General features: G+C 53.2%; 2 protein-coding genes and 1 long non-coding RNA gene across 4 annotated transcripts in view; 1 reads left to right on the top strand and 2 right to left on the bottom strand.

Annotated features, from left to right (window-relative positions):
• Positions 1-14,950: 14,950 nt before the first annotated feature.
• fbl (fibrillarin) lies at positions 14,951-37,504 on the bottom strand. Its single transcript, XM_052045533.1, has 9 exons — positions 37,260-37,504; positions 34,266-34,409; positions 32,985-33,095; positions 30,355-30,449; positions 25,634-25,804; positions 22,659-22,791; positions 19,919-20,031; positions 18,730-18,875; positions 14,951-15,819 (listed from the first exon to the last, which is right to left on the bottom strand). Exons 1-9 carry the CDS (start codon positions 37,267-37,269, stop codon positions 15,792-15,794), a joined length of 951 nt encoding a protein of 316 aa, XP_051901493.1. The 5' UTR covers positions 37,270-37,504; the 3' UTR covers positions 14,951-15,791.
• Positions 37,505-44,930: 7,426 nt separating this feature from the next.
• Positions 44,931-51,110, bottom strand: LOC127587274 (uncharacterized). Of its 2 annotated transcripts, none has more exons than XR_007958759.1 (4): positions 50,908-51,110; positions 47,099-47,176; positions 46,699-46,804; positions 44,931-44,972 (listed from the first exon to the last, which is right to left on the bottom strand). It is a non-coding gene; the product is annotated as an uncharacterized LOC127587274 (long non-coding RNA). The 2 variants fall into 2 exon arrangements; XR_007958758.1 differs by lacking the exon at positions 50,908-51,110 and adding an exon at positions 47,794-48,045.
• A 17,713-nt stretch (positions 51,111-68,823) lies between these two features.
• LOC127587224 (IgGFc-binding protein) overlaps positions 68,824-70,886 on the top strand; it is a 28,994-nt gene continuing 26,931 nt past the window's right edge. The window contains exons 1-2 of the mRNA XM_052045435.1: positions 68,824-68,923; positions 69,603-70,838. Coding sequence (XP_051901395.1) covers positions 68,878-68,923; positions 69,603-70,838 — 1,282 coding nt within the window. The 5' untranslated portion in view covers positions 68,824-68,877. The remainder of the gene's footprint in view (positions 68,924-69,602; positions 70,839-70,886) is intronic.

Raw genomic sequence — 70,886 nt, 5'->3', positions numbered from 1 at the left:
TTACAGTGCCTAATTAACCCACCAACCTGCATCTCTTTGTGGGTTTCCTCCCAGGTCCCACAGTCACAGGGAGAATGGGCTAACTACACACACACACACACACACACACACACACACACACACACACACACACACCAATCCACTCAACTAAAACACCGGGATTAACTGGCTGCATTTCAAGTTCAATGCAATGGATACCTTAAATAACTCACACCTATCCAGTAGGAGAGACAGCAGAACAGACATGATTTCAAAATGAGCAGTGAACTCCTATACATGGAGGATGTTCTTAGGACCCTCTCAAAAACTGAACTGATTGGTACAGAGGCAAGTCCCCTTACGACCTAAGCCATGGTGTGATGTTAGTGGAAACATAGAAGACCCTCCAACAACCTAAAATCTACCATCCTAGCTAGCAGAGAAGTGCAAGGAACACGGTAGACCTTGACTAAAGGGTGGAGCAGACCAGAAGAAACAATAGATCCACTTTACAAGAGACAATATGGTCCATTTTACAGCCAAATACCTTACAATTACTGATTAGATACGTGCTACAAATCAATTGCAGTGCAAATTCAGGCACTGAAATGACAGGCGCACAGATATAAAATGAACAATTCCAACACATTGACAACCTGCAGCAAACACAAAACCACTCCCATACTGAATAATGCAAAAGCTCGGATAAGGAAAGCAAAAGGATATTTGGTAAATAGTTAAGCGCAACAGATCAATGAGGGAACAATCAGCTATTAATATATCTAAAACATTATGTACAGAGCTACAGACCAGTTACTGACTGCATATTGCTTATATAAACTCAATGGTCTGTAGAAATGTGCCAAGTTATTAATCATGTGCTTCCATGGTCAGAGGCTACAATGTTTTTGTTACAACCCTTTCCTCATGGAGTCAATACAGCAGGGAAATAGGTCCTTTGGCCCAACTCGTCCATGCCGACTGTGTTGCCCAGCAAGCTAGTCCCATTGGTATTGGTACATTATTGTCACTTGTACCGAGGTACAGTGAAAAACTTATCTTGCATACTGATCGTACAGATCAATTCATTGCACAGTGCAGTTACATTGAGTTAGTACAGAGTGCATTGAGGTAGTACAGGTAAAAACAGTAACAGTACAGAGTAAAGTGTCACAGCTACAGAGAAAGTGCAGTGCAATAAGGTGCGAGGTCACAACAAGGTAGATCGTGAGGTCAGAGTCCATCTCATCGTATAAGGGAACCGTTCAATAGTCTTATCACAATTGGATAGAAGCTGTCCTTAAGTCTGGTGGTACGTGCCCTCAGGCTCCTGTATATTCTACCCGATGGAAGAGGAGAGAAGAGAGAATGACCCAGGTGGGTGGGGTCTTTGATTATGCCGGCTGCTACACCAAGACAGCGAGAGGTAAAGACAAGAGTCCATGGAGGGGAGGCTGGTTTCTATGACGTGCTGGGCTGTATCCACAACTCTCTGCAGTTTCTTGCAGTCCTGGGCAGAGCAGTTGCCGTACCAAGCCGTGATACATCCAGATAGAATGCTTTGTATGGTGCATCAATAAAAGTTGGTGAGAGTCAAAGGGGACAAACCAAATTTCTTTAGCCTCCTGAGGAAGTAGAGGCGCTGGTGAGCTTTCTTGGCCATGGCATCTACGTGATTTGACCAGGACAGGCTGTTGGTGATGTTCACTACCCACGTTTGGCCCATAGCCCTCTAAACCTCTCCTATCCCTGGACTTATCCAGATGGCTTTTAAGTATTGCTGATGTGCCCACCTCAGCTACTACTTCTGGCAGCTCATTCCAAACACGCACCACCTTTTGCGTGAAGAAGCTGCGCCTGATGTCCCTTTTAAATCTCTTGCCTCTGACCTTAAACCTATACCCTCTTGTTTTTAGCACCCCCTCCCTGGGAAAAAGACTATTCACTCTGTCTATGGCCTCATATATCTCTATCAGTTCACCCCTTAATCTCCTACGCTCCAGGGAATAAAGTCCTAGTCTAGGCAACCTCTCCTTGTAACTCAGGACCTCAAGTTCAGGCAATATCCTGGTGAATCTTTTCTGCACTCTTTCTAGTTTAATAACATCTTTCCTATAACAGGGTGACCAAAACTGTACACAAGTGTGGCCTCACCGACGTCCTATATATCTGCAACATAACTTCCCAACTTCTATACTCAATTGTCTATCTTAACTTTCCACAGAATCTGGACAACGTAGGATCTCCAGAGTAAACCTGGGGGTTAAGGAAATGGGAATTATGCCGGCAAACACAATTCACTCCACATTTTATACACCAGGTATTCTGATCTTATTGAAGTTCCTGCATGGAAAAACAGAATTGCAGCATTCCTACAGAAATGCCGTCTATTTGAATCATGTTTATTGTTAAGTTAACCTTGTCGCCAGCTGTCAAATTGTTCCTCAGTGTGGGTATGTGGTAAAAAGGGAGCAGCTGTGCACAAGAGAGGGAATAGGTCACAGGGAAAGTAAGAGGGGAGAGAAACATTCAGAGTTATACAGCACAGAAACAGGCCCTTCACCCCAACTTGTTCATGCTGACCAAGAAGCCTATCCAAGCTAGTCCCATTTCCTTTGTTACGAGCCAGGTTCATCTTTGGTGAGTGTCCCTTTAAGGCACCTGGATGGTACTGCGGTAGTGTCTGCGGCTTTATCTGACTGCTACAAGTGGGAGCGAATAAGCGACTATAACTGGAATGATGTATGAGTCTGAAGGCGAATTCACTAACGTGCTGGCAACTGCAGAGAGAGGGAGAGAGAGAGAGCGAGAAACGCAAAAGTTGGTATTACTGACTGCCAGTCTCTGTATCTATAAGTGAAGCACAATCGTTGTGACTGTCACCTTACAATCCATGTATGGATTTTTGGAGCAATCTGTGGAGTCCACTTTGTCGTTAACCTATACCAGGAATCCGGTATATCTGTGGGCGGCCACGTATCGAGTGCCCTCAAAGTGGCAGATATCTCTGACTAAAAGCAATAGAATTCTTCGGCAATTGAGGTGTCGTATTGGTTCCATCATGGAACTTGTGGAATTCATAAACTCCTTCTCTCTACATTCTAATGTGGTTTTCAAAAGCCTTTGCTCTTCGTTTTGCTTCATGACTGGCTGACCTGAACTTTGAGAACTGTTCCTAGACTTGGGGTTTGGGAACTTGTCACACACACACTTCAGGTTATTTTGGTCGGTGTTTGATATCTAACATTTTTATTTCTTTTATTATTACACGTAGTTATTCATAAATAGATTCTAACATTTAAACGTGGCTCGTTGTGTTTCTATTGTTGCTGGTACGTAACACCTTCTGAACCTTTCCTATCCATGTACCTGTCCAAATGTCTTTTAAACATTCTAAATGTACCCGCCTCTACCACTTCCTCTGGCAGCTAGTCCCATATACCCACCACCCACTCTGTGAAAAACTCGCCCCTTGGGTCCACTTTTAATCTTTCACTATAAATCCACATCCCCTGGTTTTAGACTCCCCTACCTGGGGAAAAAGACAGTGACCATCCAACTTATCTATGCCCCCCAAGGTTTTATAAACCTCTATAAGGTCACTGCTCAGCCTCCTTCGCTCCAGTGAAAAAAATCCCAGCCTATCCAGTCTCTCCTTATAACTCAAGTCCTCCAGTCATGTAACATCGTCGTGAAACTTTTCTGCAGCCTTTCCAGCTTAATGACGTCCTTCCTCTGCTCAGGGAACTGACATACACTTGATGGCCAAATGTGGTAAGAAAATATGAAGTCTAAACATAGTTTAAAATTTGGTTTGAATTTCACACACTTGTTTTGGAAATTATGACATTTCCTCTTATAATGGAAATCTGGCCTCTGATCCTCAGGAATGGGGTTCAGATGGGGAGTCTGTCAGTCTCTGGCCTCTTGCAGTGTGCCTGCTTACACAGCCTGTCAAATTTTCTATGGCTAATTCCTTGGTTCACCCTTACAATGGGAATCACCTTTGTAAACATGTCACACTGCAGCACCACCTCCATGCACAGGGTGTAACTGCAGAATAGGCATTCATAAAAGCAGGACAAACGCTATCAAGGAAAAGAATGCTTGTTTCTTAATATATTATGTACAGAAGAGTTCAAGTTCGAAAAGAGTTCCCAATCAGTAGTATCTACAGGAGGCGCTGCCTCAAGAAGGTAGCGTCCAGAATCAGGTTTATTATCAGACACGTCATGAAATTGGTTGTTTTGATGCAGCAGTACAGTGCAAGATGCAAGGACATAAAAATTACTATGTTACAAAATTAAATAAATAGTGCAATCCATCAAAGATCACAGGCGTTATGCAAAATGGGTTAATGTTGCAGTTCTGGTCACCTAACTATAGGAAGGATATCAGTAAGATTGAAAGAGTGCAGAGAAGATTTACTAGAATGTTGCTCGGTCTTCAGGAGTTGAGTTACAGGGATAGATTGAACAGGTTAGGACTTTATTCCTTGGAGCGTAGGAGAATGAGGGGAGATTTGATAGAGGTTTACAAAATTATGAGGGGTATAGACAGAGTAAATGCGAGTAGGCTCTTTCCACCTAGATTAGGAGAGATAAGTACAAGAGGACATGGCTTTAGGGTGAAAGGGGAAAGGTTTAGGGGGAACTTCTTCGCTCAGAGAGTAGTAGGAGTGTGGAACGAGCTGCCATCTGACATGGTAAATGCGGGCTCACTCTTAAGTTTTAAGAATAAATTGGATAGATACATGGAGGGGAGAGGGCTTGGAGGGTTATGGACTGGGTGCAGGTCAATGGGACTAGTGGAATAAAATTTCCTCACAGACTAGAAAGGCCGAATGGCCTGTTTTCTGTGCTGAAGTTTCTATGGTTCTATGGTTTGACTGCGTTATGTGTTCCTAATGTTATCATGCATGACTATACAATAAAGAAGAAAAATTACTGACAGGCAGGAGGTACAGAAGCCTGAAGTCCCACACCACCAGGTTCAGGAACAGCGACTTCCCTTCAACCATTCGGTTCTTGAACCAACCGGCACAACCCTAATCACTGCCTCAGTACAGCAACACTGGGACCACTTTGCATTACAATGGACTTTTTTTTGTTCTAATTGTGTGCTTTCTTGTTAAAATTATGTTTAATTTATGTTTTTCTTGTGGATGCTGCTTATATGATTCTATGTTCCTGTGATGCTGCTGCAAGTAAGTTTTTCATTGCACCTGTGCACACATGTACTTGTGCATCTGACAATAAACTCAACTTTGACTTTGAAGTTATCAATTTCAAACAGATCCTCCCCAGGTTATGGCAGTTCACAAATCAGATACGCAGAACAGAACCATCACAACAGAAGATGCCTGGAGCCCCCGGGAAATCCGTCCCACTGGTGTCCCAAACACTCATTCGTACATACAGCCTGTACACAAGTCAGGCGTTTGAAAGCTGGGGATAACTTGTACTTATAGACTCAATTATTGGTTAGACATTTCATTGCATCCCACACCTAATCGTAACACTCTAGTTCCCAACTTAGCACAGAAACAGGCCCTTCAGCCCAAAAAAATCCATGCCGGCCATTGTGCACCCATTTTATTCTCCCCACATTCCAAGCAACTTCCCCCCCACCTAGATTCTACCACTTGTCTACACAAGTCAAGAAAGCTCACCAGCGCCTCTACTTCCTCAGGAGGCTAAAGAAATTTGATTTGTCCACTTTAACTCTCACCAACTTTTACCGATGCACCACAAACAGCATCCTATCTAGATGTATCACGGCTTGGTAAGGCAACTGCTCTGCCCGGGACCGCAAGAAACTGCAGAGAGTTGTGGACACAGCCCAGCGCATCACAGACACCAGCCTCCCCTCCTTGGACTGTCTTTACCTCTCATTGTCTCAGTGTAGCAGCCAGCATAACCAAAGACCCACCCACCTCATTCTCTCTTCTCTCCTCTTCCATCGGGTAGAAGATACAGGAGCCTGAGGGCACGTACCACCAGACTTAAGGACAGCCTCTATCCCATGGTGATAAGACTATTGAACGGTTCCCTTATACAATGAGATGGACTATGACCTCATGACCTACCTTGTTGTGACCTTGCACCTTATTGCACTGCACTTTCTCTGTAGCTGTGACACTTTACTGTTATTGTTTTTACCTGTACCACATCAATGCACTCTGTACTAACTCAATGTATCTGCACTGTGTAATGAATTGACCTGTACGATCGGTTTTTCACTGGACCTCGGCACAAGTGACAATAATAAACCAATACAACCCGGGCAGCAGCTCTACCAGCTGAGCCACTGTGCTGTATTTAATTGTTTACAGTATTATTGGCAACATACAAATACAAGTAGACATATTTTCGATCACGACCATCTTTTAAAAAAATATTTACATTACTATTATCGATTAACTGCATTTATGAGTTCTATAGCATAAAAACAAAATTCAACTCATACATACTGGGCTGGCCATTATAACTATAAACTTATCACCCTTTGACTTTTTATAAGAAAACAAAATCCTGTTACTGATTTCACATATTAATTAGCTCACAACATTGATTATGTATTAAGCATATTAGAAAACCAAATCCAATTATCGATCAAACCAAGTGATCAAATATTTAGCTGGACAGTCACCAATTAAACATTTAGCTCACTGACTATTTAGGTCTGGTTAGTGATATCATTATGCGACAGATCCGATTAGAACTAGTTAGGCTCCCTTTGGCAATTGATCAGAGCCAATTAATTGTTTAGACCTAACTAAAGACAACACAACAAAACAGTCTATTAGTGACCACTCAGCTCAGCTCCAGTTAATTCCTTAGATCTTGTTAATGATAATTCATTAGTGATCTGATTAATTTAGACCCAGTTAGCAAGAATACATCAAAACAACTACAATTAGCAATTGGTTAACTCTGATTAATTCTTCAAATCTCGTTACTGACAACATATTAAAGACAGACCAACTAGGGGTCAGTCAGACCTAGATAATTCTTGACACTTGGTTAGTGACAACACATTAACTCCGACCTCTATAGTGATCAGTCAGATCTGGTTAATTTATACCTGGTCAGCAACAACACATCAAGGCAGCTCCAATTAGTAATCAGTTAACTCTAATTAATTATTTAGATCTTGTTACTGACAACATATGGAACACAGACCGGGCAGTGATCATTCAGTTAAGTCTTGACACTTGGCTAGTGATAGCACGTTAACCTGGACCTTTTATAGTGATCAGTCAGATCTGGTTAACCTATACCTGGTTAGCAACAACACATCAAGACTGACTCAATTACTAACCACTCAGCTTCAGTTAATTCTTTTGGTCCTGGTTAGTGACAACACATTAACTCAATCCCCAACAGTGATCAGCCAGCCCCTAGTTAGTAATAAGAAATGGAGACAGTGGATTAGTAACTAGTTAGTCTCGCTAGTTTAGTACTCGCCTACAGCGTGCTGTGTATTCAGATGTTGATTACACATTGGAGGGGGGGGGGGGTTAGCAACTAGTTAAGGCTGGTTAGTGAGCTGGTTAAGGACGGGATCCGGGGCCCAGAGCCGGGCGGAGGAAACGGCACTCACCTCAGCGCAAGGCCGGGGCTGGCGTGGGAGTAGGCCCGAAGCCCCGGGCTCGGGTAGCCTCCCCGTCTTCCTCCCTCTCGCGGTTCTCCGTCGAGCAGTTCCCCGCTGCTTTCCCCCCACCCACCCCTGCCTTCCCTCGCCTCGGGGGGTGGGGGAAGAAAGGAAGGAAAGGGGGAAGAAAGGAAGGAAAGGGGGACGGGTGGGTGGGGAAAGGAGACCTCGGGGCCTCACTCGCCGGGCCCGGGCTCGAGTAGCGAGCGGCGGCGCCTCCTCCTCCCTCCGCCCTCCATCGGCAGCCCGGACCCCCCCCCCACCCCCTTCTTTCCCCTTCGGAGGACGGCGGCGGGGTGGGGGGAAGTTGCGCTGAGGGGAAAAAAAAGGAGGCCGAATCTGAACCCCGCTGCCGGCCCGATTCAAACTTCCCGCCCAGCGCCGCCTACCAAATGGCGGCCGTCCCGACCAACCGCCCCCCCCCCTCCTCACGCGGTTTTTTTCATTCCTGCGCCCTCCAAACACTCCCCCCACTTTATTTTCCCTCGATCTTATTCTTTCCCTCGATCTTATTCCAAACGCAATCGACGATCCTTCGTTTTATTCCGACTCTCCGACCGTTTATCCCCCCCCGTTCAAATTTCCCGCGCTCCCGACAAAATGGCCGCCGCCCCTTCGGGAGGGGAAGGGGAGGGGGGAAAAAGCCGTTCGGATGAGGGGAAAAAGTCCACCGACCTCGCCCCTTTCCTCGGATTTCCAGGCCAGGCGGCAGGTAGGTTGGTTTTTCTGGGATTTTGTGTCAGTTTTCGGGAGTTTCCCCCCCCCCATTGTTGTTGGCGCCGTCGGGGTTTTCCCGCGCCCGCAGGACAAAATGGCGGCCGGGCCGAGCAGGAGGTTGGCCGCTGAGGGGGGAAAGTATTGGTTTATTATTGTCACTTGTACCGAGGTCCAGTGAAAAACTTGTCTTGCAAACCGATCGTACAGGTCAGTTCATTACACAGTGCAGTTACATTGAGTTAGTACAGAGTGCATTGAGGTAGTGCGGGTAAAAACAATAACAGTACAGAGTAAAGTGTCACAGCTACAGAGAAAGTGCAGTGCAATAAGGTGCAAGGTCACAACAAGGTAGATCGTGAGGTCAGAGTCCATCTCATTGTATAAGGGAACTGTTCAATAGTCTTATCACAGTTGGATAGAAGTTGTCCTTAAGTCTGGTGGGACGTGCCCTCAGGCTCCTGTATCTTCTACCCGATGGAAGAGAAGAGAGAATGTCCCGGGTGGGTGGGGGTCTTTGATTATGCCGGCTGCTTCACCAAGGCAGCGAGAGGTAAAGACAGAGCCCAAGGAGGGGAGGCTGGTGTCCGTGATGCGCCGGGCTGTGTCCACAACTCTCTGCGGTTTCTTGCGGTCCTGGGCAGAGCAGTTGCCGTACCAAGCCGCGATACATCCAGATAGGATGCTTTCTATGGTGCATCGATAAAAGTTGGTGAGAGTCAAAGCGGACGTGCCGAATTTCTTCAGTCTCCTGAGGAAGTAGAGGCGCTGGTGAGCTTTCTTGGCCGTGGCGTCTACGTGATTTGACCAGGACAGGCTGTTGGTGATGTTCACTCCCAGGAACTTGAAGCTCTCAACCCTCTTGACCTCAGCACCGTTGATGTAGACAGGAGCATGTGCTCCACCCACCTTTCCTGAAGTTTAAGATACACCGCTGGAGATCAAGGATGGAGCATTTAAAGTTGGCCCGGGCGGGAGATGTTGATGGCATACATGGATTGTAGTGACAGACACAGCTATTGTTCTTCATCCGTCGATACAGAGACCGGCAGTCAGTGTCTCTCTCTCTCTCTTCGACTCTCTGTGCAAAACAGCCAGCATGTTGTTATAGTCTTGCTGTCTTGATAACACCACATACACAACTACTACTCTACCGTCCAGGTGCCTTAAAGGGACATTCACCAAATAGCAACCTGGCTTATAACAGGAGGAAGAAGCCAAGGCTGTGGGCACATTGACAAGGAGCAACAGCGCTCATGCCACTGGATTTGCCTCCATTTCCATCCCCATTGGCTGTACATCCACCCTGGAGTCAGAATTTTCACCTAAAATGTACAGTGGAGAGCATTCTGACTGGTAATGGAGGCTCCAATGCACAGGATCGCAAGAGGCCGCAGAGGGTTGTCGACTCAGCCAGCTCCATCACAGGCACAACCCTCCCCGACCATTGAGGACATCTTCAAGAAGGCAGCATCCGTCGCTAAGGACCCTCACCCCCTGGGATACGCCCTCTTCTCGTTACTACCATCGGGGAGGAGGTACAGGAGCTTGAAGACCCACGATCAACGATTCAGGAACAGCTTCTTCCCCTCCGCCGTCAGATTCCTGAACGGTCCACAAACCCATGAACACTCCCTCGTTATTCCTCTTTTGCAGTCACGAAGAAGGCACGCCAGTGGCTCTACTTCATTAGGAGTTTGAGGAGATTCGTGACGTCACCAAAGACTCTTGCAAATTTCTACAGATGTACGTCAGAGAGCACTCTAACTGGTTGCATCACCGGCTGGTACAGAGGCTCCACCACACAGGATCGCAAGAGGCTGCAGAGGGTTGTAGACTCAGCCAGCTCCATCGTGGGCACAACCCTCTCCGCCACTGAGGACATCAAGAGGTGGCGGCATCCGTCACTGAGGGCCCTCACCACCCGGGACATGCCCTCTTCTCGTTACTACCATCGGGGAGGAGGTACAGGAGCCTGAAGATCCACACTCAACGATTCAGGAACAGCTTCCTCGTCTCCGCCATCAGATTCCTGAACAGCCCATGAACACTACCTCGTTATTCCTTTCTTTTTGCACTATGCATTTATTTTTGTAACTTATAGCAATTTTATGTCTTTGCACTGTACTGCTGCCGCAAAGTAACAAATTTCACGTCATCTAAGTCAGTGATAATAAATCTGGTTCTGAAAAAGAGGAATGGCGGTTCCAGTTTCCCGCCCTGCCAACCTGACCAAATGTTGGGCACACGATCCGCTGGAGGAATCAGAATCAGATTTATTATCACTGTCATATGACGTGAAATTTGTTGTCTTGCTGCAACAGTACAGTGCAAAGACATAAAATATCGATAAATTACAAAAATAAATCATGCAAAAACAAAAGGAATAATTAGGTGGTGTTGGATTCGTGGACCATTTAGAAATCTGATGGAAGGGAAGAAGCTGTTTCTGGATCGTTCAGGCTCCTGTACCTCCTCCCCGATGGTAGTAACTAGAAGAGGGCATGTCCCGGATGGTAAGTGTTCTTAATGATAGATGCCACCTTTTTGAAGCACCACCTCTTGAAGATCTCCTCACTGGCAGGGAGGGTTGTGTCCATTACGGAGCAACCCTCTGCAACCTCTTGCAGTCTTGTGCATTGGAGCCTCCATACCAGGCGGTGATGCAACCAGTCAGAATGCTCTCAACCATACATCTATAAAAACTTGTAAGAGTCTTTGGTGACATACCAAATCTCCTAACAAAGTACAGCCACTGGCGTGCCTTCTTCATGATTTCAGAACTCAGCAGGTCGAGCAGCTTGGGGGGAGGAATTGTCGACGTTTTGGGTTTGAACCCTGCATCAGGTCCTGCCAACCAGACCAAATGGCCACCCGTTTGAATGGCAGACCCAGTGAGTGGCAGCATTCAATAACCTTACATCCATTGATTTGGAAAAACAAAAACACTTTTCTGCCAAGATATCACACTTGTTTGTACCAACTGCTGGAACTTAAAATTGCAATTTTGGTGACTCGTGTTTCCCACGCAACCCCTGCCAATATGGCAGCCCAAGTCCGTGGACGCACAAGGAAAACCCGCACTCATTCCACAGAATTTGCTTCCATTTCCATCACCATTGGCTATCAATCCACTTTGGAGTCAGAAACAAAAACAGTTTCCTACCAAGATATCAGAATTGTTTGCGTTAAAAATCAAATTTAAAATTCGAACTTTGACGGTTTGAGTGGTCACCAAATGGTGAGCACACAATCTGCTGGAGGAATTCAGCGGGTCGAGCAGCATCAGGTCCTGGTGCAGGGTTTCAACCGGAAACATCAATTCCCCTCCCCCCACAGATGCTGCTCGACCCACTGAATTCCTCCAGTAGATTGCATGTTGCTCCAGCTTCTAGCATCGGCTGGCTCCTGCATCTCCAATGTTGGCCACAGCTTGAATGGAGGCATTCAATAATCTGCAGGATCTCTTGAAAGAAACAGACAGTCAGCATTTCAGGTCGAGACCCTTCATCTGGACTGTTCTTCATCAACTGTCCATTTCCCTCCATAGATGCTGCCTGACCCACTGAGCTCCCCCAGTTTTATGCCTTGCTCCAGATTCCAGCATCTGCACTCTCTTGTGTCTCCATCAGCATTCCATTGATCTGGAGAAATAAAAACACTTCCCTGCCAAGATATCAGACTTGTTTGCATTAATTGAATTTAGGAGCCAAGAGGTAATGTTGCAGCTATATAGGACCCTGGTCAGACCCCACTTGGAGTACTGTGCTCAGTTCTGGTCGCCTCACTACAGGAAGGATGCGGAAGCCATAGAAAGGGAGCATGCCTTATGAAAACAGGTTGAGTGGAAACTCGGCCTTTTCTCTTTGGAACGACGGAGGATGAGGGGGGGACCTGACAGAGGTGCCTAAGATGATGAGAGGCATTGATTGTGTGGATAGTCAGAGGCTTTTCCCCAGGGCTGAAATGGTTGCCACAAGAGGACACAGGTTTATGGTGCTGGGGAGTAGGTACAGAGGAGATGTCAGGGGTAAGTTTTTTTACTCAGAGAGTGGTGAATGTGTGCAATGGACTGCCGGCAACGGTGGTGGAGGCGGATACGATAGGGTCCTTTAAGAGACTTTTGGATAGGTACATGGAGCTTAGGAAAATAGAGGGCTATGGGTAAGCCTAGTAATTTCTAGGGTAGGGACATGTTCGGCGCAGCTTTGTGGGCCGAAGGGCCTGAATTGTGCTGTAGGTTTTCTATGTTCTAATTGCTCAATCGTATTTAAAATTGGAAGGCCGGCAGTTTTAAGTTTCACGCGCATCACTTGCCGATGTGGTGGCCCGTCCACCTTACCAATGGGCTGGCAAAGATTTAGAATAAAACAACTCTTCCTTGGGACACGAGAGTGCAGATGCTGGAATCTGGAGCGGGAAAAAGAACACAAACGGCTGGAGGAACTCAGCAGGTCGAGCAGCTTCTGTGAAGAGGGATTGTCAACGTTTCTGATCCTTATGTAGGCTCTCAATCCGAAATGTTGACAACCCTCTACGGGTGCTATTCAACCTTATGGGTTCCTCCAACAGTTTGCTTTTATCTCGTCCTTAGAAGTTTTAGTTGTTTGGTGCCGAAAAGTCAGTTAGATTTTATCCCTATTATACATACGCAGGACCCAACTCATCCAAAATACAAGCAATCCCCGGGTTCCATTTCTACAGATGCCCATAAATCAATTTTGTCCTTAAGTTGGAAAGTACACAAAAATCATTCGATGTGTTAACCACACCTCCACAGTATTGTAATGAATGATATCCAAAACACGCAAGATATATTTGCTAAGCGAGAGAAGAAACTAGTTCTGCTGTTCATAGGGATGAACGTATGCACGTATGTTGGACTTTTACAAAAGTCCGAGTGTAATATTATGGGAGCTCATTCGTATGCACGGGCATTCGTAACCTGCTAATGGCCTGTATAGTTTCATCATACACAAGTTGGGCCAAAGGGCTGTATAATAAATCTTTTTTTCAAAAACTGACCATACTGTATTGTGGAGGGTCGTGGCTGTCACGTGACAGCACTGCCCCCCCCAGTCAGAAGACACACCACTGCCAATCAAGGTTTGGCCTCGCCCCACCCTTCAGCACACACCTGACCAGTGGCCTTTGTAATCAATTAGTCCTTGCTTTGTAAATTACCTGGGCTGGACCCCCCAGCCTTATAAAGAGCGTGACATGTGCTCGGCTCTTCCTCTTTTGTCTTTGAGGGATCACCCCGCTTTGCTCCAGGCCGAGGACCGTGGAACGGCGCTGGAGAAATCGTTGGTGAGGTGTGCACTGTTAAAGGGTTGGGAGTGTTTTAGTTAGTGTCTCTAGTAGCATAGAGCTGTGCCTGCACTGAGTCAAGGGGTGGCAGGTATTGTATTGTTTTTCCTTGATTGTATGTACTCAGTCTGGTGTCTGTGTGTGTATTTTAGCCCATTGCGATTTTTCCCATGCTCGCTATAAACCGTGCGTGTGTTATTCCTGTTACCATTTTCCCTTGTGTTTTGTAAATAAAACATTTACTGCTAGACTGTGTTCAGAGTCCTTGCCTTCTGAGACTCCGAATCTGTTTCGCAACACAAACCCATGTGTCAGCATCCTTTCCATTAACATTGTTGATCACTGTGTGTTATTCCTCTAAAGGAAGGGATACCACCAAGGAGTCTACCTTTTTACTGGCACCCACAGGGCGAACATCAAGTACAAGAAATATAAATCAGGAAAGATCAACTCATTGGGTCAGCGTTGGAAGGATTTGAAAGGGGTTCCAGAAGGGAGCTTCACTGCCATCAGTGCATAGCATGACTGCCGGTGGCATTCATGACCAGTCAGAAGCCTTTGCCCATGATTCTTTTCCTCGTCTCCTTTGGATAATTTCTCAGAACCCGTTCTTACCGCCACAGCGGCCGAGGTCAGGAAAGCCGCTGCCTCCTGGGTTCAATTCCAATCTCCAGGAGAGAGGGAGAGGGCGGGGGGTAGAGAAGGAGAGAGAGGAAGAGTGTGTGCGCGCGCACGCGCGCAGACTTTGCACTCTTTCCCTGTGAACACGTGGGCTCCCCCCTGGGTGCTCCCATTTCCTCCCACATCCCAAAAGACGTGCAGGGTCAGTGGGTTAACAGCTGCCGTGAATTGCCCCTGGGCCTGGGGTAGAATCTGGGGGTTAGCTGATGGAAATGTGGCGAGATTAGAAAATGGGATTAGTGCAGGATAGGCTGTGCACACTCGATGGGATGGAGAGCCTGTTTACGTGCGTTATCCGTGACTGACTCCAGGGCAGCGGAAGCTGAATCCTTGTACATTTTTAAAATGGAGGTAGATCAATTCTTGAGAAGCCGGGGAGGTGAAAGGGGTAGGCAAAAAATTGAGGTTGGAAAGTCCGATCAGCCCCGATCTTAACTGAACGGCAAGCAGGTTTGAGGGGCCGAGTGGCCTACTCGCTCTCTTAAGTCACATGAATGCAAAGGGACCCACAACTAACTACATAGACGTTAAGTGACTGCAGATGCTGCCTGACCCACTGAGTTCCTCCAGCAGCTCACCTTTTGACCCACAACTAAGCAGAACACTTGCCAACTTTGCCTTCTTTTTTAATATAAAAACACTTTGCAAATCCACTAGCATTACAAGTACATAACATTGTTTCCTGTAAGCTTCTGCTGCTGAAAAGACTTCAGATAGACTCCCGAACATAGCCCTTCAATTGACGAGACGCTTCCCCGGGACATGGTGCTGGGGATCCTGTCCTACCAACGCGGACATTGGACATCCCGTCTCGACTTTGAGATGTATATATAATTCTCAACGGAACTGACTAAGGGTAGGGCGGTGCGGTAAATGGAGTATCAGGGCAAGGGTTTGGCCAGTCTATAACCAGGCTGAGGAGAGCATCAGGAATCTGGTTGGACTTCTTTCTCCAGAACACCTCAAGTCGCTTAACGACGGATTTACACCCGCTAATACCGGGAGGGAAAGAACTGCCAGGTTCGAATCCCGTTACAACGTTGCTGCCATTTCATTCCTTCCAGAAACAGGGAGGTGAACCCCCCCCTCACCCCCAAAAAAAATGTTTTTAAAATTCAAATCTGTATACATTCTCTTTTCCAAAATCTTCCCTCCTCTTTCCCCCCCCCCACCCCCTTTCCCCAAACAACGTCAGAAACCCCAACCCCCCAGCCAAGCGTGTACCAAAACTCAGCTTTCGGGATGCCCAAACACCCTCAAACCAAGCGGCGCTACTTGGAAACAAAGCACAAGTCCGTTTACAAAAGATAAGGCAGGTCGATCCTCGCAGTCGAAAATCCGGTCCGAGACATTTTGTTCAGTCGAGCTCCAGACCGAAAGTAAGTCGAGCTCCAGACCGAAAGTATGTCAAGCGGATGGGTTTCCGAGCTTGTCTGCTGCTTCTGATCTTGTTAAAATTTCTTCTGCTTTGAGGGTGGCCTGCGAGAGAAACAAATGTCAAAATACTCGTCAAATCAGTCCACTGGCATCAGTCGAGGGATACGGACTGGACCGCCCGTGATGAGCGACATACCCCAAAGCCCACCATCTACCAGGCACAGGTCAGGAATGCCATTTGAATTAGGGAAACAAAGGACTGCAGATGAAAAAAAACGACAATGCTTTAGGAACTCAGCAGGCCAGGCAGCATCCATGGAGAAAAGCAGGTGGTCAAAGTTTCGGGTCAGGACCCTTCTTCAGGATTGAAGATAGGAAAAGGGGAAGCCCGATATATAGGAGGGAAAAGCAGAGCAGTGATAGGTGGACAACAGAGGGGAGGTGGGGCGGGCACAGGGTGGTGATACGAAGGTGCGGGGGAGGAGGGGAGAGCAGATCCACTGGGGGATGGGTCAAAGGTACAGAGGAAAAAAGGGTTGGAGAAAGAGAGAGGCTAGGAAAGGGAAGAAGAGAAGAGGCATGGTTGGGGGTAGGTGTGGGGAGGGGGGGGGGGGGGGTGGTGGGGATTACCTAAAGTGGGAGAACTCAATGTTCATGCCATTAAGCTGCAAGGTCCCAAGACGGAAAACCAGGTGCTGTTCCTCCAGTTTGCGCTTGGAATTCTCCCGGCAGTGGAGGAGGCCGAGGACTGACGTATCAGTGATAGTGTGGGAGGGGGGCTGACGTGACCGGCAACGGGGAGACGCAGGTCGCGGTTACGGACGAAGTGCAGGCGCTCTGCGAAACGGTCACCTGGTCTGCGTTTGGTCTCGCCACTTTAGGTAATCCCCACCCCACCACGCTGCTTCGCTTCCCTTTCCTAACGTCTTTTTTTACCTTTTCTCCCCCCTCTCTCTCCTTCCCTTTGACCCATCCCCCGGTGCATCTGCTCTCCCCTCCTCCTGCCCATCACCATCTCTGACCTGCATCTACCTATCACCACCCTGTGCCCACCCCGCCTCCCCTCTGTGGTCCACTCACCACTGCTCTGCTTTTCCCTCCTATATATCGGGCTTCCCCTTTTCCTATCTTCAGTCCTGAAGAAGGGTCCTGACCCAAAACGTTGACCGCCTGCTTTTCTCCACGGATGCTGCCTGGCCTGCTGAGTTCCTCCAGCATCGTCAAGTTTTTCAACGTCATTTGAATGTTTTATTACCACAGAGGAGGACATTTGAACCCATCGAGTTGCTAAGGGCCATCCCACTCTTCCATTAGTTTTACCTATAGCCTGTTCTCCCCACATTGGAATTAGTTCATTATTGTCACGGGTACTGAGGTACAGTAAAAAACCTGTCTTGTATACCATTCATACAGATCAATTCATTACACGATGCATTGAGGTAGTACAAGGTAAAACAATAACGGAATGCAGAATAAAGTGTCACAGCTACAGAGGAAGTGCAGTGCAGGCAGACAATAAGGTGCAAGGTCATAACTGCCCCCCTCAGATTCAACCCCTTGCCCACACACTAGCCAATTAACCCAACAACCCTGCACGTCTTTGGGATGTGGGAGGAGACCGGAGCACCCCAGGGGGAACCCATACAGGAGGAAGCAACAAACAATCTGCTGGAGGAACTCAGTGGGTCGAGCAACATCTCGAGAGAGCATTTCGGGTCAAAACCCTGCATCGGGACAGAGTGGAGAGAGGGGATGGCCAGTATAAAGAGGGGGAGTGGCGAGACAGGACCCTGAGGGGATCTGGTAGACTGTGCAGGGGTGAAAGATGACGGGCAGGTGGAGGGAAGGGAGTTGGGGTGGAGTTAGGAGACGGTGGATGCTAGATGGGGACAGATGGAGCAAGGTGAGGGTGGGGGAGAGGAGGGTGAATGTTCGAGACTAGCTGCTGGACGGAGATAAGCAGGAACACAAGGGGCTACTAGTGCTGGACTAAAGGAGATGAGAATAGGAACCATTAGGGGAGAGGCGTATGGCAAGCAACCTGAAGCAGATAGGGGAGGGAAGTCTGTGGGTTAACCATGTGTGTAGTGGGTGGATGGAACTGGGGGCGGGTCGGAGAAAATATCAGCACTTGGTCTCGCTGACATATAGGAGACCATCATCCAACGCAGCAGACGAGGTTGGAGGAGGTGTACGTGAATCCCTACCTCGCCTGGAAGGGCCATTCAGATCCCTGGGTGGTGGTGAGGGTCCAGCTGCAAGAGGTGTCACAGCTCCCGTGATCGAAGGGGAAAGCGCCAGGGGTCGGGGAAGGACGGGCGGACCAGGGAGTCACGGAGAGAGTGGTCCCTGCAGAATGCGGAGACGTGGCTGGTGCTGGGATTGCTAAATTGGTTTATTATTGTCACATGCACCAAGATGCAGCGAAAACGTTTTGCATGCCATCCACACAAATCATTTCATCACGTCAGCGCACTGAGGTAGTACAAGGGAAAAGCAATAACAGAATGCAGAATAAAGTGTTACAGTTACAGAGAGAGTGCAGTGCAGGCAGACAGACAATAAGATGCGAGGGCCACGACGAGGTAGATCATGAGGTCAAGAGGGATCTGGTTGCAGCTGGCGGAAATTAGGGAGGACAATATGCTGGACGCGGAGGCTTCGTGGGGTGAAAGGTGCGGACGAGGGGAACTCTGTCCCGAGGTGAGCAGAAGTCTGAGAAATGATGGAAATGCCGGAGAGGGCGCCATCAACACAGCAGAAGGGAAGCCACGCTTCCGGAAGAAAGACGTTCCCGGCCACCAAGGGGGGAGGATATTCCCGGTGTCCTGAAATGGAAGGCTTCACCTTGAAGCCAGATGCAGCGGAGTCAGAGACCCCGGAGAAAAGAACAGCATCCTTACACGGGACAGGGTGGGAAGAGGTGCCGTCTGGGCAGCCAGTGGGTTTACGACAAATACCAGCGGACAGTTTGCAGATAAAATTGCCGTGACTGAGTAACTGCGCCCCCACCTGTAGATTCCGACCACCACCGCGTGGTCCCTCTCGTAGGGCTCCAGTGTCAGCTGCTCCTGTGGCTTCATGTTCTCCTGCTGCATCTTCTTCACCTCCGACGCAAACACCGCCTCGGGCGCCGCCGTGGAGTCGATGCAGTTCGCCTGGAGACACAAATGGGGACGTGGGAGCGGCGGTGAGACGGGAACAGGGGCTCCCACAACCTCCGGCTCTGCCCCCTCAAGGGCCTTTCACACCCAGGGCCGAGGGCTGTCTACGGGACAAGGTGGTGCTGCGGTGGGAGCTGGATCGGCTCCCTCGGAATGCCGCAGGGTCAACAAAAAGGGAAGAGGAACATCAGTTCTCTGGCCAAAGGCAGCAAGGCCTGGCTTGCAGAGAGTGGGGTTCAACACACCTACAAGTTGGAAGGAACACTTGGGGAGCAGACTTCAAGGTCCCAAGTCCTGAGTATGAAAGGACCCGCCCCCCCATCACTGACTCCCCCCACAGCCCACGGACGCTCTCCCCCGTCACCGACTCTCCCCACAGCCCACGGACACCCTCCCCCATCACCAACTCTCCCCACAGCCCACGGACGCCCTCCCCCGTCACCGACTCCCCACACAGCCCACGGACGCCCTCCCCTGTCACCGACTCTCCCCACAGCCCACGGACGCCCTCCCCCGTCACCGACTCCCCACACAGCCCACGGACGCCCTCCCCCGTCACCGACTCTCCCCACAGCCCACGGACACCCTCCCCTGTCACCGACTCCCCACACAGCCCACGGACGCTCTCCCCCGTCACCGACGCTCCCCACAGCCCACGGACACCCAACCCCGTCACCGACTCCCCACACAGCCCACGGACGCCCTCCCCCGTCACCGACGCTCCCCACAGCCCACGAACACCCTCCCCCGTCACCGACTCTCCCCACAGCCCACGGACGCTCTCCCTCGTCACCAACTGTCCCCACAGCCCACGGACACTCTCCCCCATCACCGACTCTCCCCCCACCCACTCTGACCAAATCACACAATTCCCATGGAACAAACACAAGGAAAACCTCACAAAGCTAGGAATCTCAGAAGGTGGGGGGAACTAACAGGAGGAAATGGAGACATTCCCCTCACCCCCCCCCCCCACCCCCAACATTCAGAAGTCACACGGCCTCCGTCACACAAGAGGGACTGGACCGCCTCCTCACCTTAATGGAGATGACGAAATGACCGCCAACCTTGAGGAAATGGTGCGCGTTGATGGCCACGATCCTGCACTGGTCCGGCTGGGCAACGTCGGCAAAGATGACGTCCACCATTCCTGGGGACGGAGAGGAAGACATTAACTGAAAGCCCAGAAGGTATCCGGGATCGTCTGTACCCAGAACAGGGGCAAACAGCCCAGGGAGGGACCCAGTAGCCTCAAGAGGTAAGTAGGTTCACCAGGCAGGGCTAACGTTACGATAGAGCTTTGGACGGTGATCTGTTTGGTTTACATTCAGGGGAGCCATTAGAGAAGAAGAGAAACCTCTTCTGGTGTTTGAAGGGCTGAGGACCAGCAGACTGGGGCTTCAAATCACAGATTTTCACGAAAATTGGTAAATTGGTTTATTATTGTCACATGTATCGAGGTACAGTGAAAAAACATTGCTTTGCATGCCATCTCTCGTCAGTGCATTGAACCCTGACCCTAACCATGCAATAACAGAATGCAGAATAAAGTATCACAGCTACAGAGAAAGTGCAGTGCAGGCAGACAATAAGGTGCAAGGGCCACAACAAGGTAGATCGTGAGGTCAAGTGTCCATCTTATCGTACTAGGGAACGGTTCAATAGTCTTGTAACAGAGCTGTCCTTGAGCCTGGTGGTACGTGCTTTCAGGCTTTTGAAATGGGAGGGGAGAAGAGAGAATGTCCGGGGGGGGGGGGGGGGGGGGGGGTGGGTTTGGGGGTCTTTGATTATGCCGGCTGCTTTCCCAAGGCAGCGGGAAGTGTAGACGGAGTCCATGGAGGGGAGGCTGGTTTCCGTCATGCGCTGGGATGTGTCCGCGACTCTCTGCGGTTTCTTGTGGTCCCAGGCAGAGCAGTTGCCGTACCAAGTCGCAATGCATCCAGATGGGATGCTTTCTATGGTGGACCTGTACAAATTGGTGAGGGTCGACGGGGACATGCGGAATCTCTTTAGCCTCCTGAGGAAGCAGAGGTGGTGGTGAGCTTTCATGGCCATGGTGTCTACGTGGCTATTGGTGATGTTCACTCCCAGGAACCTGAATCTCTCAACCTCAGCACCATTGATGTAGACAGGAGCACGTGTATTGGTGGACACTACTGCACTCTTGCAGACAGTCCTAACGGCTTCCTGCTGACCAGGCTGAGAGGAGACTGACTTCTCCCCGCCCTCATTTTACGATCACGCTCCCCTCTAACGCACTCTCGGAGTCTCTCACCAGCAGGATCGGGCCAGTGTCAGAGTAAAAACCCACCCCTATTCCAGCCGAGTGCCAGAGGGGGTGTGTGTGTGTGTGTGTGTGTGTGTGTGTGTGTGTGTGTGTGTGTGTGTGTGTGTGTGTGTATATTATATATGAGAGAGAGAGTTTGCACATTCTCCCCGTGAGTTTCCCCAGGGTGCTCCGGTTCCCTCCCACGTGCAGGGTGGGCAGGTTAATTGGGCGCTGTGAATTGTTCCCCCCACCCCCTCCCCCTTTAGTGTACGGTGAGCACCATATAAATCCTATATGTGACAGAGGTAATTCGGAGGTGGCTTCCCTGACACATGTTTTGGTCCTGCCCTCTTTTGGAAAAATATTGGAAAGACATTTTTAATATTATTTCAACTGTATTGAATATTGATCTACAACCCCATCCTATCACTGCAATATTTGGGTTACCATTGATGGATTCTGGCCATTTATCCACTTCAGCTTGTCGTATGATTGCCTTTGTTACATTAATGGCCAAGAGATCCATCCTATTGAAATGGAAGGACCCTATACCCCCGACCATATTTCAATGGTTCTCTCAAACTATAACATGTTTAAACTTAGAAAAAATTAGGAGGGCACTGTTGATCCTTCGCTTCAATTTGAGGAAGTTTGGAGTCCATTTATTCAATATTTCCCTACGATGTGAGCAGACCTTTTTCAAACCCCCTTCAATAACCTTTGAATATAGAGGAACAGAGCTGACAACATAAGAATGTGTTTGTTAAACCGAAGAAATAACAGTCCAGCTTTTTTTTTTGAAGTTTTTGGTTTGCTTTTGGTTATTATTATTCTTTTTTAATTTGGGGGTTCTCTTTTCATGTAACTAAATTTCTTTTCAAATTCTTTTGTATCATGTTCACTTAGTAAGAGATTGGGAGGTTCAGATTATATATTTTACTCCCTGTGAGTGTATAGGTCAACCGTTATTGTAATCCCGATCCCTTCACACCATGTGTATAATCACTGATGTTATGTGTATTAACGTGAAATTTAATTTTAAATGTAATGTAAAGATTGAAACAGAAGGTACGGGTGAGGAGTGAAATCTGGGTGGGGGGGGGGGACTGATGGGAAGGTGGTGGAAGAACGAGACGGGGTCAGCATCAACGGATAGTCAACGGTTGGCACGGACCCGGGTGGGCCACCCTCTTCCCCCAGCAGGGTCTCTTCCCACCTCGGCCCCTCCCCCCACTCTTTCCTCTGCGTTTAGCCAGATTTCCTCTCCGCCACTCCCCACTCCTTGAGGGGAGGGGGGGAAGGAGTCACAAAATGCCCGCGTTCTCTGGAGGAGTTGCGGGGGGGGAAGAGATTCTCCTTGATCCCCCTCACATCAACGGTTCCTGGTCCCGTCGTCACCAAGTACACTGACGTGATCGGCCAAGAAGCAGAGAGGGGCCAAGCCCACCCCATTGTCCACCCCAACCACCCCCTCCCCACCCCATAAACAGCGGGCCAACCAAGCTTACCCAGGAGCATGCGGTACTTGTGAGGGTGGCGGGCGTCCTCGATGATGGGGATGATGTTCGTCCTCTTCTTGGCCACGTTGATGAGGTCCCGCCCCGAGCGGTGGGAGAACTCAACGGCGTAGACCAGACCGTCCTGCCAGGGGCGTCGAGAGGGAGTCAGAACCGCGGACAGGGGCACGAGCAGGCCACCCACTCCCTCCCACCCGACATTCAGATTGCGACTCCAAATTCCCACCTGGCCCATCGAGTCTGCTCCTCCATTCTATCATGAACTGATCCATTCTCCCATTGAGCCCCACTCCCCCGCCTTCTCACCATAACCTTTGATGCCCTGGCTACTCAGATACCTATCAATCTCTGCCTTAAATACACCCAGTGACTTTGCCTCCACAGCCGCCCGTGGCAACAAATTCCAGATTCACCGCTGTCTGGTTAAAGAAATTCCTCCGCATCTCTGTTCTGAATGGGCGCCCTTCAATCCTGAAGTCGTGCCCTCTTGTACTAGACTCCCCTACCATGGGAAACAACTTTGCCACATCTACTCTGTCCAGGCCTTTTAACATTCAAAATGTTTCTATGAGGCTCCCCTTTCATTCTTCTGAACTCCAAGGAGTACAGCCCAAGAGCCGTCCAACGTTCCTCATATGTTAATCTTCTCATTCCTGGAATCATTCTGGTGAATCTTCTCTGAACCCTCTCCAACGCCAGCACGTCCTTTCTTATATAAGGAGCCCATACTACTTCAGACTGCAGAACTACCATTACACCCTCCCGCTGGTCGCTGTATTTATTGTTCACAGAGTCACACAGCACGGAGACAGGCCCTTCGGCCGAAGTGGTCCCTGCTGACCAAGATTCCCATCCAAGCCAGTCCCATTTGCCTGCGTTTGGCCCATATCCCTCTGAACCTTTCCTGTCCACACACCCGTCTTTTAAATGTTGTTAATGTACCTGCCTCAACCACCTCCTCTGGCAGCTCGTTCCAAATACGGACCACCCTCTGGGTGAAAATCTTGCCCTTCAGGTTCCCTTTAAATCTTTCCCCTCTCACCTTAAACCTGTGCCCTCTAGTTTTAGACTCCCCGACCCCGGGGAAAAGACTGTGTCCATTCACCCTATCGATGCCCCTCACGATTTCATACACCTCTATAAGATCACCCCTCAGTCTCCTACACTCCAGGGAATAAAGTCCCAACCTGCTCAACCTCTCTCCATAACTCAGTCCCTCAAGTCCAGGCAACATCCTCGTAAATCTCCCTCTGCGCTCTTTCCACTTAATGGCATCTCTCCTACAGCAGGGCGACCAGAACTGAACACAATACTCCAAGTGCGGCCTCACCGACGTCCTGTACAACTGCAACATAATGTCCCAACCCCTGTACTCAAGTGCCCTGACCGATGAAGGCCAGCGTGCCGAACGCCTTCTTCACCACCCTGTCTACCTGTGTCTCCACTTTCAGGGGAACACGTACCTGTACCCCTGGGTCTCTCTATTCTACAATCCTCCCCAGGACCCAAACTATAGAACAGTACAGCACAGGAACAGGCCCTTCAGCCCACGATGTTGTGTCAAACTAATTAAACACCTAACTAAACCAATCCCTTCTGCCTACAGAATGTCCACAACCCTCCATTCCCTGCACATCCATGTGCCTGTCTAACAGCCTCTTAACCCTATCGTATCTGCCTCCATCCCCACCCCTGGCAGCACATTCCAGGCACCCATCGCTCTCTGTGTAAAAAAAATGCAGCCTAACCAACTGCAACATAACCTCCCAACTTCTATACTCAGTGCTCTGACCGATGAAGACCAGCGTGCCGAACACCTTCTTCACCGCCCTGTCTACCTGTGACGCCACTCTCAGGGAACCGTGTACCTCTGTTCTACAACACCCCCCAGGGCCCTATGCAAAACGCAACACCATGCACTTATCCGAATTAATCTCCGTTTGCCATTTCTCGGCCCACTTACCCAGCTGATCACCCCTCGGACTCTTACACTTCAAGGAATAAAGTCCCAAGCTGCTCAACCTCTCTCCATAACTCAGTCCCTCGGATCCCGGCAACATCCTCGTAAATCTTTCCTGCACTCTTTCCAGCTTAATGGCATCTTTCCTAATTCTAGTTAGAAGCTAGTTCAAGGTGGTTACCTCTCATTCTTGAGTATTGGTCCAACCATTCTTCACAAGACAGCCCCTTCACCCGACCAATCAACACACTGAACCCTCACTGCATCCCCTCCAACAAGGTGGATAAAACATCAAGCACTGTTCAACCATTCCATAAAACACGCCCCAAAGTTTCCCAAATCTCGACATTCCCTTTCCTGGAGCTGAATTCAGAATTCTAGACTGCACCCAGACTACCCACACCCCCCGCCCCCCCAACCCCGACCACATCTAGAGCTTACAAGTTGGAGAGTAAGGGGTTAACAGGCCTTTCAATTAACCCACCGAGTGTGGGGAAAACCCACAGTCACAGGGAGAACATGCAAACTCCACACACACTGACCCTTACTGGGGGACGGGTCCCACACACACTGACCCTCACTGGGGGACGGGTCCCACACACACACACAGACCCTCACTGGGGGACGGGTCCCACACACACACACACACACACACACACACACACACACACACACTGACCCTCACTGGGGGACGGGTCCCAAACACACCGACCCTCACTGGGGGCAGGTCCCACACACACCAACCCTCACTGGGAGCGGGTCCCACACACACCGACCCTCACTGGGAGACGGGTCCCACACACACAAAGAATGGCAGAGGCCGGAATCGAACCCGGGTCTCTGGAGCTGGGAAGCAGTGGCTCTATCCACTGCCCCACTGTCCTGCACCTCCCAAAGACACCATCCTAAAGACAACTCCCAGTATATCCCCCCAACCTCCCCCCCCACCCCCCCCCCCCCCAACACACACAGCTTCCCCCATGAGGCGATGGACAGTAACACTCACTGGCCCCACGATGTCCGACACATGGGAGACGGTGGTGCCAGAAGCTGCCCCCAGGTACAACACCTTGGCCTTCGGCTTGATGTGGATCTGATCGATGCCCCCCAGGATGGCGGCCGCCAGCTTCGACCGGAAGGGGTTCCAGGCTCTGTACTCAATCTTCTGATCTGCCTCCTGGGAGGGGGAAGGGAAAAACATTCACTCGGTTAGTTTGCCGTCTGAACAGCACCGCCCCCCCAACCGGTCAGCCTCCTGCGTCGTTCCAGACCGGCACGCCCCCAGGGACAGCCTACCAGGCACGGTAGTGTAGCGGTTAGCATAACGCTTTACAGCGGCAGCAACCCGGGTTCAATCCCGGCCGCTGCCTGGAAGGAGTTTGTACGTTCTCCCCGTGTCTGCGTGGGTTTCCTCCAGGTTCTCCGGTTTCCTCCCACATTCCAAAAGACGTACGGGTTAGGAAGTCGTGGGCATGCTACATTGGCGCTGGAAGCGTGGCGACACTTGTGGGCTGCCCCCAGAACACTTTACGCAAAAGATGCATTTCACTGTGTGTTTCGATGTACATGTGACTAATAAAGATATCTTAACAACCGTGCTCAAGTCTCCACATTCCCCCTGTCCCCAGAGCATCTGGAAAGCTGCCTATCACAGCCATGAGAGTGCCTGGCGCACGCCAGAGTCCCGTACCTCCTGGAGGGAAGAGGACCGACCCTGAAGAGATCCAGTATGCTAACTGCAACGTACAGGAATGCAAGAGGCTACACACAGCAGTGGGTCTCCATCTGCGTCCAAGATTGTGCCGGTCGGTTCAAGAACCGAGTGGTTGAAGGGAAGTCGCTGTTCCTGAACCTGGTGGTGTGGGAACTTCAGGCTTCTGTACCTCCTGCCCGATGGGAGCTGGGAGAAGATGGCACGGCCCGGACGGTGGTGGTGGTGGGGGGGGGGGGGGGGGGCAGTATCGTTGATGACGGACGTTGCCCACACGACCAGATGTGCATGCAGCACTCCAGCTGTGTCCCGACCTGCGTGTTATAAAGGAGGTCTGGCAACTCACTGACCGCCATCACGTAACAGCACCAGGGCACTAACAGGGTGAGCAGCTTCAAGTTCCTGGGCGTCAACATCTCGGAGGACCCATCCCGGGCCCAGCACATAGACACAACCATGAAGAAGGTGTGCCAGTGTCTCTATAAGTTTAAGGAGATTTGGCACATCATCAAGGACTCTGACAGACTTCTACAGGTGTCCGGTGGGAAGCATCCTGACGGGTTGCATCACCTGGTGTGGGAAGTCCGACGCACAGGAACGCAAGGGGCTACAGCGAGCGGTGGGACTCAGCCACCTCCACCGCAGGTACAGCTCTCCCCACCGTCGGGGAACATCTACAAGAGGGGACATCTCAGGAAAGACGACACCCACTATCGGGGACCCCCACCCTCCGGGCCGTGCCCTCTTCTCGATACTGCCCTCAGGCAGGGGGTCCAGGAGCCTGAAGACCCCACAGCTCACGGTTCAACAACAGCTTCTTCCCCACTGCCGTCAGGGTCTTGAACCCACCTGAAAAACCCTCACACACCCTCGGACTACTTTTTCTCTTCCACAATTTGTACCAGTGCCGTTATGTATATTTTGACGTGTGAGTTATGTACAATCTGTGTTAATTTAAGTTTATATTAACTTACGTTTGTCATGTCTGTAATTTTAATGGCATTTACACCCTGTGAAACTAAACTTGAATAAGGAAACAACTAAAGGAGTAGTGACCCTTTACCCCAAGACTAAGCTCCCCTGGTTGTGGCCTCTCAGTCAAAGGAGAGGGAAGGAACAACCCCTCTTGTGTCGTCCGAGCCCTGTGGTCAACCCCTCCCAGAGTTAGATCAACTCCCAGCTAGAGCCCAGGAGACTGTCAATTAGAACATAGGAGACTGTCAATTAGAACATAGAAAACCTACAGCACAATTCAGGCCCTTCGGCCCACAAAGCTGTGCCGAACATGTCCCTACCCTAGAAATTACTAGGCTTACCCATAGGCCTCTATTTTACTCAGCTCCATGTACCCATCTAAAACTCTCTTAAAAGACCCTATCGTATCCGCCTCTACCACCGTTGCCGGCAGCCCATTCCACACACTCACCACTCTCTGAGTAAAAAACTCACCCCTGACATCTCCTCTGTACCTACTCCCCAGCACCTTAAACCTGTGTCCTCTTGTAGCCACCATTTCAGCCCTGGGGAACAGCCTCTGACTATCCACACGATCGATGCCTCTCATCATCTTATACACCTCTGTCAGGTCCCCCCTCATCCTCCATCGCTCCAAGGGGAAAAGGCCGAGTTCACTCAACCTGTTCTCATAAGGCATGCTCCCCAATCCAGGCTGCATCCTTGTAAATCTCCTCTGCACCCTTTCTATGGCTTCCACATCCTTCCTGTAGTGAGGCGACCAGAACTGAGCACAGTGCTCCAAGTGGGGTCTGACCGGGGTCCTATATATCTGCAACATTACACTGCAACTATAGCTCCAACTGAGGCCACCAAAGGACAACCAACAAAGAAAACTGCATACATTGGAACTCTGACGCGCAAACAGAAAACGCTGGGCAGGAGGCATTTGTGGAAAGAGAGACGGTTAACATTTCAGGTCGGAACATTTCGGGGGCAGAGAGAGAGAGAAACTAGTCTAGGGAGCAGATAACAAGGCGAATTCCTCTGATAGGGTGAAATAAAGGATCAATTAAGCTCCTTTGTCGAAGTAATGTGCTGCTAATGTTGTGGAGAATGGTGTACGAAGGCAAGCCTAGTAGGCCAGACTATAGACGGCAAGAAAAGGGCGGGGAAGGGTATAAAGTAATGGCAAGCAGAAATGAGTAGGGTGGTGGGTATATGGAAAGAGCTGATGGAGGCAGGTACAATAATCACAGTCTTTCTCCCAGGGTCGGGGAGTCTAAAACTAGAGGGCACAGGTTTAAAGTGAGAGGGGAGAGATTTAAAGGGGACCTGAGGGGCAAGTTTTTCCACACAGAGGGCGGTGGGCGTGTGGAACGAGCTGCCAGAGGAGGTGGTTGAGGCGGGTACAACTGCAACATTTGAAAGACTTCTGGACGGGTGCACGGAGAGGAAAGGTTTAGAGGAATACAGGCCAGACGCAGGCAAACGGGACTGGCTCAGGTAGGCAACCTGGCCAGCATGGACGAATAGGGCCGAAGGGCCTGCTTCCGTGCCATACAACTCTGCGAATCAATCCAATCTCTCCCCAGAACTGAAATCCTGGCGAACCTCCTCCGCACTCTTTCTGGGATGACCACAGTGTGGCGACCAAAACTGCAAACAATACCCCAAGCGCAGCCCAAGCGGAGTTTTATGACTGTAAGACTATTGGACACTGTTAAGACCATTGAACAGTCCATTAGTATGATAAAATGGGCTCTTGACCTCACAATCTACCTCGTTATGACCTTGCACCTTATTGTCTGCCTGCACTGCACTTCCTCTGTAGCTGTTACCACTTAATTCTGCACTGTTTTCTCCTGTACTACCTCAACGCACTGTGTGATGAATTGATCTGTATGAACGGTATGCAAGACAAGTTTTTCACTGTACATGTGACAATAATAAACCAATTCCAATTATAAAGTTGCCACATAACATCCGAACTTCTAACTTATGTGGCAACCTTATAATTGGAATTAGTGTATAATACCCTGACCTACAAAGTCAAGCATGCCATCTACGAAATTTCTTTATTAGTCACCTGCACACTGAAACACACAGTGAAATGCATCTTTTTGTGTTACTGGGAATGTGCTGGGGGCAGCCCGCAAGTGTCCGGCACCAACATAGCACGCCCGCAACCTCCTAACCCGTACGTCTTTGGAATGTGGGAGGAAACCGGAGCACCCGGAGGAAACCCACGCAGACACGGGGAGAACATACAAACTCCTTACAGACAGCAGCGGGAATTGAACCCGGGTCACTGGCGCTGTAATAGCATCGCGCTAACCGCTACACTACCGGGCCACCTGCTGCCTCCTTCACTGTATCCATCTGTGTTACCCGTTACAGGGAATTAGGGACTTGAACTATTTCCTTGACTCTCTCTCTCTCACACTCTTGTTATATTTTGTCATACAAGGCATGTATAGTTTATGAAAGTTTAAGTTTGTTAATTCTATATTGTTTTACCTTGTACTACCTGAATTCACTGTGTAATTAAAGTTTAAGGTTGTAATGTACTGTGCTGCTGCTGTGAAAAGCTAATTTTCATGAGATTTATACCCTGGCTACAACAATAAACTTGAGCTTGGCACTTAGGAGGGGAGAACTGGCCCGGATACACAGGAGCCAGCTCAAACCTTCGTCCTGGAGAGGGCGCAGTGGAGATATATCAGGACATTGCCTGGATTCAGTTATAAAGAGACCGGATAGGCTTCATCGGTCCTGATGAAGGGTCTCGGCCCAAAACGTCGACCGTTTATTTCCCTCCATCGATGCGGAGTTACTCCAGCATCTCGTGTGCGCGCACCACTCCAGATCCCGGCATCTGCGGAATCTCGTGTCTCCGGATAAGCTCCACGATCTCTTTCACTCAATCCGTCCCGATAAACGGTCACCCGGAAGCGTCAACTCCCGTTCCTCTCGACACACCTGCCGAGAGTTTCGAACGCTTTTCACTTCCCCCTCCCCCAATCGCTCGCTCCGAGGTAGATTTAGGACGGCCACCTCACCTCCACACCGATACGCTTCTCGCCGTACACCGACTCTCCAGGGACCATGTTCCTCGTCACCAGCGCGTCCTCCTTCCCCCGACAAATAAAGACACCTGGGAACAGAGGGCACGGAGCCTGAATATCGTCCTTAGAGAAGATAATGGGAAGGGAGCCCAGGTGAACAAAGGGTTACTCTCTCTCTACTGGTTATATAGCCACTGTAAACAGCTTGAGCCACCTGCTTGGCATGATAAGGAGTTGCTGGGCTTCAAGGCCACGAGGAAACAGGGTTGTCTGTGACTGACAGTGAAAGATGTGTTAACCTGTCTGGCTGCACGCAGCAGCCCTCGGCTTGACCAACGGCAGTGTGAGCTGGTCAAGCATACCCAAATATGGGTATGGCTGTGCAGTAGGTGGAGACCCACCAGAGAACAATGTACTTAAGTTTGTTAGCACCCCACATTCCTTGAGTCGGGCCACGTGCAGGGAAGAGCAGCACTGACTGTTTGCTCCTCCATGTACCCCCCCCCCCCCCCCCCCCCACTCCCGCTAACGTTAAACTAATAAAGAACTTTTTGTGTGCTCCTTGGTTCTGCTGTTGTCCGATTTATTACAGAGCATGGGCCGACTTTCAGATCCTTTGCAGAAAAGAGAGTTGGAGTTCAGAAACGGGAAACACGCACACACAAGATGCTGGAGGAACTCAGCGGGTCAGGCAGCATCTGCGGAGGGAGACAAACGGTCGCCGTTTCCTGTCTATTCCCCCAGCATCTTGTGTGTGCATTGTCCAGATTCCAGCATCGGCAGAATCTCTTGTGTCTCCCTAGAAATAGAGGGGTGTCTTGCTACAGTTGTGCAAGGCGTTGTTGAGGCCGCTCCCAGATTACTGCGTACGGTTTTGGTTCCCTGATGGAAGGGGGGATATAGTCGCATTGGAAAAAGATCAGGAGAGACTGACTAGGTAACTCCTGGCTTGGTATGGCAACTGCTCTCCTTCTCCTAGGTGTAAAAATCATCCTGGTCCATCCACATAGACACCACGGCCAAGAAAGCTCTACTTCCTCAGGAGGCTAAGGAAATTTGGCATGTCCCCCTATTTTTACCAGCGCACTACAGAAAGCATCCTGGCTTGGGACGGCAACTGCTCTGCCCAGGACCACACGAAACTGCAGAGAGTTGTGGACACAGAACGGAAACAGCCTCCCCTCCGTGGACTCCGTCTACACTTCCAGGTAAAGCAGCCAACATAATCAAAGACCCCTCCCACCCCGGTCATTCTCTCTTCTCCCCCCTCCCATCGGGCAGAAGATACAAAAACTTGACAGCACGTACCACCAGGCTTAAGGACAGATTCTATCACGCTGTTATAAGACTCGACGGACCTCCGACACACATATACGGAGGTACAGCGAAAAGCTTTTGTTTGCATGCCTTCCAGAAGTACATGAAGGTAGTTAAAAGGAAAACAGAATGAAGAATTTGGTGTTCCAGTTACAGAGAAAGTGCAGTGCAGGCAGAAAATAAGGTGCAAAGGCCACGACGAGATAGATTGGGAGATGAAAAGAGTTCACCTTTCAGCGTGCAAGAGGTCCATTCAAGAGTCTGATAATAATGGGATAGCTGTCCTTGAGCCTGGTGGTACGTGCTTTCAGGCTTTCGTATCTTCTGCCCGATGGGAGGGGGGGGAGGAGAGAGAATGTCCGGGGTGGATGTGGGTCTTTGTTTAGATTTACGAGGATGCTGCCGGGACTCGAGGGAACGTTGAAAGGACTGGACAGAGTCGATGTGGTTAAGCTGTTTCCCCTGGTGGGTGAGTCCAGGACTAGAGGGCACAATCTTAGAATTAGAGGGTACCGGTTTAAAACAGAGATGAGAAGGAATTTCTTTAGCCAGAAGGTGGTGAATTTATGGAATTCTTTGCCACGTACAGCTGTGGAGGCCCGATCATTGGGGGTGTTTAAGGAGGAGATTGATAGGTATCTAATTAGCCAGGGTATCAAGGGATATGGGGATAAGGCCGGAAACTGGGGCTGGATAGGAATAGTTTTAGTTTAGCTCATGGAGCACTCGATGGGCCGAATGGCCTACTTCTGCCCCTTTGTCTTGTGACCTGGTGACTGAGTTATGCAGAGAGGTCAGGCAGGCTGGGATTTTATTCCTTGAAGTGTAATAGCCAGGGGTGACCTTCTAGAGGTGTAGAAAACCATGAGGGGCATCGATAGGGTGAATGTGCACAGTCTTTCTCCGCAGGGTTGGGGAATCAAGAACTAGAGGGCACAGGTTTAGGGTGGGGGGGGGGGGGAGATTTAACAGGGACCTGAGGGGCAACTTCGTCACCCAGAGGGTGGTCCGTACATGGAACAAGCTGCCAGAGGAAGTGGTAGAGGTGGGTACAACATGGACATCTGGATAAGTACGTGGATAGGAAAGGTTCAGAGGGATGTGGGCAACATGGGACTGGCTGGGGCGGGCAGCACAGACGAGACGGGCCAAAGGGCCTGTTTCTGTGCGGTACGACTCGATGTCGGCTGCTTTCCCCAAGGCGGCAGCGGGGGGGGGGGCGGGGGTGGTCAATGCCACCTGCTCGTTCCACCGAGAGACGCTGGGGTAGGGGAGAGCGGGGAGAGGCTCCCTCCCGCTCCACTCACCTTCATGTCTGTGGGGTTCCACTGTCACCTTTGAGCCGCCGCGGAATCCGCCTCTCCCTCCTCCGCGGCCCCCCCGGCCTCCTCCTCGCCCCCGACCGCCTCGTGAGCCGCCTGTCGAGAAAGAGGAATAACGGGGGTGTCGGTTCAGTACACACAAGGGCCCAACCGGTGGGGAATCCCAGGGCAGCCCGTGAGCACCGGGGAGGGGGGACGAGGGAATCCATGCCCCACGGTAGGGAGAGGATGGCGGTTCAGGGGGCGGGGGGGGGGGGGTGTAGGGGCCAGAGGGGGGGTCACAGAGACGGGGAGGGGTGTAGGGGGACGGAGGGGGTCACAGAGACGGGGAGGGGTGTAGAGGGACGGAGGGGGTCACAGACGGGGAGGGGTGTAGGGGCTGCAGGGGGTCACAAAGACGGGGAGGGCTGTAGGGGCTGCAGGGGGGTCACAGACAGGGAGGGCTGTAGGGGCCAAAGTGGGGGGGGGGTCAGAGAGGGAGGGGGGGGTCACAGTGACAGGGGGGAGTGTGGGGGGGGTCACAGAGACAGGGAGAGTTGTAGGGGAGGGGGCTCACAGGGAGGGCTGTAGGGGAGGGGGGGTCACAGAGACACTGAGGGGTGTAGGGGAGGGAGGGGGGAATCACAGAGACAGGGAGGGCTGTAGGGAGGGTCACAGACAGGGACGGGTATAGGGAAGTGGGGGGCGGGTCAGAGACGGGGAGGGGCACAGTGGCATCTTGCAGCTGGAATTAACAGACGTTCCTCAGCCTGTACAATGGCTCTGCCACACCGGTTGTCTGGAGCACGCTGCCTGTGGACACACAGTGACGATACCGACCAGAAAGGGCTCAGACATCGGTGAGCGCAGGGGAGAGCGAGTGCGCCCATGGGTCAAGGGGGACGAACCATGGGCAGATGCATCGAAGCAGGGAGGAAGAAGTATTCTGATGACAGGATGATAACACAGACAACGTGGTGTACAGGGAGGCTGGAGGACAGAACCACACAGTGGAATGTCGGGGAGAGCCACTGCCTCGGGGACCTGGCGACCCGGGTTCGATCCCGACCTCTGCCGCTGTGGATTGAGGAGGGCCTCAGCGATCGGCGAGGGAACCAGGGGATGAAACCGGGGACGGACTTCTTCAAAGCGGGGCAGATCTAACAGAAGCCTCCCAAAGGATTGGGGTCAGGGAGACAGCAGGAGATCCGCAGGAACGCGGGGAGACCATGTGGTAGAACAGGACCCCATTCAGACGTCGGCCATGTCACAAGCAGCGGCACATACCTCCTCTCCCTCCTCGGTCGCCAAAGCCTCCTCTCCCTCCAAAGCCTCCTCTCCCTCCTCGGTCACCAAATCCGCCTCTGCCTCCTCGCCCGCCTCTGCCTCCGCGGTCTCCAAAACTGCCCCTTCCGCCTCGCGGAGAGAATCCTTCGGGACAGAGCACGACAGGGGGTGGGAATGTAAGATGAATAAGAACGGACTCTCCCGCAAACCCAGCCCATGTCCCGAACCTCGCTCACGTGCCGCTGAAGGGTGTCTCGCGCTGCGGAACGGGAACAGCTCCCGCGCACGAGGAAGCTCCCGCGAACAACTCCGGTTATTAGTGGAATTAATTAACTAACTAGTGGCTGGCCCGGTAGTGTGATGGTTAGTGTTAACACTTTACAGCGCCAGCAACCCCAGTTCAATTCCTGCCGCTGCCTGTAAGGAGTTTGTACGTTCTCCCCGTGCCTGCGTAGGTCTCCTCCGGGTGCTCCGGTTTCCTCCCACATTCCAAAGACGTACAGGTTAGGAAGTTGTGGGCGTGCTATGTTGGTGCCGGAAGCGTGGCGACACTTGCGGGCTGCCCCCAGAACACTCTACGCAAAAGATGCATCTCGCTGTGTGTTTCGATGTACAAGTGACTAATAAAGATATCTTATCTTAAAAGAGAGAGAGTTGGAGGAAATGCTCAGACAGTCGGTCAGGCTCTGCGGAGAGAGAAACCAAGGGGCAATGTTCACCTGAAACAGTAGCGTTACCTGTTGCACTTGGAGGACCGTGCACGGTTTGGGTCGCCCTGTTAGAGGAAAGACGTGGTTCAACTAGGAAAAGAGCACAGAGGGAGATTTACGAGAAAGTGGCCAGGACTCGAGGGCCTGAGTTATAGGGAGGGGTTGGACGGGCTAGGTCTTTATTCCTTGGAGCGTAGGAGAATGGGGGGTGACCTTGGTGTTTAAAATTATGAGAGGCAGGGATAAGGTGGACAGTAACAGTCTTTTCCCCAGGGTAGGGGAGTCCAACGGTAGGGAGTATAGGTTTAAGGGTGAGAGAGGGGAAAGGGGACCTGAGGGGCAACTTTATCACACAGAGGGTGGTGAGTATATGAAACGAGCTGCCAGAGGAAGTGGGTGAGGCAGGTACAACAGTGTCATTTAAGAAGTACATGGACGGCGCTTGGAGGGATATGGGCCGAACGCAGGAAATTAGGACTAGCTGGGTGGGCACCGTGGTCGGCACGGACTGCTTGGGCCGAAGGGCCTGTATCCGTGCTGGATTGCTCTGGGACTGATTTCTTTCTCCACAGACGCTGCCTGACTTGCCGAGTATCCCCAGCCTTTCAGTTCAATTTGCGGCATTTGCAGTTTTACGCTCTTTTGAGATACGTGCCAGATCTGTGATACTAGATTTGAGGTACACGGTGCAGTCATGAAGGCCGTGCACCAGCAGTTCTACTTTGTTAGGAGTTTGAGGAGATTTGGTCCGTCACCAAAGACCCTCGCAACTTTCTACAGATGTACGTCGGAGAGCGTTCTGACTGGTTGCATCACCGCCTGGGACAGAGGCTCCAACGCGCAGGATCGCAAGGGGCCGCAGAGAGTCGTAGACTCAGCCCAGCTCCATCATGGGCACAACCCTCCCCGCCACCGAGGACATCTTCAAGAAGGCGGCATCCGTCACCGAGGACCCTCACCACCCGGGACGTGCCCTCTTCTCGTTACTACCATCGGGGAGGAGGTACAGGAGCCTGAAGACCCACACTCAACGATTCAGAAACAGCTTCTTCCCCTCCGCCATCAGATTCCTGAACGGTCCACGGACCCACAAACACTCCCTCGTTACTCCTCTTTTGCACTATTTAGTTATTTTGCTGACTGATAGTAATTTTTATGTCTTGCACGGTACTGCTGCCTCAAAACAACTTCACGACATACGTCAGTGATAATGAACCTGATTCTGAGACGCTGTTTAAGGATCGGCTGTATTCCTGTGGGTTTGGAAGACTGAGAGGGGAAACCTCACTGAAACGCGGGAAGTCCCCGGGTTACGACAGGGTTCTGTCCCCGACGACCGTCCTCCCCCCGTGTCTGCGCGGGTCTCCTCCGGGTGCTCCGGTTTCCTCCCACATTCCAAAGACGCACGGGTTAGGAAGTTGTGGACATGCTATGTTGGCGCTGGAAGTGTGGCGACACTTGCGGGCTGCCCCCAGAACACTCTAGGCAAAAGATGCATCTCACTGTGTGTTTCCATGTACATGTGACTGATAAAGATCTTATCTTAAACCACAGCCACGGGAGAACTGGCGTGAGAGGGAGGAGCAGCTCGGCGAGGGAGCCTGCTCAGCACTCCCGGCTCTCCTCACCCCCACGCTGCCCTCCATCGATACGGCTCGGGGAGAGGGAGAGGGAGAGGGAGGGGGAGAGGGAGAGGGAGAGGGAGGGGGAGAGGGAGGGGGAGAGGGAGGGGGAGATAGGGAGGGGGAGAGAGGGAGGGGGAGAGAGGGAGGGGGAGAGGGAGGGGAGAGGGAGGGGAGAGGGAGGGGGTAGAGGGAGAGGGAGGGGGAGGGGGAGAGGGAGGGGGAGGGGGAGGGGGAGGGGGAGAGGGAGGGGGAGAGGGAGAGGGAGAGGGAGGGGGAGAGGGAGGGGGAGGGGGAGAGGGAGAGGGGGGGGGAGGGAGGGAGAGGGAGAGGGAGGGGGAGGGGGAGAGGGGGAGGGGACGGCGAAACGCCCCGCTCCCAACCGGCACAGGACACCCCCGTCCCAGCGGCCGGCCGAACGCTCCTCCGCCCGGGCGGGACGTCCGCAGTTCTTCGTAGCCCGGCCGGGACCCGCGGAGGGACGTGGACCGTGTGCGGGCGGGTGGGATTAACCCAAACCTCTGCGTGGACGTCCCGTCCCGTCCCGTCCCGTCACACACTCCCGGGACACGCGGCCTATGTCGCAGCCTGAAGCCGGGGCGTTGAGTTGGGCCTGAAGCCGAAGCCCGCCCCTCTCCCTCTCCCTCTCCCCCAGCCCTCACCTGGCTTCATGCTGCCGCCCCCGGTGCTCCGGACGTCCCGCCGCCGCTCCGACCCCGACCGACCGCCCGCCGAATGGTCCCGCCGCACCACGCGGAGCAGAGCGCCGCTTTCCCGGACCTCCGGCTGCAGCGCCGCCGTCCTCCGGGCCGGATGGGAGGAGGGGTGACAGGGGCGGTGCACAGCGCCGCCGTCCTCCGCGCCGGATGGGAGGAGGGGTGATAGGGGCGGTGCACAGCGCCGCCGTCCTCCGCGCCGGATGGGAGGAGGGGTGATAGGGGCGGTGCACAGCGCCGCCGTCCTCCGCGCCGGATGGGAGGAGGGGTGACAGGGGCGGTGCACAGCGCCGCCGTCCTCCAGGGTGGATGGGAGGAGGGGTGACACGGGCGGGATGGGAGGAGGGGTGACAGGGGCGGTGCACAGCGCCGCCGTCCTCCAGGCTGGATGGGAGGAGGGGTGACACGGGCGGGATGGGAGGAGGGGTGACACGGGCGGGATGGGAGGAGGGGTGACAGGGGCGGTGCACAGCGCCGCCGTCCTCCGGGCTGGATGGGAGGAGGGATTACACAGGCAGTTCACAACGCCGCCGTCCGCCCCGCAGGGCGGGAGGAGGGACTGCAGCAAGCGGCAGCGGTGCAGCGCCACCGTCCTCCCAACAGGTTAGGAGGAGGGACTGCACAGACGGCACACAGCGCCCCTTTCCTCCTGTCGGCCAGGAGGAGGGAATGCACGGAGCGTCCCTCCTTACCTGCAGGACCAGGCGCAGGTATCCCAGGGCATGACTTTGCAAAGTCTAATGTGCACGTAGAACGAGCAATGATTGCAATATTGTTTAAATGCAGGATGGAGAGCATCCTGACTGGTAGCTTCAGTCTCAAAGTTCAAGGTTGAGTTTACTGTCAGACACACAAGTCCGTGTGTGCACGGGTGCAATGAAAAACTTGCAGCAGCATCACAGGCACAGAGCATCAGATAAGCAGCATCCACAAGAAAAACATTAAATTAAACATAAGTTATGCTTTCATGAGAACAACCTTTCCCTCAATGTCAACAAAACAACAGAGCTGGTCATTGACTTCAGGAAAGGGGGGGCGGTGTACATGCACCTGTCTACATCAACGGTGCTGAGGACGAGAGGGTTCACAGCTTCAAGTTCCTGGGAGTGAACATCACCAACAGCCTGTCCTGGTCAAATCACGTAGACGCCATGGCCAAGAAAGCTCACCAGCGCCTCTACTTCCTCAGGAGGCTGAAGAAATTCGGTTTGTCCCATTTGACTCTCACCAACTTTTACCGATGCACCACAGAAAGCATCCTATCTGGATGTATCACGGCTTGGTACGGCAACTGCTCTGCCCAGGACCGCAAGAAACCGCAGAGAGTTGTGGACACAGCCCAGAGCATCACGGACACCAGCCTCCCCTCCATGGACTCTTGTCTTTACGTCTCGTTGTCTTGGTGAAGCAGCCGGCATAATCAAAGACCCCACCCACCCGGGTCATTCTCTCTTCTCTCCTCTTCCATCGGGTAGAAGATACAGGAGCCTGAGGGCACGTACCACCAGACTCAAGGACAGCTTCTACCCCACTGTGATAAGACTATTGAACGGTTCCCTTATACGATGAGATGGACTCTGACCTCACGATCTACCTTGTTGTGACCTTGCACCTTATTGCACTGCACTTTCTCTGTAGCTGTGACACTTTACTCTGTACTGTTATTGTTTTTACACATGGCGGCAACGGTAGTGTAGCTGTTAGCGCGACGCTATTACAGCGCCAGTGATCGGGATTCGATGCCCATCGCTGTCTGTAAGGAGTTTGTACGTTCTCCCGTGTGTCTACGTGGGTTTCTTCCGGGTGCTCCGGTTTCCTCCCACTTTGCAAAGACGTACGGGTAGGTTAATTTGGGTTTAAAATGGGCAGCGCGGACTCATTGGGCCGGAAGGGCCTGTTACCACACTGTAAATAAAATTTAATTTAATTTAAAAAAACATCAATGCACTCTGTACTAACTCAATATAACTGCACTGTGTAATGAATTGATCTGTACGATCGGTTTGCAAGACAAGTTTTTCACTGGACCTCGGTACAAGTGACAATAATAAACCAATACCAATACGAGAAAGAACACCATTGGGACAAAGTAATTGCAGTGGAAAGTGGTCCCAGTGTTGCTGTACTGAGGCAGTGATTAGGGTTGTGCCGGTCGGTTCAAGAACCGAATGGTTGAAGGGAAGTCGCTGTTCCTGAACCTGGTGGTGTGGGGACCTCCTGCCCGATGGGAGCTGCGAGAAGATGGCATGGCCCGGATGGTGGTGGGGGGGGGGGTGGATCGTTGAGGGTGGACGTTGCCCACACGACCAGATGTGCACGCAGCACTTCAGCTGTATAAAAATAAAGGAGGTCTGGCAACTCACTGACCACCATCACGTAGCAGCACCAGGGCATTAACAGGGTGAGCAGCTTCAAGTTCCTTGATGTCTCCATCTCAGAGGACCCATCCTGAGCCCAGGACGTAGATGCAATCACAAAGAAGGTGGACCAACATCTCTACTTTAGAAGTTTAAGGAGATTTGGCACATCATCAAGGACTCTGACAGACTTCTACAGGTGTCCAGTGGGAAGTATCCCGACCGGTTGCATCACCTGGTGTGGGAAGTCCAACGCACGGGAACGTGAGGGGGCTACAGCGAGCGGTGGGACTCAGCCACCTCCACCGCAGGTACAGCTCTCCCCACCGTCGAGGGAACATCTACAAGAGGTGGTGTCTCAGGAAAGGCTACACCCACCATCGGGGACCCCCACCCTCCGGGCCGTGCCCTCTTCTCCATGCTGCCCTTGGGCAGGGGGTCCAGGAGCCTGAAGACCCCACACCTCACGGTTCAACAACAGCTTCTGCCCCACTGCCCTCAGGGTCCTGAACCCACCTGAAAAACCCTGACGCTACCTCGGAATACTTATTCTCTCCCTCAACTTGTACGCGTGTTATTTTGTCCTGTAATTTATGCTTATTTATGTTGATTTATGTTAATTTATGTTGATTTATCTTGATTTATGCTAATTTGTGTTAATTTATGTTGACATGTTTGTAATGTACTGTACTGCTGCTGTAAAAAGCTAATTTTCATGGGTATGGATGCCTCTGACAATAAACCTGAACTTGGACGAGAATAAGGGGTTAATGAGTAAAATAAAACCCCAGGCACTGGGACCAAAATCCGAAGTTAGTGAAAAAGTGTCAATTGTTGACTTCTGGAAGGGGAAGGGGAAGGAGGGGGGTGCGAGCAGATGCCAATCTACATTGAGGGATCAGGGGTGGAGAGAGTCATCAGCTCTGAATCCCTGGGCGCTAACGTCTCAGACGACCTATCCTGCAGAAATCGGTTAGAAGTCGGCGCCGAGGAAGGATCACTGACCCAAAACTTAGACTCGTTTCTTCCTCCAGAGACGCTGGCTGACTGGCTCAGTTCTTCCAGTATTTTTTTTGTTTCGGAATCTGGAATCTGCAGTTTAATTTGTTTTCCGGGAATAAGGGTCCAAGTCCGGGAAACAGGTCTGAGGGATTTCTTCCCCGAGTCTTTGGGACTGTTGTGTCCCTCCCTGGTAAACCGGTAAATTGGTTTATTATTGTCACATGTACCGAGATACAGTGAAAAACTTCTGTTTGCATCCTATCCGGACAGATTATTCCATACAAGTCCATCGAGAGAGTACAAAAGGAAAGCAGAATGCAGAATAAAGTGTCACAGTCGCAGAGAAAGTGCAGTGCAGGCAGACAATAAGGTGCAAGGGCCACGTCGAGGTAGATCGTGAGGTCAAGAGTCCATCTTATCGTACTAGGGGACCGTTCAATAGTCTTATAACAGAGCTGTCCTTGAGCCTGGTGGTACGTGCTTTCAGGCTTTTGAATCTTCTGCCCGATGGGGGGGGAAAGAGAGAATATCCGGGTGGGGGGTGGTGGGGGTTCTCTGATTATGCCGGCCACTTTACCGAGGCAGCGGGAAGCGTAGACAGAGTCCGCGGAGGGGAGGCTGGTTTCCGTTCTGTGTCCGCGACTCTCTGCGGTTTCTTGCGGTCCCGGGCAGAGCAGTTGCCGTCCCGGGCCGGAATGCGTCCAGATAGGATTTTTTCTATGATGCATCGGTAAAAATTAGTGAGGGTCAGTGGGGACCTGCCAAATTTCCTCAGACATCTGAGGAAGTAGAGGTTCTGGGGCACTTTCTTGGCCGTGGCGTCTACGTGGTTGGACCAGGACAGGCTGTTGGTGACGTTCACTCCTAGGAACTTGAAGCTCTCAACCCTCTCGACCTCAGCACCATTGATGTAGACAGGAGCATGTACACCGCCCGCTGTCCTGAAGTCAGTGACCAGCTCTTTTGTTTTGCTGACATTGAGGGAAAGGCTGTTGTCATGACACCATTTCACTATGCTCTCTATCTCCTTCCTGTACTCTGACTCATCGTTATTTGAGATGATACAGTGGTATAGTCTGCAAACTTGTAGATGGACTTAGAGCAGAATCTGGCCACACAGTCGTATAGGGAGTAGAGTAGAGGGCTGAGGATGCAGCCTTGTGGGACACCAGTGTTGAGAATAATCGTGCCGGAGGTATTGCTGCCGATCCTCACTGATTGCGGTCTGTTGGTCAGAAAGTCAAGGATCCAGTTGCAGAGGGAGGTTTTGAATCCCAGGTCTCGGAGTTTGGTGACGAGTTTGCTTGGTATTATAGTATTGAAGGCAGAGCTGTAGTCAATCAACAATAGTCTAACGTAGGTGCCTTTACTGTCCAGATGCTCCACAGCTGAGTGTAGGGCCAGGGGGATGGCATCCGCTGTAGACCTGTTTCAGCGATAGGTGAATTGCAGTGGGTCGAGCTTGTCTGGGAGGCTGGAGTTGATGTGTGCCATGACCAGCCTCTCAAAACTTCATGATGGTGGATGTCAGAGCCACTGGTCGGTAGTTATTACCTTGTTTTTTTTAGGTACCGGAATGATAGTGGACGTCCTTCCTATAGCTGGGCGACCGGAACTGCACACAGTGCTCCAAGTGCGGTCTCACCAACGCCTTGTACAGCTGTAACGGGATGTCCCAACTCCTGTACTCAGCGCCCTGACCGATGAAGGCCAGCGCGCCGAACGCCTTCTTCACCGCCCTGTCTACCTGTGATGCCACTTTCAGGGACCATGTACCTGTACCCCAAGGTCTCTCTGTTCCAGAGCACTCCCCGAGGACCTGCCATTTACTGTGTAAGTCCTGCCCTGGTTTATGTGTTCCCCACCCATGCAGAGTTCCCCACCCCCCTCGCTCCCCGTGAAGCGACAGGCAGGACGAGGGGGCGGACTTGCTCTGCGCTTTGAACCAAATCCAAGACAATAAAATTTTCTCCGAGTTCAACAGCACCGGGTCTCCAGTGTCGGATTTATTCAGGGCGAGTGGGAACCGAACCACACTGAGGGGTCCTGTTCGGGTAGGGTGGGGGTGGGATTGAAGGGGAGGGGTTATCCAGGGGGTAGTGTTAAAGGGGAGGGGTTGGTCTGGATGGTAATACAGGGGAGGTGTTAAACTGGGAATGGTATTAAAGGGGAGGGGTTATACTGGGCTGGTATTAAAGGGGAGGGTTAGACAGGGACTATTAAAGGGGAGGGGTTAGATGAGACAATATTAAAGGGGGGGGGGGTTACACTGGAGCTGGTATTCATAGTCATAGAGTAATACAGCACGGAATCAGGCCATTCGGCCCAACTGGTCCCTGTCATCCAAGATGGATTCCTGAGCCAGTCCCATCTGCCTGCGTTTGGCCCGTATCCCTCTGAACCTCTTCCATCCACGGACCCGTCCAAATGTCTTTTAAACATTGTTAATGTATCTGCTTCACCCACTTCCTCTGGCAGCTCGTTCCACATACGGACCACCCTCTGGGTGAAAAAGTTGCCCCTCAGGTCCACTTTAAACCTTTCCCCTCCACCTTAAACCTGTGCCCTATAGTTTTAGACCCCCCCCCCTACTCTGGGGTGGGGGAGAAGACTCTGTCTATCTGTGCCCCTCGTAGTTTTATCAGGTCACTCCTCAGCCCCTGATGTTCCAGGGAGAATAAACCCAGCTCATCCGATCTCTCCTGATAACAACTGCCCTCCATTCCAGGTGAACCTCTCCCGCACTCTCCCTACCTCCACCCACACCCCTCCTGTAACGGGGCGCCCAGAACTGCACACAACTGCGGTCTCACAAACGTCTTGTGCAGCTGCAGTGGGATGGTCGTGGGAAATATTGGACGAAGGAAGTCAGGGCATTGGGGGTACTTCACCCCAGAGGTGGGCAGTAGGGGTAGTGGGAGTCAAGGACTGCCTGGGGTTTGGGCTGGGGGCCAGTTTTGAGTGAGACGTCTGATGGGAAAGAGGGTTGGGAGATCGCAGGGGATGGGTGGAGGTGTTGACACAGGTACACAGGGGGGTGAAGAAGGCATTCGGCACACCAGCCTTCATCGGACGGGGCACTGAGTACAGGAGTTAGGACGTCCCGTTACAGCCGTCGGTGAGACCGCACTTGGAGTACTGTGCGCAGTTCTGGTCGCCCAGCTGTAGGAAGGACGTCACTGAGCTGGAGGGGGGGCAGGAAAGATTCACGGGGACATTCCCGGGACTGGAGGGCTCGAGTTATAAAGAGAGGCTGGACAGGCCGGGACTGTTTTCCCTGGAGTGGAGGAGGCTGAGAGGAGACCTTACGGAGGTTTATAAAACCACGAGGGTCGTAGATAAGGTGGACGGTCACCGTCTTTTCCCCCCCGGGTCGGGGAGTCTGAAACTAGAGGGCATAGATTTAGGGTGAGAGGGGAAAGATTTAAAGGAGAAAGTTTTTTCATCCAGAGGGTGGTGGGCGTGTGGAAACGAGGATATGTTTGAGGCAGGTACAATGACAACATTCAACAGGGGTTTGGACAGGTCCACGGATGGGAAAGGTTGAGAGGGATATGGGCCAAACGCGGGCACATGGGAATCTTTTTTTGATTAAGATAAGATCTTTATTAGTCACGTGCACATTGAAACACACGGCGAAATGCGTCTTTTTGCCCAGAGTGTTCTGGCGGGCAGCCCGCAAGTGTCCGGCGCCGACATAGCACGCCCACAACTTCCTAACCCGTACGTCTTCTCTTCAATCTTGGTCGGCAGGGACCAGTTGGGCCAAAGGGCCTGTTTCCGTGCTGTTTCGACTCTGTGAGTACCACCTCGCACCCCCCCCCAACACAAGTCTAACAACCTGTTGGGAGCCCCAGCTCAGGATCGAACCTGCCCCCACTAGGCTGGGGACTCATCCGGAGGCAGATCCAGGGGGAGGAGGAGTGGGGAGGAGGCATCTCAGGTCCTTTTCAGCAGGCCATGCCCCGGGACAGCTCCACCCACACCCGGCTACCCCGGACTAGGGGCAGGATGAAGCCTGCTGAGGAGGTCTGCTCCTGGGAGTCCCACAGGTGGCTCTGGATGTAGACCTGGATCACTCCGTCCCTCATGAGCTGCGCCAGGGATTCCACGGCGACCGCCCGGCCCAGCAGGGAGAAGGAGATGGAGTAGACCCCGGCCACGGGCGCCGTGAAGACGCCGAAGGTGGGATCGTAACCCGAGCCCTCGTTGAGGAGGACGTTGCCGTAGGTGAGGGTATCCATCGAGGTCAGGTGGTGTCCGAAGGAGACCCAGGAGTTGAAGATGACTCTCGGCACATCTGTGGACAAGGATTAACAGTGGGTGAGACTCGAGGGGAGGGGAGGGGGGTGTGGGGGGTGGCGGGGTGACCAGTTCGTCGTTCCGTGGTAGAGGAGAAAGTGGAGGGTTACAACAGAGAACTTAGAGAGTCGAACAGCACGGAAACGGGCCCTTCGGCCCAACTAGGTGCCCCGTCCAAGCCGGTCCCATTTGCCCGCGTTTGGCCCCAAATCCCTCGAAAAGAAGTCCACACTTCCCGCTGCCTCGGGAAAGCAGCCGGCATAATCAAAGACCCCCACCCACCCCGGACATTCTCTCTTCTCCCCCCCCTCCTATCAGGCAGAAGATACAAAAGTCTGAAAGCACGTACCCCCAGGCTCAAGGACAACTTCTATCCCACTGTGATATGACTATTGAACAATAAGATGGACTCTTGACCTCACAATCTACCTCGTCGTGGCCTTTGCACCTTATGTCTGCCTGCACTGCACTTTCTCTGTAACTGTGACACTTTATTCTGCATTCTGTTATTGTTTCCCTTGTACTACCTCGATGTACCGATGTGATGAAATGATCTGTATGGACGGCATGCAGAACAAAGGTTTTCACTGTACCTCGGTACATGTGACAATAATAAACCAATTTCCAATGCCAAGACCTTGTCCATACCAACAACCCCACCCCTGCCTGCCTTTCGCAGGGACTGCGCTCTCCGTGACTCCCTGCTTCACTCCTCCGCACCCCCCACCCATCCCGTTCCCACCCCGGGGACTTCCCCTGCCCCCGCCACTGGGGCAAACCTACCCCCTGCACCACCCCCATCCAGGGACCCAAAATATCCTTTCAGGTGGAGTCTCTCTCACTCGCACCTCCCTCAATATCATCGACCGCGTCCGGTGCTCCAAGTGCGGGCCTCCTCTGCATTGCCGTGTCCAAATGCAGAATTGGTGACCGTTTCACAGGACGCCCGCACTCCGTCCGTAACCGCGACCTGCGTCTCCCCGTCGCCGGTCACTTCAACTCCCCCTCCCACACCATCACTGATACGTCAGTCCTCGGCCTCCCCCACTGCCGGGAGAATTCCAAGCGCAAACTGTGCACCTCGTTTTCCGTCTTGGGACCTTGCAGCCTAACGGCACGAACATTGAGTTCTCCCACTTTAGGTAATCCCCACCACCGTCCCCACACCCACCCCCAACCACGCCTCTTCCCTTTCCCAGCCCCTCTCTCTTTCTCCAACCTTTTTACCCTCCTTACCTTTGACCCATCCCCTGGTGGATCTGCCCTCCCCTCCTCCCCCGCACCTTCGTATCACCACCCCGTGCCCACCCCGCCTCCCCTCTGTTGTCCACCTATCACTGCTCTGCTTTTCCCTCCTATATATCGGGCTTCCCCTTTTCCTATCTCCAGTCCTGAAGAAGGGTCCTGACCCGAGACGTTGACCGCCTGCTTTTCTCCACGGATGCTGCCTGGCCTGCTGAGTCCCTCCAGCATCATCGTGTTTTTGCCCTCCTCCCTACATGCACTTATACCCTCTCAGCTCCGTCCGCGCTGGTGGGCACCGCGCTCTGATGTCATGGAACCGGCCAGTCCACTGTCACCGACTTCGAAAGGTGGGGGGGGCTCAGGGATGGGTTAAAAAATGCTGGCACGCATCTTTCAATGAAGAAAGAGGTTCAGCTGCCGCTCTCTGCTCCAGCAGGTCACGCCTCGATAAATCTCACACGGGTATCGCAGGCACTTACAGTCCTGCAGGACGGACACGTCCTGTTCCAAGTGCAAGATCCTCGACTGGAGAGAGACCGTGTCCTGTGTCTCGTTAACCACATCGAGTAAATCCTGAACGGTCACCTGAAGGGATTTAAAACCTCGCGTACAGTTCAATCTCATTGGTGTGCAGCACGGCGGGAGGGGCGGCGAGGAGGGAGCGCCGTGGGAGGGGCGGCGAGGAGGGAACGCTGCAAGAGGGGCGGCGAGGAGGGATACATCACAGAAACAGGGCCTTCTTCCCATCGAGTCCATGGTGACCGTGCAGAACCCATTCCATCTCCTCACCACACCGGGAGACACAGACAGCGGCAGAAGGGGGGACAATGGGCAGATCTGACCCATCGGTGGGAGCTGGGGGGGTGGGGGGAATTTTACCTCGGGGAATCGCGGTCAGGTCTCGGGGTCGGCGTTCCCAAAGGCAGGCCAGCAGGGAATCAGGAAGAGCCAGAATGCCTGGGAACAAAAGCCACAGTTAACACTGGAAGTGACCGACTGTCGAAATCTTCCTCAGTGTCTGCCTGCACTGCACCTTCCCTGTAGCTGTGACACTTCACTCTGCAGTCTGTATTGCCTTACCCTGTACTCCCTCGATGCTCTGTCGTATAACGATCCAAAACTTCGCTTTAAAACTTTACTTATACAGCACAGTAACAGGCTCTCCCAATCCAAGTCCGTGCCACCCGATGACACCCACGTTAACCTACTAACCCGCACGTCTTTGGAATGTGGGAGGAAACCGGAGCGCCCGGAGGAAACCCACACAGACACGGGGAGAATGTACAAACTCCTTACAGACAGCGGCCAGAATTGAACCTGGGTCGCTGGTGCTGTAATAGCGTTACGCTAACCGCTACACCACCGTACCGTCCATGGACGCTCCCTCCTCACCGCCCCTCCCACTCTTCGGCGCTCCCTCACCACCTGTAGTTTCAATATTAACTCCACAGCTCTTCAACAACAGAGTGCATCATCAGTCTCATTCAGGGACCAGACACTTTCTCCGACAGGGAGAATCCGTGCCGGTGAAATCGGACGTGACCCCCCACCCAGTTCCCGGGGATGAATCCGACCTTCATTATCTCCGACGATTCAATCCGCGGCCTGGTGACTCAGACGACGTTCCTTCCCTCTTTCTCCTCCTGGGAGCACGGTTGCTGCCCGGTGATTCCGATGTGGGAACCCCAGCCGACGGAGATCGTGGAAGGTTTCAAATCCGGACCAAAGTCCAGAGGAAAGTTACCCAACACTCCAGGACAGATAAACATTGGGTAATAACCCCCTTCAGCGCCGACATCTCCCCCCAACCATCTCTGTGACCCCCCTCTGGCCCCTACACCACTCCCCATCTCTGTCACCCTCTCCAGCCCCTAGACCTCTCCCCGTCTGTGACCCCCTCTGGCCCCTACACCCCTCCCGGTCTCTGTGACACCCTCTGGCCCCTACACCCCTCCCCATCTCTGTAACCCCCTCTGGACCCTGCACCCCTCCCGGTCTCTGTGACACCCTCTGGCCCCTACACCCCACCCCCTCTCTGTGACCCCCTTGAGGGATCTATGGTCGTGGACCCCAAGATCCCTCTGTTCCTCCACACTGCTAGGTGTCCTGCCATTAACCCTGTATCCTGCCTTCAAATTCAATCTCCCAAAGTGTATCACTTCACACTTTTCCGGGTTGAACTCCACCTGCCACTTCTCAGCCCAGGTCTGCGGGACAGGATGTAATGCCGGCAATCCCCCACACTTGCCGGATCGATCCGGTGCTGTACCTGCGTTGGAAACAACTTGGCTAGAAGTGTGGCTCATTCAAGATCACAGTCCTTCAGTAACACTGAATTGGATTTTTCCTAGCTCACTAACCTTTGGCTAATCGAGTGAGCTCAGCCAGTTCTTGGTATCCAGTGGACTGAATCCAAGTTTAAGTCAAGGCAATGGAATTTATCATCAGTGAGATACGGGAAAATGGAAAACTACTGACAGCAACATGAGAAGAACGTTGGTTCAGGCAACACCCAGAACCTAAATTCTACATGAGTCATACAAAGTGCACAAAAACAGTCAGGATATTAGTGCAAAAACACAGTGAGAAACAAGTCCATGTTAGTTCAAGAGGTGGTCCGTCGTGTTCTTTTGTTGGGTTAGGGTGAGGGTTGTGCAGGTCGGTTCAAGAACCAATTGGATGAAGGTATTGGTGTTGGTTTAGTATTGTCACTTGTACCGAGGTCCAGTGAAAAACTTGTCTTGCAAACCAATCGTACAGGTCAATTCATTACACAGTGCAGTTACGTCGTTAGTACAGAGTGCATTGAGGTAGTACAGGTAAAAACAATAACAGTACAGAGTAAAGTGTCACAGCTACAGAGAAAGCGCAGTGCAATAAGGTGCAAGGTCACAACAAGGTAGATCCTGAGGTCAGAGTCCATCTGATCGTATAAGGGAACCGTTCAATAGTCTTATCACAGTGGGGTAGAAGCTGTCCTTAAGTCTGGTGGTACATGCCCTCAGGCTCCTGTATCTTCTGCCCGACGGAAGAGGAGAGAAGAGAGAATGATCCGGGTGGGTGGGGTCTTTGATTATTCCGGCTGCTTCACCAAGGACTCTGAAGGAGGGGAGGATGGTGTCCGTGATGCGCTGGGCTGTGTCCACAACTCTCTGCAGTTTCTGCGGTCCTCTGGGCCGAGCAGTTGCCGTACCAAGCCATGATGCATCCAGATAGGATGCTCTGGGGTGCTGGTGAGCTTACTTGGCCGTGGCATCAACGTGATTTGCAACCTGTGTCAGATCTGAAGCTTGTCTTGACTAAAATGCCAAGAGGATGATATATCTCCCCTTCCTCATGAATTCCTCACCAGCACAGATCTATCCCGGGACCTACACACTGAGGCAATCACAAAGAAGGCACGCCAGAGGCTCTACTTCGTTAGGAGCTTGAGGAGATTTGGGACGTCACCAAAAGTCTCTTGCAGATTTCTCCAGATGTACGGTCGGAGAGCGTTCTGACTGGTGCATCACCGCCTGGTACGAGGCTCCGTCGCAAGAGGCTGCAGAGGGTTGTAGACTCAGCCCAGCTCCATCACAGGCACAACCCTCCCCGCCATCGAGGACATCTTCAAGAGGCGGTGCCTCAAGAAGGCGGCATTCCGTCACCTGAGGACCCCTCACCACCCCGGGACGTGCCCTCTTCTCGGTACTACCATCGGGGAGGATGTACAGGAACCTGAAGACCCACACTCAACGATAGGAACAGCTTCCTTCCCCTCCGCCATCAGATTCCTGAACGGTCCATGAACCCATGAACACTGCCTCATTATTCATCTTTTACACTCTTTATTTATTTTTGTAATTTATAGTGATGTGTAGCACAGCTGCCACAGAACTGCACCTTTCACATCATCTAAGTCAGTGGTAATCAACCTGACTCTGAGACACCCCCCAACCATCCGGGCCGTGCCGTCTGCTCGCAGCTCCCATCGGGCAGGAGGTACCGAAGCCTGAAGTATGTGTGGGACCCCGCCCCCAGTGAGGGTCAGTGTGTGTGTGTGTGTGTGGGACCCGTCCCCCAGTGAGGGTCAGTGTGTGTGTGTGTGTGTGTGTGTGTGTGTGTGTGTGTGTGTGTGTGTGTGTGTGTGTGTGTGTTGTGTGTGTGTGCGCGCACATGACCCTCACTGGGGACGGGTCACACACACACACACACTGACCCTCACTGGGGGACGGGTCCCACACCCCACACACACACACACACACACACACACACGCCCACAATGACAGTTCACTTGTTGTCAAGCATACCACAAAATTTCCTTAGAACTGGTGTGTCAACTGCAAACACCCGAGCATCTGTCTCCCTCCATGGATGCTGCCCAACCAGCTGTGTTCCCCCAGCAGCTTGTTTCTTGATGGAAGTGAATCATACTTCAGAATGTCAGGCCCTTGTGGCCGTGAGTTAGACAAGGGCAAGGAGAGAGGTTTTCCTGAGGGAGTGACAGAGACAGGCTCCCTTCTCACGCCCCTCCCACTCTTCAGCGCTCCCTCGCCATCTGTCGTTTCAATACTAACTCCACAGCTCTTCAACAACAGAGTGCATCATCAGTCTCATTCAGAGACCGGACACTTTCTCCGACAGGGAGAATCCGTGCGCGGTGAAATCGGACGTGACCCCACCACCCAGTTCCCGGGGATGAATCCGACCTTCATTATCTCCGACGATTCAATCCGCGGCCCTGGGCGACTCAGACGACGTTCCTTTCCCTCTTTCTCCTCCTGGGAGCACGGCTGCTGCCGGTGATCCGATGTGGGAACCCAAGCCGACGGAGATCGTGGAAGGTTTCAAATCCGGACCAAAGTCCAGAGGAAAGTTAACCAACACTCCAGGACAGATAAAACATTGGTAATAACCCCCTTCAGCGCCAACACCTCCCCACCCCCCACCGTCTCCTGTGACCCCTCTGGCCCCTACACCCCTTCCCCGTCTCTGTGACTCCCCTCCCTCCCTCCCCACACCACTCCCCGTCTCTGTGACCACCCGCCACACTGTCTCTGTAACCCCATCTGGTCCCTACACCCCTCCCCGTCTCTGTGACCCCCTCCGAGCCCTACACCCTTCCCCGTCTCTGTGACCACGCCCCACACTGTCTCTGTAACCCCATCTGGTCCCTACACCCTCCCCCGTCTCTGTGACTCCCCTCCCTCCCCTACAACCCTTCCCTGTCTCTGTGACCCCCTCCGGCCCCTACACCCCTCCCCGTCTCTGTGACCTCCCCTCCCTCCCCCTACACCCCTCCCTGTCTCTGTGACCCCCTCCGCCCCTACACCCCTCCCGTCTCTGTAACCGCTGGCTAAGGTTGCACCTTTATTTAAGAAGGCCAGCACAGAAAAACCTGGGAACTATAAACCAGGGAGCCTAACGTCCGTGGTAGGTAAGTCACTGGAGGGGATCCTGAGGGATTTACAAGCATTTGGAAAGACAATGTCACAATGTCGAGCAAAGAGCAAGCTCGGGGAGAACCCAAATGCAGCGCACTGGTACAAGACTGGAGTCGGGATGCTTCCTCAGAACCGGACGCAGGCAGCAACCGGAAGGAGTCTTGCCTCGGGGCTCTGAGGTGGGGTCCCAACACGAAAACTGGATATCCTAAGACGAACAGTGAAACCAGGACTGCTCTAGAGTTGCCAGCTCTAAGCAAGCCAGGAGACAACAGTATACCCAAAGGTTGACCAATACTCTGGCAACTAGCGCCAGTGAAACCAGGGCTCTTATGCTAGTCTCCTGAGGGGACTCAGTTGTGTTGTTTACGCAATTAATGCATGGACTCCATGTGCTGCACAACGAGGCACCAATGAATGGAGCCGAATCGAGGGCCATGCGCTCGGAACCATGACAGAAAGAGGTTGATTAGGAATAGTCTGTCGGAGATCACGCCTCACGAATTTGACTGAGTTTTTTGAAGAGGTAACAAGAAGCTCGACAAGGGCAAGGTAGTAGTGTGATCTATGTTGACCACAGTAAGGCCTTTGATAAGGTCTTGCAAGGTAGGCTGCTGTGGAAAGTTAGATCGCATGGGATCCAGGAGAGCTGGCCTTGATTGGACGCACAGTTGGCTTAAAGGCAGGAAACGGAGGGTGAGGGAGGAAGGTCGTCTCTCGGACTGGAGGCCCGTGACTAGTGGTGTTCCCCAGGGCTCGGAGCCAGGCTTTTATATGAGAATGTACAAGCCATAGTTAGTGAGTTTGCAGATGACGCTAAAATAAGTGGTGTCACTGACAGTGAAGGTGGTTCTCAGGATTTGCAGAGGGACCTTGATCAGCTGGGTCAGTGGGCTGAGGAATGGCAAATGGAGTTTAATTCGGACGTGCGAGGTGTTGCATTTTGGGAAGACAAATGAGGGTCGGACTTTCACAGTGAACTGTAGGGCCCTGGGGAGTGTTGTAGAACAGAGGGACCTTGGAGGACAGGTACACGGTTCCCTGAAAGTGGTGTCGCAGGTAGACAGGGCGGTGAAAGGCGTTCGGCGCGCTGGCCTTCATCGGTCAGGGCACTGAGTATAGAGGTTGGGAGGTTACGTTGCAGTTGTACAGGACATTGGTGAGGCCACACTTGGAGTATTGTGTTCAGTTCTGGTCGCCCCGCTGTAGGAAAGATGCCATTAAGCTGGAAAAGAGTGCAGAGGGAGATTTACCAGGATGTTGCCGGGACTCGAGGGACTGAGTTATGGAGAGAGGTTGAACAGGTTGGGACTTCATTCACTGGAGCATAGAAGACTGAGGGGTGACCTTATAGAGGTGTATAAATTCATGAGGGACATCGATAGGGTGAATGTGCACAGTCTTTTCCCCCAGGGTTGGGGTATCAAGAACTAGAGGCAACCTTGAGGGATCTCTGAACGTGGACCCCAAGATCCCTCTGTTCCTCCACACTGCTAAGAGACCTGCCATTAACCCTGCATCCTGCCTTCAAATTCGATCTCCCAGAGTGTATCACTTCACACTTTTCCGGGTTGAACTCCACCTGCCACTTCTCAGCCCAGGTCTGCGGACAGGATGTAATGCCGGCAATCTCCCACACTTGCCGGATCGATCCCAGTGCTATAACTGCTTTGGAACAACTTGGCCAGAAGTGTGGCTCATTCAAGATCACAGTCCTTCAATAACATTGAATTGGATTTTCCCTGACTCACTAACCTTTGGCTGTCAAGCGAGCTCAGCCAGTTCTTGGTATCCAGTGGAATGAATCCAAGTTTAAGTCAAGTGAATGGAATTTATTATCAGTGAGATACAGGAAAATGGAAAACTTGCTCACAGCAGCATGAGAAGAACGTTGGTTCAGGCAACACCCAGAACCTAAATTCTACATGAGTCATACAAAGTGCACAAAAACAGTCAGGATATTAGTGCAAAAACACAATGAGAGACAAGTCAATGTTAGTTCAAGAGGTGGTCTGTCGTGTTCTGTTGTTGGGTTAGGGTGAGGGTTGTGCAGGTCGGTTCAAGAACTAATTGGATGAAGGTATCGGTGTTGGTTTATTATTGTCACTTGTACCGAGGTCCAGTGAAAAACTTGTCTTGCAAACCAATCGTACAGGTCAATTCATTACACAGTGCAGTTACTTCACGTTAGTACAGAGTGCATTGAGGTAGTACAGGTAAAAACAATAACAGTACGGAGTAAAGTGTCCCAGCTACAGAAAAAGTGCAGTGCAATAAGGTGCGAGGTCACAACAAGGTAGATCGTGAGGTCAGAGTCCATCTCATCGTATAAGGGAACCGTTCAATAGTCTTATCACAGTGGGGTAGAAGCTGTCCTTGAGCCTGGTGATACGTGCCCTCAGGCTCCTGTATCTTCTACCCGATGGAAGAGGAGAGAAGAGAGAATGTCCCGGGTGGGTGGGGTCTTTGATTATGCCGGCTGCTTCACCAAGACAGTGAGAGGTAAAGACAGAGTCCAAGGAAGGGAGGCTGGTGTCCGTGACACACTGGGCTGTGTCCACAACTCTCTGCAGTTTCTTGCGGTCCCGGGCAGAGCAGTTGCCGTACCAAGCCATGATACATCCAGATAGGATGCTTTCTGTGGTGCATCGATAGATGTTGGTGAGAGTCAAAGTGGACAAACTAAATTTCTTTAGCCTCCTGAGGAAGTAGAGGCACTGGTGAGCTTTCTTGGTCGTGGCATCAACGTGATTTGCAACCTGTGTCAGATCTGAAGTTTGTCCTGACTAAAATGTCAAAAGGATGATATATCTCCCCTTCCTCATGAATTCCTCACCAGCACAGATCTATCCTGGGACCTACACACTGATGCAGCCGCGAAGAGGGCACGCCAGAGGCTCTACTTCGTTAGGAGCTTGAGGAGATTTGGGATGTCACCAAAGTCTCTTGCAGATTTCTCCAGATGTACGGTGGAGAGCATTCTGACTGGTCGCATCACCGCCTGGTACAGAGGCTCCATCGCAAGAGGCCGCAGAGGGTTGTAGACTCAGCCCAGCTCCATCACGGGCACAACCCTCCCCGCCACCGAGGACATCTTCAAGAGGCGGTGCCTCAAGAAGGCGTCATCCGTCACTGAGGACCCTCACCACCGGGAACATGCCCTCATTTCATTTCTCCCATCGGGCAGGAGGTACAGAAGCCTGAAGTCCCCACACCACCAGGTACAGGAACAGCGACTTCCCTTCAACCATTCGGTTCTTGAACCGACCGGCACAACCCCAATCACTGCCTCAGTAATGGAACACCACGGACCACCCCTTGCACTGCCATGGACCTGTCTCTGATTGTCTCTTTGTTTTTGTAGTAAGGTCTTGTTCTGCAGTTTTTTCTTCACTGTCTTCACTAGAGAGGGAGAGGGAGAGATAGTGAGAGGGGGACAGGGAGGGAGAGATAGAGTGTGGGGTGAGGGGGGTAGAGAGAGAGACAGGGAGGGACGGAGATTGGTAGCTTCCATCCGGATGCATCCCGGCTGTGTACGGCAACTGCTCTGCCCGGGACCGCAAGAAACCGCAGAGTTGTGGACACAGCCCAGCGCATCACGGACACCAGCCTCCCCTCCGCGGACTCCGTCTACACTTCCTGCTGCATCGGTAAAGCAGCCGGAATAATCAGAGACCCCCACCCACCCCGGACATTCTCTCTTCTCCCCCCTCCCATCGGGCAGAAGATACAAAAGCCTGAAAGCACGTACCACCAGCCTCATGGACAGCTCTGTAATAAGGCTATTGAACGGTCCCCTACCACGATAAGATGGACTCTTGACCTCACAATCTACCTCGTCGTGGCCCTTGCACCTTATTGTCTGCCTGCACTGCACTTTCTCTGTAACTGTGACACTTTATTCTGCATTGTACTACCTCAAAGTACTTATGTATAGAATGATCTGTCTGGCAGTCAAAGTTCAAAGTCGAGTTTACTGTCAGATGCACATCCGTGTGTGCACAGGGTGCAATGAAAAACTTACTTGCAGCAGCCTCACAGGCACAGAGCATCAGATAAGCAGCGTTCACAAGAAAAAGCATAAATTATACACAGTTTTTACCAGAAAGAACACAATCAGAACAAAAGAAAAGTCCATTTTAGTGCAAAGTGATTAAAGCAAAGTTTTTCACACTGTCTTGTGGCATCGATAAACCAGCCACCAATTACTGGTAGGCTGCAAGCAAGGCCTGCTTGTTTGCTGTTGTCACCATGGGGACGGGCCAGGGAGGAGTGTGAGTTCAATTAGTTCGCCTCTCCCCGGTGGGTAGGGTGCTGGAAACGGGCGTGGAGGTTCAGCGAGGAGTTGTTGACTGACAGCAGGTCAAACACGCACTGATCTCGTTGAGCCTGTTTAAATGTCGCAGTGGGGGCAGCTTCGACCCAGGAGCACCCTGACTGAGGCGTCTCGAATGGTCCGACGCACATCGCCTTGGACACACCCAGTCGTCGGTGTGAAAATCTAACAAACTGGAGAAATCCAAAATAAAACTCCGGGAGATGCCAGCGTAGGGAGAAGGTGGTGGCCTGGTGGACGGGGAAGGAGGTTATCTGAGATTACAACAGAGTCTAGATCAATCCATTGGGCTGAGGAACGACAGATGAAGTCTAATTCCGATAAATGCGAGGCCACTTTCAGGGAACCGTGTACCTGTACCCCGAGGTCCCTCTTGTTGTGTGCAAGACATTGGTAAGACCACATTCGGAGTATTGTGTGTAGTTCTGGTTGTCCAGCTACAGGAAGGGTGTCATTAAACTTGTATCTTGTACCTGTACTTTGTAAATTGATTTATTATTGTCACGTGTACCAGGGTACTGTGAAAATCTTGTCTTGCATACCGATTGTACAGATCATTTCATTACACGGTGCATCGAGGTAGTACAAAGGAAAAGCAATAACAGAACACAGATTAATATGTCACAGCTACAGAGAAAGTGCAGCGCAGGCAGACAATAAGGTGCAAGGGCCACGACGAGGTAGATTGTGAGGTCAAGAGTCCATGTTATCGTACTAGGGCACTGTTCAATAGTCTTATAGCAGCGGGGTAGAAGCCGTCCTTGAGCCAGGACAGGACTTACACAGTGAACGATGGTTCCCTGGAGAGTGTTGTAGGACAGAGAGACCTCGGGGTACAGGCATCCGTCTACACTTCACTTTGCCAACAGCCGGCATAATCCAAGACCCCCACCCACCCCGGACATTCTCTCTTCTCCCCCCTCCCATCGGGCAGAAGATACAAAAGCCTGAAAGCACGTACCCCCAGGCTCAAGGACAGCTTCTACCCCGCTGCTATAAGACTATTGAACAATAACATGGACTCTTGACCTCACAATCTACCTCGTCGTGGCCTTTGCACCTTATTGTCTGCCTGCACTGCACTTTCTCTGTAACTGTGACACATTAATCTGTTCCGTTATTGCTTTTCCTTTGTACTACCTCGATGCACCGTGTAATGAAATGATCTGTACAATCGGTATGCAAGACAAGATTTTCACTGTACCCCGGTACACGTGACAATAATAAACCAATTTACAAAGTACAGGTACAAGATACAAGTTTAATGACACCCTTCCTGTAGCTGGACAACCAGAACTACACACAATACTCCGAATGTGGTCTCACCAATGTCTTGCACAGAACAAGAGGGACCTCAGAGTACAGGTACATGGTTCCCTGAAAGTGGCGTCACAGGTAGACAGGGGCGGTAAAGAAGGCGTTCGGCATGCTCGCCTTCATCGGTCAGGGCACTGAGTACAGGAGTTGGGAGGTCACGGTGCGGGTGTACAGGACGCTGGTGAGGCCGCACTTGGAGTATTGCATTCAGTTCTGGTCGCCCTGCTGCAGGAAAGATGTTATTCAGCTGCAAAGAGCGCGGAAAAGATTTATGTCACATTATAGAGCCACACAGCACGGAAACAGGCCCTTCGGTCCAACTGGTCCGTGCCAGCCCAGATACCCCATCCAAGCCGGTCCCATTTGCCTGCGATTGGCTCATATCTCATTTCTAATCCATGCACCTGTCCAAATGTCTTTTAAATGTTGTTAATGTACATGCCTCACCCACTTCCTCTGGCAGCTCGTTCCATCTATGGACCATCCTCTGTAAAAATATGTTTCCCCTCAAGCTCCTACTAAATCTCTTCCCTCTCACCACTAATTCATTATCCCTCGACCCTGGGAAAAAGACTTTCTCTCTCTCTCTCTCTCTTTCTGCCCCCCCCCGCCCCCGTCTACCGGACATGATAGACTCCACATCCGAGAGGGGGGAAGATCTCTCTCTGGGGTCCCTGGAGCCGAGATTCACCCAGTGACCGACAACCCCTAACATGTTGGAACATTTTCCATTTGCTCCTTGGTAAATTATATTGATAAATTGGTTTATTGTTGTCACTTGTACCGAGGTACAGTGAAAAAATTGTCTTGCATACCGTTCGTACAGGTCAATCCATTGCACGGTGCATTGGTAAAACAATACAGAATGCAGAATAAAGTGTCTCAGTTACAGAGAAAGTGCAGTGCAGGCAGACAATAAGGTGCAAGGGCCATAATGAGGTAGATCGTGAAGTCAAGAGTCCATCTTATCGTACTAGGGGACCGTTCAATAGTCTTACTACAGAGCTGTCCTTGAGCCTGGTGGTACGTGCTTTCAGGCTTTTGTATCTTCTGCCTGATGGGAGAGGGGAGAAGAGAGAACGTCCGGGGTGGGAGGGGTCTTTGGGGCAGCCACGGTAGTGTAGTGGTTAGCGTAACGCGATTACAGCACCAGTGACCCGGGTTCAATTCCGGCCGCTGCCTGTAAGGAGTTTGTACCTTCTCCCCGTGTGTCTGCGTGGGTTTCCTCCGGGTGCTCCGGTTTCCTCCCACATTCCAAAGACGTACGGGTTAGGAAGTTGTGTGCACGCTATGTTGGCGCCGGAAGCGTGGCGACACTTGCGGGCTGCCCCCAGGACACTCCACGCAAAAAAAAGATGCATTTCACTGTGTGTTTCGATGTACATGTGACTAATAAAGAAATCTTATCTTTGATTATGCTGGCTGCTTTCCCGAGGCAGCGGGAAGTGTAGACGGAGTCCGCGGAGGGGAGGCTGGTTTCCGTTCTGTGTCCACAACTCTCCGCGGTTTCTTGTGGTCCCGGGCAGAACAGTTGCCGTGCCAAGCCGGGATGTACCTGGATAGGATGCTTTCTACGGTGCATCGATAAAAGTTGGTGAGTGTTGCAGAGAGGTGGTATTAAATCACATGGACTCAGTAGGCATCTGCTTCAGAAATCTTTATTGTAGCATGATGTCATGGAGAGCTCAGACTCCTAACAGCAGAGTTCCACAACTCTGTCTGACCAAGAGATTACAACCTTTACTTATATTACAAGCGTACGTGACTACAAGCATTCAAGCACAATTAGCAGAAGTGGGCAACCATAGTTTCAGCCTTAGTCTAGCACTTTTGAGGAACTGAGATTAATTAGATTGCCGCACCCTGTGTGGCAGACGAGACACAGAACATCACCTAACTCCTTGGCTATCGGCAGAACAGAAGTTAACCCTCTAGCTCCCCTCCTGCAGAAATTCGAGAACATGCTCAATTTTCTTTCACATTTCTCCCGCAGGGAGGGTCGACGGGGACATGCCAAATGCTGTATTGTTGCAAACACACACACACGCATGCACACACACACGTCAAAATCAAATCAAAAACCTTGCAAGCCAAAAGAGCAGGTCACTGACTTCAGGAAGGGAGGGGCGGGTGCACATGCTCCTATCGACATCAACGGTGCTGAGTTCAAGAGGATTGAGGAGTGAACATCACCTGTCCTGGTCCAACCACGTAGACGTTAAAGAAATTCGGCACGTCCCCCTTGACCCTCACCAACTTTTATCGATGCACCATAGAAATCATCCGATCTGGATGTATCACGGCTTGGTACGGCAACTGTTCTGCCCAGGACCGCAAGAAACTGCAGAGAGTTGTGGACACAGCCCGGCACGTCACGGACACCAGCCTCCCCTTCGCAGACTCCGTGTACACTTCCTGCTGGCACGGTAGTGTAACAGTTAGCGTAACATCATTACACTGCCAGCGACCTGGGTTCAATTCCGGTCGCTGTCTGTAAGGAGTTTGTACGTTCTCCCCGTGTCTGCGTGGGTTTCCTCCGGGTGCTCCGGTTTCCTCCCACATTCTAAAGACGTACGGGTTAGGAAGTTGCGGGCTTGCTGTGTTGGCACCGGAAGCGTGGCGACACTTGCGGGCTGCCCCCAGAACACTCTACGCAAAAGATGCATTTCACTGTGTGTTTCGATGTACATGTGACTAATAAAGGTATCTTATCTTATCTTAAAGCAGCCAACATAATCAAAGACCCCCACCCACCCCGGACATTCTCTCTTCTCCCCTCTCCCATCAGGCAGAAGATACAAAAGCCTGAAAGCACGTACCCCCAGGCTCAAGGACAGCTTCTATCCCGCTGTTATAAGACTATTGAACGGTCCCCTGGTACGATAAGATGGACTCTTGACCTCACAATCTACCTCGTCGTGGCCCTTGCACCTTATTGTCTGCCTGCACTGCACTTTCTCTGTAACTGCGACACTTTATTCTGCATTCTGTTATTGTTTTACTCTGTACTCCCTCAAGTCACTGTTGTAATGAGATGATCTGGATGGATGCCATGCAAAACAATTTTTCAATGTCCCTCGGTAATAAACCAGTTCCAATGAAATTCCTTGCTCGGGTGAAGCTCACTGAGTAAACAGTGTTCCCAGTAAATACAGCAACGAATGGTGTTGTGAGAAAGGTTCTTTTGGTATCTTAAAGATAAAGGTCTGGACACACAGCCTTTGTAATTTAAAAATGGTTTATTAACAAAGGCAAACGTGGGGACAGAATGAACAGGAACAGATGCACATCACACACTCTCAAGCAGCACATCACGAATGTGGAGGGAAATCATGACAGAAGGTGAGGTACACACACACACACACACACACACACACACACACACACACACACACACACACACACACACGCACGCACAAACACTCACACACACACACACACACACACACACACACACACACACACACACACGCACGCACAAACACTCACACACACACACACACACACACACACACACACAAAATAACTGGGTACAAGTGATCAAAGAATAAACAGTACAATGTTTGGACATCCTGATTCTGGACAAACATTGGCTCTTTGGTCTCGGGAGTCCTTAACTAACTGCACTGAAGTAGTGCACTGAAGTAGTGCACATCTTACCTCAACATCCTCGGAGACAGAAAAAGAGATAGAAAACCAAACATGCAGCACTTTTATACTGCTGGGGGGGGGGGGGGGGGGGGTGACTGGGTGGCCCAGCAAGGACGAAGGTGTTTTAAACAGGCCAATGGTAGGTGTGCCCAGGACAAAGGTGCTCGCACAGCCCAATCCCAGTGGTCCAGCAAGACAAAGGTGTTTAACTAATGAGGTGGAGCCAAACCTTGACTGACAGTGGTGTAGCTTCTGGCCTAATAGGCAATGCTATCATCCGACCATGGGGGTCAGTCGTGTTGTCACCGTCACCTGACCCCTGGCCTCTCATACTACAGATGCAAAACAGAAACGAATGGAGCAAAATGACAATAACAGAGGGAGATTTACGAGGATGTTGCCGGGAATCAGGGGACTGAGTCATGGAGAGAGGTTGAACAAGTTGGGACTTTATTCCCTGGAGTGTAGAAGACTGAGGGGTGACCTTATAGAGGTGTATAAAACCATGAGGGGCATCGATAGGGAGAATGCGTGTAGTCTTTTCCCCCAGGGTTGGGGAATCAAGAGCTAGAGGGCACAGCTTTAAGGTGAGAGGGGGAAGAGATTTAGTCGGAACCCGAGGGGCAACTTCTTCACCCAGAGGGTGGTCCGTGTGTGGAACGAGCTGCCAGACGAAGTGGGTGAGGCAGGTACATTGACAACGTTTACAGGTACATGGCTGGGAAAGGTTTAGAGGGATAGGGGCCAAATGCGGGAAAATAGGACCGGCTCAGGTGGGAATCTTGGTCAGTATGGACCAGTCGGGCTGAAGGGCCTGCCTTTGTGCTGTGTGACTATATCACTGAATGACCAAGAGAGGGAGAGAGTCTGAGAACATGGCAGCACCTCTGGGAAGGGGGACGTGAGAGAGGTAATAGTTTCAGGAGTCTGGCAGCAGTGGGGAAGAAGCCGCTCTTCACTCCGGATGTCCGGACTTTCCGGCTCCCGTATCTTCTCCCAGAAAGACAGAAGAGGGAAAAGGGAATGGCCAGGGTGGCAGGCACATCCCAAGGCAGCTCACGGGGAGGTTTGGAAGTGGGATAGGGGCTCACTGGGCAATCGATCCCACTTCCAAACAATCTTCACACTGGGTTTCTCCCAGTGCTTAGACCCTAACTTTGGGAATCCCAGTGGAGACTCCTAGTATTCATTCCAGTGCACACACCCAGTGGTCAATCCCTCCAGACACTTCCAAAGGTCACTGGTGGTGTGGTGGACAGTGAGGAGGGGTGTCCAAGGTTACAGCAGGGTCTGGGTCAACTGGGGAAGTGGGCCAAGGAGCGGCAGATGGAGTTTAACTCGGACAAGTGTGAGGTGTTGCACTTTGGGAAGTTAAACCAGAGCAGGACTTACACAGAGAGTGACAGGGTCCCGGGGAGTGCTGTAGAACAGGGACACCTAGGGGTACAGGTACATGGTTCCCTGAAAGTGGTGTCGCAGGTAGACAGGGTGGTGAAGAAGGCGTTCAGCATGCTGGCCTTCATCGGTCAGGGCACTGAGTGCAGGAGTTGGGATGTCCCGTTACAGCTGTACAAGGCGTTGGTGAGACCGCACTTGGAGCACTGTGCGCAGTTCCGGTTGCCCAGCTATAGGAAGGACGTCACTGAGCTGGAGAGGGTGCGGGACAGATTGACGAGGACTTTCCCGGGACTGGAGGGCTCGAGTTATAAGGAGAGGCCGGACAGGCTGGGACTGTTTTCCCTGGAGCGAAGGAGGCTGAGGGGTGACCTTATGGAGGTTTATAAAACCATGAGGGGCGTAGATAAGGTGGACGGTCACCGTCTTTTCCCCCCAGGGTCGGGGAGTCTAAAACTAGAGGGCACAGGTTTAAGGTGAGAGGGGAAAGATTTAAAGGGGACCTGAGGGTCAACTTATTCACCCAGAGGGTGGTCCGTGTGTGGAACGAGCTGCCAGACGAAGAGGGTGAGGCAGGTACATTAACAACATTTAAAAGACACTTGGACAGGTCCATGGATGGGAAAGGTTCAGAGGGGTATGGGCCAAATGGGACTGGCTTGGATGGGAATCTTGGTTGGCAGGGACCAGTTGGGCCGAAGGGCCTTTCTCCATGCTGTGTGACTTCATGACCAGCGGACACTCCCACTGGACACATCCCGGGGTCAGTCCCACTGGACACCCCGGGTCAGAGGAAGAAGCGGGCGGCTTGGTCCGGGACGGGACAGGACTCTACGTGGAGCGGGGCTCACAGCCACTGTTCCAGCCTCCCTCCCTCCCACTCTCTCTCACCCCCTCCCACTCCCACTCACCCCCTCCCTCCCACCCCCTCTCTCACCCCCTCCCTCCCACCCCCCTCTCTCACCCCCTCCCTCCCACTCCCCCTCTCACCCCCTCCCTCCCACCCCCCCTCTCACCCCCTCCCTCCCACCCCCCCTCTCACCCCCTCCCTCCCACCCCCCTCTCACCCCCTCCCACCCCCCCTCACCCTCTCACACCCCCTCCCCCCCACCCCCCTCTCACCCCCTCCCTCCCACTCCCCCTCTCACCCCCTCCCTCCCACCCCCCCTCTCACCCCCTCCCTCCCACTCCCCCTCTCACTCCCTCCCACCCCCCCTCACCCTCTCACCCCCTCCCCCCCACCCCCCTCTCACCCCCTCCCCCCCACCCCCCTCTCACCCCCTCCCCCCCCACTCACTCTCATTCACCCACATTCCTGAAAATCTATCACTGCTTCTCCCCCCTCACCATCTCTACCTCGGCCTCTCCCCCCCCCCCATCTCTCCCTCCCCCTCTCTCCCCTCTTACCCTCACCCCGTCTCTCATTCTCCCTCATCTGCCTCTCTTGCCCCCCGTTCTCTCCCCGCGAGTCCCTCTCCCCCCCCCCCCCCGTCTCTCCCCCCCCCCCCCGGTGTCCCTCTCTCTCACTCCGACCGTCTCTCTCTCCCTCCCCCCGTGGGCGGGGGGCGGACCGGCCGGCCGGTTATAAACCCGGCGGCGGGCCGGTCCGAGCTCCATTCGTCCCGAGCCCTCGTCAGGTGAGAGTCCCGGGGGCGGGTACTGAGCGCAGGGGAGGGCGAGGAACAGCAAGATCCCAGGAGCTGCCCGTCCTGAAGCGGCCCGACCCCAGGAACAGGGAGGGGGGGGGGGGCGCAGTGAGGCCAGTGAGCGAGATCCTCCCTCCCTCCATCTCCCTCCCTCCCTCCCTCCCTCCATCTACCTCCATCTCCCTCCCTCCATCTCCCCAGCTCCCTCCCTCCCTCCCTCCATCTCCCTCCATCTCCCTCCATCTACCTCCCTCCATCTCCCTCCCTCCCCCTCCATCTCCCTCCCTCCCCCTCCATCTCCCTCCCTCCCTCCATCTCCCTCCCTCCCTCCATCTCCCTCCCTCCCTCCATCTACCTCCATCTCCCTCCCTCCATCTACCTCCATCTCCCTCCCTCCATCTCCCCAGCTCCCTCCCTCCCTCCATCTCCCTCCCTCCATCTCCCTCCATCTACCTCCATCTCCCTCCCTCCATCTTCCCAGCTCCCTCCCTCCCTCCATCTCCCTCCCTCCCTCCCCATCTCCCTCCCGCCCTCCCTCCCTCCCTCCATCTCCCTCCCTCCCTCCCTCCATCTCCCGCCCTCCCTCCATCTCCCTCCCTCCATCTCCCTCCCCCTCCCCCTCCTTCCTTCGCTCCCCACCTCCCTCCCCCTCCCCCTCCCTCCCTCCATCTCCCTCCCTCCATCTCCCTCCCTCCCACCCTCTCACCCCCTCCCCCTCCCTCTCATTCACCCACATTCCTGAAAATCTACCACTGCTCCCCCCCCTCCTCCTTGTCACCCCCCCCCATCTCTATCTCGGCCTCTCTCCGCCCATCTCTCCTTCCCCCGTCTCTTTCTCTCCCCCTCCGTCTACGTCTCACCCCTCTCTCCCCTCTTACTCTCACCACGTCTCTTACTCTTCTTCATCTGACTCTCTCTCTTGCCCCCCATTCTCTCCCCGCGTCTGTGTCCCTCTCCCCCTCTCCATCCCTCCCCGTGTCTCTCTCTCCCTCCCTCCCCCTGTGTCTCTCCCTCCCTCCCCCGTGTCTCTCTGTCTCCCTCCGTCTCTCGCTCCCTCCCTCCCCCTTCTCTCTCTCCCTCTCTCTCTCCACCATGTCTCTCTCTCCCCGTGTTAGTCTCTCTCTCCCTCTCCCCGTGTGTGTGTCTCTCTCTCCCTCTCCCCGTGTGTGTGTGTCTCTCTCTCCCCGTGTGTGTCTCTCTCTCTCCCCGTGTGTGTCTCTCTCCGTCTCCCCGTGTGCGTCTCTCTCCGTCTCCCCCCGTGTGTGTCTCTCTCTCTCCCCCGTGTGTGTCTCTCCCTCTCCCCCCGTGTGTGTGTCTCTCTCTCCCCCCCGTGTGAGTCTCTCTCTCCCCCCCGTGTGTGTCTCTCTCTCTCTCTCCCCGTGTGTGTGTCTCTCCCTCTCCCCGTGTGTGTGTGTGTCTCTCGCTCTCCCCCGTGTGTGTGTCTCTCTCTCCCCCGTGTGTGTGTCTCTCGCTCTCCCCCGTGTGTGTGTCTCTCTCTCCCCCCGTGTGTGTGTGTCTCTCTCCCCCCGTGTGTGTGTGTCTCTCTCTCTCCCCGTGTGTGTGTCTCTCTCTCCCCCGTGTGTGTGTCTCTCTCTCTCCCCCGTGTGTGTGTCTCTCTCTCTCTCCCCGTGTGTGTGTCTCTCTCCCCCGTGTGTGTGTGTCTCTCTCCCCCCCCGTGTGTGTCTCTCTCCCCCCCGTGTGTGTGTCTCTCTCCCCCCGTGTGTGTGTCTCTCTCTCTCTCCCCGTGTGTGTGTCTCTCTCTCTCCCCGTGTGTGTGTCTCTCTCTCTCCCCGTGTGTGTGTCTCTCTCTCTCCCCCGTGTGTGTGTGTCTCTCTCTCTCTCCCCGTGTTAGTGTCTCTCCCCCGTGTGTGTGTCTCTCTCTCTCTTCCCGTGTGTGTCTCTCTCTCCCCCCGTGTGTGTGTCTCTCTCTCCCCCCGTGTGTGTGTCTCTCTCTCCCCCCGTGTGTGTGTCTCTCTCTCTCCCCCCGTGTGTGTGTCTCTCCCCCGTGTGTGTGTCTCTCTCTCTCCCCCCCGTGTGTGTGTCTCTCTCTTCCCCCCCCCGTGTGTGTGTGTCTCTCTCTCCCCCGTGTGTGTGTGTCTCTCTCTCTCCCCCCGTGTGTGTGTGTCTCTCTCTCCCCCCGTGTGTGTGTGTCTCTCTCTCCCCCCGTGTGTGTGTCTCCCCCCGTGTGTGTGTGTCTCTCTCTCCCCCCCGTGTGTGTGTCTCTCTCTTCCCCCCCCGTGTGTGTGTCTCTCTCTCTCCCCCGTGTGTGTGTGTCTCTCTCCCTCCCCCCCCGTGTGTGTCTCTCTCTCCCCCCCGTGTGTGTGTCTCTCTCTCCCCCCCGTGTGTGTGTCTCTCTCTCCCCCCGTGTGTGTGTCTCTCTCTCCCCCGTGTGTGTGTCTCTCTCTCCCCCCGTGTGTGTTTGTCTCTCTCTCTCCCCGTGTGTTAGTCTCTCTCTCTCCCCCTCCCCCCGTGTGTGTGTCTCTCTCTCCCCCGTGTGTGTCTCTCTCCCCCGTGTGTCTCTCTCTCCCCCCGTGTGTGTGTGTCTCTCTCTCTCCCCCGTGTGTCTCTCTCTCTCCCCCGTGTGTGTCTCTCTCTCTCTCCCCGTGTGTGTGTTTCTCTCTCCCCGTGTGTGTCTCTCTCTCTCCCCCGTGTGGGTGTCTCTCCCCCGTGTGTGTGTGTCTCTCTCTCTCCCCGTGTTAGTGTCTCTCTCTCCCCATGTGTGTGTCTCTCCCTCTCCCCCTGTGTGTGTCTCTCTCTCCCCCCGTGTGTGTGTGTCTCTCTCCCCCCGTGTGTGTGTGTCTCTCTCTCCCCCGTGTGTGTGTGTCTCTCTCCCCCCGTGTGTGTGTGTCTCTCTCCCCCCGTGTGTGTGTCTCTCTCTCCCCCCGTGTGTGTGTCTCTCTCTCCCCCCGTGTGTGTGTCTCTCTCTCCCCCCGTGTGTGTGTGTCTCTCTCTCCCCCCGTGTGTGTCTCTCTCTCTCTCCCCGTGTGTGTGTCTCTCTCTCCCCGTGTGTGTGTCTCTCTCTCCCCCGTGTGTGTGTCTCTCTCTCTCTCCCCGTGTTAGTGTCTCTCCCCCGTGTGTGTGTCTCTCTCTCCCCCCCGTGTGTGTGTCTCTCTCTCCCCCCCGTGTGTGTGTCTCTCTCTCCCCCCCGTGTGTGTGTGTGTCTCTCTCTCCCCGTGTGTGTGTGTCTCTCTCTCCCCGTGTGTGTGTCTCTCTCTCCCCGTGTGTGTGTGTCTCTCTCCTCCCCGTGTGTGTCTCTCTCTCTCCCCGTGTGTGTGTCTCTCTCTCTCCCCCGTGTGTGTGTCTCTCTCTCTCTCCCCCGTGTGTGTGTCTCTCTCTCTCCCCCGTGTGTGTGTCTCTCTCTCTCCCCGTGTGTGTGTCTCTCTCTCTCCCCGTGTGTGTGTCTCTCTCTCCCCGTGTGTGTGTCTCTCTCTCCCCGTGTGTGTCTCTCTCTCCCCGTGTGTGTCTCTCTCTCTCCCCCGTGTGTGTGTGTCTCTCTCTCTCCCCGTGTGTGTGTCTCTCTCTCTCTCCCCGTGTTAGTGTCTCTCTCCCCCGTGTGTGTGTCTCTCTCTCTCCCCCGTGTGTGTGTCTCTCTCTCTCCCCCCGTGTGTGTGTCTCTCTTTTCCCCCCCCGTGTGTGTGTCTCTCTCTCTCCCCCGTGTGTGTGTGTCTCTCTCTCTCCCCCCGTGTGTGTGTGTGTCTCTCTCTCCCCCCGTGTGTGTGTGTCTCTCTCTCCCCCCGTGTGTGTCTCTCCCTCTCCCCGTGTGTGTGTCTCTCCCTCTCCCCGTGTGTGTGTCTCTCTCTCCCTCCCGTGTGTGTCTCTCTCTCTCCCCCCGTGTGTGTGTCTCTCTCTCTCTCTCCCCCCGTGTGTGTGTCTCTCTCTCTCTCTCCCCCCGTATGTGTGTCTCTCTCTCCCCCCCGTGTATGTGTGTCTCTCTCTCCCCCCCGTGTATGTGTGTCTCTCTCTCCCCCCCGTGTGTGTGTGTGTCTCTCTCCCCCCGTGTGTGTCTCTTCCCCTCCCCCGTGTGTGTGTCTCTCTCCCCCCGTGTTAGTTTCTCTCTCTCCCCCCGTGTTAGTTTCTCTCTCTCCCCCCGTGTTAGTTTCTCTCTCTCCCCCCGTGTGTGTCTCTCTCCCCCCGTGTGTGTCTCTCTCCCCCCGTGTGTCTCTCTCTCTCCCCTGTGTGTCTCTCTCTCTCCCCGTGTGTCTCTCTCTCCCCCTCTCCCCGTGCCTCTGCCCCCCATTTCCCTTCCCCTCCCCACTCTCCCTCTCTCCTGTGTTGACTGGGAGGAGCCGCTCCTCCCCCCTCCCCACCATCCCCGCCCCATCGCCCCGAGTCTTGCTTCCCACATTGGGAATTTGGGATCCTTCCAAAGGCGCACGAGGTCCGACATTTAAATCACTGCCCTCAGCGCCGCACAGAATCTTCCCTGTTCTTCGACAGTTTTCCAGGAGTGAGCAGAGCAACGATCCCGAGGGAAATGGGTTGGAAGGCGGTGGGATTTCTTTATTCCGGGAATTCCGGGTGGGGTGGGGGATCCCGTCCCCCAGTGAGGGTCAGTGGGTCAGTGTGTGTGTGTGGGACCCGTCGCCCAGTGAGGGTCTGTGTGTGTGTGTGTGTGTGTGTGTGTGTGTGTGTGTGTGTGGGGGGGGGGGGTGTTTAATCATCTGGAAGGTTAATTGCAACCCCCCCCCAACCCCGAGTATGAGGCTGAGGGTAGAATCTGGGGGGAGAGTTGTGGATCCTTGCCCAGTGCACGGATGGGAGGAAGGGGGGAGTTGGCTAGAGGGGATCTGGAAGGGGTGGGCGGAGGGGGGAAGAGAGGGTGTGGGTTTCAGTGATGCATCACGTTGTTGAATTACCCCATCGCTCACTGGCTGTGACCTCGTTCCAGCGATGGGGACCGGGATACTGGTCTGCCTCACCGTGGCCTCCCTGCTCGGTAAGTGGACACCCCTTTGTGGGGCGGGGATGGAGCGCTGTGCTGTGGGGGGGGGGCGGTGAGGAGGGAGCGCCGCGCTGTGGGAGGGGCGGTGGGGAGGGAGCGCTGCGGGAGGGGCGGTGAGGAGGGAGCGCTGCGGGAGGGGCGGTGGGGAGGGAGCGCTGCGGGAGGGGCGGTGGGGAGGGAGCGCTGTGGGAGGGGCGGGGAGGGAGCGCCACGCTGGGGGAGATCACTCTGACCTGCCCACTCTCCGTTCTCTCCCACACCACCCTCAACAACTCTCTCCCCCATTACCATCCCTCCCACATACCTCCCCCTCCCACTCCCCGTCCCTCCCCTCAACCCCTCCCCACTCCCCCCTCCTTTCACCCTGCACCTCCCCTTTCCCCACTCCCACTCCCACTCTCCCTCCTAACCTTCCCCCCCACCTCCCACCTTCCACCCCCCACCTGCTTCACCACCCCACCCTCCCCACCCACACCCCTCCCTCCCTCCTCCTCCCCCACACCCCTCCCTCCCTCCTCCTCCCCCACACCCCTCCCTCCCTCCTCCTCCCCCACACCCCTCCCTCCTCCTCCCCCACACCCCTCCCTCCCTCCCTCCCCCTCTTCCCCACACCCTCTCTGCCTCCTCCCCCCACCCCACCTCTCTCCCTCCCCACACCCCCCCCCCCACCCAGGTCCGACCACGGCGGGCCTCGCCGGCCGCGAGTTCGTCGCCGCCTTCCTGGAGAACCTGCGCTCCAGCTATGGTCCGGCTCGTCTGGAGCTGCTCATCACCGCCTGGGAGCCGTCCACCTCGGTCACCGTGTCGCTGGGCGGCTTCAGCTGGCAGCTGGAGCTGGCGGCAGGCCAGGTGGCGACAGTGACGGTGCCGGCATCCAGCGAGCTGGGGCGGCCGGGGATCAGCGACCAGACGGTGCTGGTGCTCTCCAACCATCCGGTCTCCGTCTCCACGTTCAGCCTGAAGCGCTACATGGTGGACGCCTCCGCCTTGTACCCGGTGCGGTTGCTGGGCACCGACTACCTGGTCTTCACCCCTCCTGCTGGTCCGTCCAAGGATTTCGCCGTCAGTAACACTGGGCAAGACAACCGGGTGGTCCTAACCCTCACCCAGCCCGTTACCTTCGAGGGACGGAGGTACGGGAAGGGGGTCGCCATCCGGCTGACCCTCCGCCCTTATCAGACCGTCCAGTTCCAACACCGGGGCAACCTGACCGGCTCCCGGGTGCAGTCCGAGCATCCAGTTGCGGTGACCGCCGGTCACTCCTGCAGCAAGGCGTTCTGGAGCCGCTGCAACCACGTGTACGAGCAGCTGCCGCCGGTCAGCAGCTGGGGAGATGCTTTCGTGGTGCCTCCCAGCACCGTGCATTCCCGCCAGGACACGGTCTACGTCCTGACCTCCCAGGACACCGAGCTGAGTCTGAGTGGCAGCGACCGCAGGATCAAAGTATCCGGAGTCCAGCTGCTCACTTTCAGCGTGTCCCGGGACCAGCCCCTGTCTCTGACCAGTACCAGGGGCGTCCTGGTTCTGTACTACTCCCCCGGCGACCGGCACCGAGGCACCAATTACAACCCTTATTTGATGACCGTGAAGCCCAACCGGGACTTCGCCTCCATCTACGTCGTCCGAGGGCTGGCCGGCTTCGACAACCACCTCAGTGTGGTGGCCCGGACCTCCGAGCTGTCCTTTCTGAGGCTAGACGGCCGCCCGTTGCTGGCCGGTACCAAGTGGCGCCCGGTGCCAGACTCCGGCTACTCCTGGGCCGACCTGCAGACCGGGAATGGGCAGGAAACGCACGTCGTGAGCGGACAGAACGGCGCCCGCCTCGGGGTCTACCAGTACGGAGTGGCCAGACGGGACGGGTACGGGTATCAGGGGAGCACGGCCGGAGGAGGAGACAACGACCTCGTGGGTAAGGGATGTCCGCAGGGTGTCTGTCCTGGGGGAGGTAGGGGGTTGG

This window comes from Pristis pectinata, chromosome 39 (genome assembly GCF_009764475.1).
Source record: "Pristis pectinata isolate sPriPec2 chromosome 39, sPriPec2.1.pri, whole genome shotgun sequence".
NCBI classification, from domain to species: Eukaryota; Metazoa; Chordata; class Chondrichthyes; order Rhinopristiformes; family Pristidae; genus Pristis; species Pristis pectinata.
This window is presented reverse-complemented; position numbering and strand designations above follow the sequence as displayed.

Coding starts and splice junctions, on each gene's coding strand:
- fbl (XM_052045533.1), bottom strand. Junction 20,032..22,658: donor CAAGTACCGCATGCTCCTGG/GTAAGCTTGGTT, acceptor CTCCGTCCCCAG/GAATGGTGGACGTCATCTTT. Junction 15,820..18,729: donor GTGGTGGTCGGAATCTACAG/GTGGGGGCGCAG, acceptor TTTCTCTCGCAG/GCCACCCTCAAAGCAGAAGA.